The following is a 72,089-nucleotide window of genomic DNA, read 5'->3' on the forward strand; positions in this document are numbered from 1 at the left end:
TTTTGATGCTCTGACCTCAGGGCCTTGCTGATGCAGGCAGGACTGCAGATGCCTTCAGAGTGCACGTTAAAGTCATGGGGGGCACCAAAGTGGGAATAAGTGATTTCTGGTTATGAGAAGCAGAAAATGCTTCACAGAAGGGGTGGCATTTGAGATGTATCTCAGATGGCAGGTAAAATGTGGGCGTACGCTGCACGATGGGGCCCGGGGAGGTGTCCAGCAGGGGGCGCAGCCTGAGCACCGGGAGAGCTGACAATGGGAGCAGGATGAAAGCCTGCTTACCTGAAAAGACCAGAGGAGGCCAGGCTCTGGGGAAGGTCAGAGCTGAGTTCACATTCATGTTGAAATTTTGTCCCTTTGTGATGTAGGTGCTATGCCGGGAACTGTATTCCCTCAAAATCCCTATGTTGACGCACTAACCCCTACGGGGATGGTATTTGGAGACGTGGCTCTGGGAGAAAATTAGATTTAGATGAGGCCCTCGTGATAGGATTTAATGCCCCAATAAGAAAAGACGCCAAGGAACTTGCTAGCGCGTTCGCTCTCTCTCAGGCTCTCCCCACCTCAGGCAAGGACACTGTGAGAAGGCGGCCATCAGCAAGCCAGGAAGAGAGCCCTCACAGCAGACCCAAATCACCTGGCACTGTGGTCTTGGACTTCCCATCCCCCAGAACTATGAAGAGTAAATTCCTGTTGTTCCAACCACCCAGTCTGTTGTATCTTGTTTACGGCAGCCTGGGGTGACGCATACAGTCAGGAAGGGCTCAGACAAAATGCCAACTCCCAAAATGAACCTCTGCAAAACTTAATGTGGTCATTGCTTTGTCATGCACTTGCTGACATGATGAAAGCGGTGGCTGGCAGGAAGAAGATGTCCACGTGGGTAAGGTGACAATAACGGCACAGCTTTGGAGGACGCTTGCCTTTATGGCCCCAACACCATTTCCAGGAGTAAATGTTTCCATCACAGTGTGACAAAATGTAATAGGTTTTGGAGGTCGCATTTTCAAAAATTAATAATACACATGCTGTGTGAAAACATTATGTTCAGAGGCATGTTTTTAGGAGTTTCAAATAGAACACCTTAAAGAAATCATCTGAGAATGAGGTCATAAAGTTTCATAATGTATGATTCTAGTCATAGAGCATGAGGAGGAGATTTATAACTGACGGGTAGGAAAAGGTAACAACAAACTGAGGTATCATCAGTGTTTCTGTTCTATTAATTATTTTAAAATTACATTAGTCATATACTTTCACCAGGGTACATGGGGAATCAAATTATAGGTGTTTATGAAAGATTAAGAGGGAAAATGCACACAGAAGACATAAATAATAAAACCAGAGAGAAAAAGCTAGCTTCTATCCCAGCCAGTCACATTCAGAAAATCTGCAAAAAGTAATCTACTTCTATATGCTCAGTTCAAGGGGAAATTTAACAACCACGCGGTACCAATTAAAGAGAGACCCTTTCCCGAATTCACGGACCTAATGGAAAATTACTTGATTATTATAATTTGGATTATTATAATTGTTAATGAGAGCCACTTGACTTTGATTTGGCCTCCAGGATAATCTTAAAAAGACTTTGCTTCATTTCTTCATATTAAAAGGGGGAAAGTGGAAAAACCAAATCATTTACAACTCAGATAAGCCATGCTTTTACTTCTGCCTGTATGTATATAAACAAAAAAGAACTGTGGGGATTAGATACACATTTAACATGGGTTTTGAGACACTCATACAGCCAAGTACATGCAAACGAATGCACTGAGCTTAATCCCTAAGAAGCTTAACATGTGGAATACATGTGGGGACGCACAGTAGGGCAAAGAAGGAGCTAAGCAGTCTGAGATCCCGTGATCACCAAAGCTAGGATTCTTCTTTATGCTTCCATTTAATTGAGATCATCTTCCCTGACTAGAAGAAGGTGTTTTGTAGTCCCTGAAACTATAAATATAGACAGCTTCTGCAGCTTGAGTTATTCATGCAATGTTGCTATGGAATAGTTTTAGATCTATCATAACCTAAAATTTGTTATAGTGCTCAGACACACTTCAGTGGATGAACTTGCAAAAGTCCTCAGATCTCCCCCACTGGATAGGAGTACAGTAACTGTATTTCCTGAGCATCTCCAATGGACCAAGCATTATAGAAGGTGCTGGAGAAACCAAAAAGGAACACAACCTTCAAAGGTTCTTAGGACATGGTGTACCAACAGAAATAATGAGCCAGAAATACCTTGTCTTTAACATTAAGTACCAAACAAGTGAACATCAGCACAGAGGAATTCCTGGTTGTGGGCTACCATGTCAGTCAGGAGATTAGAGAGAGAAATTTAGCTGAGTCTTGAAGTGGGACCAGAGGATCCAAAGAGACGACCAGAGCTTCCCTGTCTATGAGCTGCATCCAAATCTGGGCATGAGAAAAGTACACATCCTTGAAGAGGCAAGCGATATTTCAACAGTAGCCAGAAAATGTCTGGTGTGTCTGAGGTATTCACTCCCCTCACAGGGGTTTCTTTCTTTCTTTCTTTCTTTCTTTCTTTTTTTTTTTTTAACAATGCATACTGTTTTCTGTTAGTTCCTTTTTTTAAAGATTTTATTCATTTGAGAGAGAGAGAACAGGAGCAGAGAAGAGGGGCAGAGGGAGAGGGAGAAGCAGACTCCCCACTGAGCAGGGAGCCCAATGCAGGACTTGATCCCAGGACCCTGGGATCATGACCTGAGCTGAAGGCAAGAGCTTAACTGACTGAGCCACCCAGACACCCCTCAAAGGTTGCTTTTAATTTACTAGGATGAGCAGTTGTTGGATGGATCATTTGGTTGTTTCTAACCTCTAGAAATGTCAGGAAGGAGATTCAGGCATGAATACATGGAGCCAAATGCAAAGGTGTCATGCTCCACACGTAAAGATGAAGCAGTGAGTAGACAAGATATTTGGGAGTTTTTCCAGTGGTGCTCAATGTTTCTAATGCATATAGTTCTATTGCTGCCCACACTCCCCCATGACCAGGTGAACATCTGAGAAGTAATCACTGGGTAGGAGTGCAGGGTTTGGAATGAGATCGCTTTGACATCATTTTCTAGCTTGGTCATTTACTAGATATGAGACTTGGCCAAACCACTTGTCCTCCATGAGTCCAGATCTCTGAGCCCAGACTAGAAAAATGTGATAGAAAACACTCAGCTCAAAGGGAAAATATAGGGTTTCAATCAAAGAATGCATGGGAAGCTCCTGATATTTAGAAGGTATTAAAAAAAAAAAAAAGCCCACTATTCTTGCAAATAAGCTTGGAAGCTGGCTCCAGCCATGGAGAACACACTGCCAAATGACCAATGACCCTCCCTGCTGCCTTCAGCACTGACCGATAGCTTCATTATCATCAGCTGAGCTAACTGGCCACCAAGCAAGGAAAAGAGGAAACCTCCAAAACAAAATGCTAGATGCTAAAGAAACATCAAAAAAGATGGACCAAATGGGTAATTGGCTAGAAGAGGTCATATCCATCAAGGAGAAAACAGAGCCCCACTCGAAGGCCATGTGGGGACTGAGCTTTAAATGACTGCTGACAATGTCATCCTCAGCAAGGACCTACATGCTATGCTCTTTCTCCATATTTCAGTCCCTCACCCACCCATAACCTCACTCCTGTAATCCAGGATGTCAATACTTCCAACATCTTCCTTCCTCATTAGGGTGGATACACTGAATGGGCCACATGGTGAGATTTACCCTGCCATGGCTATCAGTAGGAATTCTAGCACAGTGATTTACTTCAGTATGGAATTCAAAACCAGAACCAGAAGTCCTTCATTATCATTTAATATGAGTCTATTTCATTAACTAATTTAAAATCATGCATAATTCATCACAGGCATTGTTCATTTATAGTTTAGCATGTTTTTCCCTAGATGTATTCTCCATAACAGCTTTGCCTCATTATTTTTCTTGCCTAAAATGACTGAGATGATATCCAACATTTCTTTATCAATGGAAATGGGATGGCTCTTTATTCTTTGTCAAATCGGGTCACTGATTTCACTATGTGACATACTATTTCCCATCTTGTGTTTTCAAAACTCTTCCCGAGCCACTTGCATTTTATCCTTTTATATAAATGATGCTTTTATCAATCTAATTGTATTATTTTATTTTAAAAGGAAGGGATTTGTGATACTTCCTCAGTAAAATTTAGTGACAGATTTAAATCTAGAATTTCAATCTCCCAGTTTCTAAGTCCTCCAACTTCTAAGCAAAAATCCAAAATTTGGTGGTTTTTTCTGCCTTGAGAACTTATCTACATGAAGACCTTAGTGGATAGGCATTTAGCTATAGGATAATGAATTGATGTGAGGTCCTCCCTATTAGCATATAACAATAATAATTTTAAAATACTGTCTTAAAATGTCTATTTTATTATTTTTCAGGTATGGGACAGCCAACAGATAAGGAGATGATTTCTCTTGAAAAGATGGTTTTTTGCCCGTGGTTCCCCAGAGGAGAGTCACACCAGTCCCACAAGTGTCACACAGGGAAGCACCAGGGGCAGTCAGGAGGCAGAGGGAATAAGGGGAAACTGGGAGCAAGAGTTTTATTGTGGTTTCCATAGGAAGAAATGGATGAGACATGGAAATCGGGTTTAGGATTGGCTGGTTTGAGTCATTTCAGTGGGCTCTGGGGTATAGGGGTTGTCCCTAATTGTCAGATACCTGACCCTGGGATGATGAAGACAGAGGAATAGTGGCCCTGAGTATAAGAACCTGACAGAGGAGAGGTGAGGGCTTGGATCTGAATTAGTTAGCTGCTGTGTATAAAAGGTGAGTCACTCACCTCGCAGGTGAGTCACGTATTATCTTTAGGAACTGGCTAGCCCTGGGACGAGCAGTCTCTCCAGGATCCATAACACCCCAGAAGTCAAAGCATCAGAAACATAGGATTAATAAAAATACCTGGTCATTCATATGTCCACACACAATGCTAAGATCTTGAAATACCTTATCTTACATACAATTTCCATGATGTCATTTGGCAGATCTTGAAATGCCTATTTTATAGATAGGGACCTGAGATTTGGAGACCAAAGGAACTTGGTTTGGATCACACAGCTAATAAGTGGGGAGATGGGAATTTCACCCCCAACCCTCCACCCCCCACCTGCAGCTGAGCTACAGGCTCATGCTTTTAACCATGACATTGCAGAATCTATTCAGAGAATTCAGGAAATATCAATGATGACTTTAATTTTTCCATGTTTTCCATTAGCCCCCAGATCACATCCAGGTTATCACATTCCTAAGCTGATCAATTAGATCAGTTTGTGTTCAGGTAACATAGTTTAGAATCTGCCGGGTAGATGGAGGAAGAGTTGGGAATTAAGAATAAAAGACTAAGAAATATGAGACAAGTCTCTCGACTTAGGAGCTTTTATAGTCAAACCCCAAAGTGAGACTTCTGACATCTAGTTTTCCTTTTATTGTAAATTCTGTCTCTTTTCGGACATATCCTGAATGTTGTCTCTAACTCCAGCTGCAGAGCACTGTGACTGGATGTCCAGGAAAAGGAGCATAATCTCCAAATTTCAAACATGAGGTTCTAGCTCACAAGGGCATTGGAAGGACAAGTAAGTTTAAAATATTATGATATAGAGCTCAGAAAAAAAAAAAATGGGCACGTGAATCCTGATGTTTATAAGGTAATCTGCACAAAGCCAAACAGAAGATTTACCTAAAAGAAATACCCAGGTCCCCTAAGTAAATTCAGGGATCTGCTAGGAGGCAAAAACTTTCTGAAGGTGCCTCTTCTGCCACAATGATCAGTGTTAGGCATTTCTCACTGCCACCAAGGTTGGCTACCAAAGCTTTTGGGTTCCTTGGCTACCACACTCATTAACTGTGCCAACGCCATTATGGAAGAGCATTTTTATTGCCAGTAATAGCACCCACCTCTACATCCATATCCATCACACACACACACACACACACACACACACACACACACACATTGCCATAGCTCTGTGGAGACATCAGGTCAACCTTATAGAGATAAGAACTCATTCTGCCTACAGGATCTTATCGAATGTACTGAACTCAGGAAGAAAGAGGTCCCAGCTCTAAGGAGCAAATCCTTCTTTATTCCAATTTAATTCCTGATTGCCCCTCAATTCACAGGTCTTCAATACTGTACTAACTGGCATTTCATAATAAAGAGAAGGCTATTATGAGTAGAGAGACTATATAATTTATTATCTAAACTGACACACTTTTGAGGGTGCAAGGGGTCCCTATTAATAGTTACAGAAGGATGAGAGGCATAACTGAGTTCTATTCCAGACAAAGAGAAATGTCTGAGCACTTAGCTGTAGGAAAGAGAAGACCAGCTCCCTTGACATTTGAACTGGCTTTGGAGATGCCTGTCCTCCAGCGTCAACCGTGAGCCCTTAGCAGACAACAGGGAGAGCATTTGAAAGCCACTTAGTGACCACATTACTCTATAAAGTTTCACCCAAAAGACTAGGCAAAGTGAGTATCAAGGTTTACACAGATTTCTGTGGGAAACTATGACAAGGTTAAATAATGACAGGTTTCATATTCTAAATTTACCCCCATCCCCAAGGGAATCAATAAAACATTCTAAGATAACCAATAACTCGATATATCAATGAGAGAATAGAATGTTATAGAGGCAACACAGGGTAGTATCTATAAGAACAAGTTCAGAGAAAATGCCTCACCCCAATACCACTTGAGTGTTCAGCTCAAACAGACTGAAGGACAATTTAGGAGGTGCCGTCAGAACCACTGGCCATAGAAGAGCTTAACATGTAGGAGGAAGAAAGGAACCAAGAATCAATACCTCTACTAGATTTAATTAGATGTGCAATAATGCCTCGTAAAATGTCAATAATCTATATACCCCCACAAAGCAGAAAATCTAGTAGGGAGCTATAAAAGGTATGTGGACCTGCACAATAAGAACTTGGTGAGTACCTTCAAAGATAAAATAAGCAGTTATGAGGTCTCAGAGGAAGAAAATGTCACGGCTGGCACAGGGTGCTTATAATATTGAAGAAATGTTAGCTGGAGGAGGCAGAATTTGAAACCATGTTTTAAAGATGGGAATGATTTTTACAATGAGAGGGAAATGAGAGGCATTCTGGGCACAGGTTATGATGCGAGAAAAGGAAGAAAGTGTAACACTCCTCACTGCCAGTATGCATTCCCAGAAAGGTAGGTCAGAGGCTGGATAGAATGTGAGAGAATCTTCAAGTTAAGTAGCTTCTACTACAGACTTTCTTTACAGCAATTGCAGAGGAATGATTCAGTTATAATCTCTAAAAATTTGCCATGATCATTGTGATTATTCATGAGAATTAGCATACCTTTGGGAAATAGAATATTGATGGACGTATTTGTACTCTCAGATCCAAAGGTAAAATCCCCCAAGTCAGCCCAGCTGTGAGTAACCTAGATAAAAAATGAAACTGCACACTTTTTTTTTTTAATCTAAAAGAAAAAATAGCAAAAGCGAGGTTGCAAACTAGCTAAGACTCTCTTTGGTTTTTTGCACATTAAAGCCTTACAGAAAGTATAGCTATTTCTGAATATCATGAAAACTTTAAAGATGTTTTAAAATGCTTTTGAATTTCATGAAATTGAAGGGGGTGGTCTTTCTCCAGAACAACATGGTAGAAAAATTAGGACATTAACTCATGATTCCTACAGAATATGTCTTACCAACTCTTTACTAACAACAGTAGCTAACACTTCAATAGTGCTTGTGATGTGCCCAGGACTTTTAAACACTTCACATCTATTTATGGAAACAACCCTTTGCTCAAATTAAATTTTAGGCCAAGTCAAAAATAATAAAACAAATACATAAGAAGTCCTGAGAATCTACTACACTCTGGGGGAACACGGATTTCCCACAAAGGTGGACAACATGAACCCAGTGTCAGGGAATGTCTGCATAGCTCCACCATTGAAAACTATAGGGTTATTTTTAAAAAAAATGATGGCAGACATGTTTATTTATCTTACAGAGTTTCAAAAAAAATTATGGTTGCTAACACTTTAGGGTTATGAAATGTGATATTGAAATTTGGATGTCTGGCTTCTCTCAGAAAATCTGAAGATCTAGCAACCATGGATCCCCTCATCTTGCAGGTCAGTAATATCATATAGGGCAGAATCCTGGGTGAGCCCTTTAGACAGTTGATGTGCACTGTTCTTCAGCTCACCAATGCTGCCATTTTGCCCCCGTCCTGATCAATAGGCATTGGGTTGGAAAATCTTGGCTTAAGGTGTAAATTTCAAATGCTGAATGAATATAGCTTGCCTAGAGCATTGGCTGAGATATAGTTGCTAGATCAGGGAGAGGTTCACTTTGAATTTCTTGACTTGGTTAGGAAAGAGTGGAGCTTCAGGAAATGTGGTCCAACCTGCTAGTATTTGAACAAGTAACCTAGTTTTTCCAATTATTTTTCTTTATCTCTTGTTACAGAATCTTTACATAACAGAATTAGAGATGACTGACCTAGCACAATACCTTCCCTTTGTAGATACGGATACTTGAGCTGATCAACAGTGGAATCAATCCTGGTTCTTGACACCACCAAACTCATGACAGATACTTATCCCCTGGGGGTGGCAGGGGGAATGTTCTTTTAGTCCTTTTGGTTATGTATTTTTGGAGTTTCTACACACCGGTGTATGTTTAAGAGCAAAGAGAAGAGATGTGATTTAACCTTAAATTAAGTGAAAAGAACTGGGAAGACGAATGATCCCGATCATGAAATGGACATTATGGAAATTAGCCAGCTTTTTGTTTGGAAGAAAGACATGGTCCATCACTCAAGAATGACATCTAGTCAATTTTTTTTTTTTATACTGAAGGTAATAACAGCAGGGACTGGGCATGGCCTCAAACTTAGAGAACATTGAGACGATCCATTAAAATTTACAATCCTATTCCTAGAGCAAAGAGAAGCCTCTAGAGGTCTTTCTTGGCTGGACCTTAAATTCTAATTATAACTCATAAAGGGATTTCTTAATCCAAGAATAGCTTCTTTGAAGTTTAAGAGTAGAGAATAAAATGGTAAAAACTAAGAGTCCATAGGAGTGCCTGAGAAGGTCATATTCAGGGCTAAGAGGGGAAATTTTTCATGTACTAGGACTTTTCTGCATCGCATTGGCCATATGATCAGCTGTATTCGCCTGCTAGGGCTACCACAACAAAATACCACAGACTGCGTGGCTTACACAACAGAAATTTATTTTGTCACAGTTCTGGAAACCAGAAGTCGGAGATCAAAGTATTGACAGGTTTGGTGTCTCCTGAGGCCTCTCTCCTTGGCATGCACATGGCCTTTAACTTTGTGCACACACATCCCTGGGGTCTCTACCTCTGTGAATAAGGGCACCACCATACAGCCTCCTTTAATCTTTTTTTTTTTTTTAAGATTTTATTTATTTATTTGAGAGAGAGAATGAGAGAGAGAGAGAGCATGAGAGGGGCGAGGGTCAGAGGGAGAAGCAGACTCCCCGCCGAGCAGGGAGCCCGATGCGGGACTCGATCCCGGGACTCCAGGACCATGACCTGAGCCGAAGGCAGTCGCTTAACCAACTGAGCCACCCAGGCGCCCCAGCCTCCTTTAATCTTAATTAACTCTTCAAAGTCCCTACATCCAGACACAGTCACATTCCAATGTACTGGGGATGAGTACTTCAAGATATCAATTTTAAGGGAATACAATTCAGTCCATAACATCAGCACAAGTCAAAAGAGGAGAAAAAAGATCTGAGGGACCAGAATAGAGATCTTGATTTATCCACAGACAGCTGATTCCCAGGGTCCCTCTCCTGGACCCACAGAATTCTTATTCCATGGGTATGTGAGTCAGACTGCTCCAGGACTACAGCTAACATGTGATGCCCCCCTCCAACCACATTCTAGTACATCTGTACGCCTACTTCATACCTCACCAGGAAAAAGTCAGGAGGGCCCGGCTAGGAGGCCAGTAAACTCTGTAAGTTGGTGCCTCCTTAAATGTTGCATGTACCCTGGGCATCTCTCTTGCTTCATTCCAGTCTTGGCCCTCAGGACATCCCAGTATTAAGACAGTAGCACCAGAAGGAACTGAAACTGAGAAGTCACATAGCTCCAGATTCAAATTTCAGGTCAGCTCCCTGTTCAGTTTAGGAGGAGGGCGGAGTGTGGGACCACCAGAGTAATTTCCTTCTTCCTTATTTTAAGGTTTAGATAGCAGTCAGAAGTAAAAAAAAAGGGGGGGGAGGGGGTGAAAGAGAGCATACGAACATGAAGTTATTTGGAACGTATATTTTATCTAAAATATGTAAAGAATATGTTAAAATCTATCAGCTGTTTTAAAGGTAATATCTGAGTCTGTTAAAAAAATTGTAGACCAGTTATAGCTAAAGAGATACCAATGGCAGGCACATACCTTGACTCATGGCAAGGTGGTAAGGTCATACAGCCATGGGGCCACCACCCCCTCTCTTAACCCCGGCAGAAGACAGAAGATACAGGATAGCAAGGCACAGATGAGATCTCTTAACCTGCTAATTCTAAGGTTGTTCTACCCACACACAAGGCGGGCCTCAGATTCAAATGTGCTAGATCCAGAAGCTGATTCTCTAGGACATTGTTGCAAACACACTGAGTAGCCTGTGTTCAGGATTTTTTTCATCAGTGGGGCATGAATCATACCTGTTTCAGGTCATTCTCTCATGGGTGAAGCCCCACTGAAAGGCAGTGGCTGGAATGGGGTTTTTGTTTGTTTCCTCCAAGTCTGTGCCAGACGGAGGCTTACAGCACAGAACATGAAACCTCTTTAGCTTTCCTGGGCCACTAACCACAGTTCTTGCTGGGCACCTGGTTGGATCGGGGATATTCAGGGATGTGATTTAAAGTCTTCTGCAGCACCCTTTCATTTAATTATGGTAAAAAGGTTGGCATAATTGGATTACTTTGCCTGAAGAAGAAGAAAAAGGCTGAAGTGACTTCATAGCTTCCTTAACTACAGGAAGGATTTTTCATGAACTCTATTAACTACAAGAAGGATTATCATAGGAATGGGCTATTCCATGGTTGCAAAGATGGGGGAAAAGGCGTAAATGGATTTTAGAAGAATTCAGGTCAGTTATCTTCTGAGGTGAAATACTAGATTTTATATATATGGGTTTTTAAGATTTTGCTTATTTATTCGAGAGAGTGCATGCCTGCAGGCAAGCAGGGGGAGGGACAGAGGGAGAAGGAGAGGGACAAGCAGACTCCCCGCTGAGTGCGGAGCCCTGTGGGGGGGGAGGGGAACTCCATCTCACAACCCTGAAATGATGACAAGAGCCAAAACCAAGAGGCCAACACTTAACCAACTGAGCCCCCCAGGCGCCCCTAGACTCTATTTAGGAGCTGTTGACAAAGACAATTATTTTGTAGGCCCACAATTTCTTAAAAGTCTTTAAAAACTTCATGGATCTCCACCTCTCTGAAATGACATTTATTCCCAGTCTCTTAAATTTTTCTCTAGCAAAACTGATCACTTCAGTCACATAAAAATGTCCTAGAAAGAAGCCCTCTTAGCCCACAGCACAGTGTGTTCTGTATAGTATAAACTCTGAAAATGTTTATTGAATGGCAATGAATGAAGAGAAGAGAAGAGTAGTTTAGCAGCCAAAACCCAGTTTATTTCACTGAATTCACTCTACTGTGGAGCAACAGTAACCGGATCCAATCTTGTAGTGGAAACTATACTAAGAAGCATTTGCTTCCGTGATAGATCATGTATTAATTGGGGTAAGAGCACTATTGCCATAAGGAACATTACAAGGCCACTAAAATAAATCTGCCTGAACACATCTGCATCAGCCCCCAAACCTTTCCAAGCCATGCCTCACTTCATTAGGTGGCTCTTCCTAGCAGTGAGAGATTAATACCACAACCTTGAGGCTCCAGCTCTGTCTGTACTTGGTATCTCACTGATTCAAATAAATTATTTTGCCTCAGAAAAGATGAAGAATTAGGGTATTCTGAGAATACAGATAGGACTTAGCAACTGGGAAATCCCATTCCTGGCTGTAATTTCTATTGCAGATTTAAATTTCCGTGTGTGTATGAAATTGGACCAGCAAATGTTACACACGTGTCCAGGGAAGGACAGATACTCAGTGGGACACTAGGGTGGCTTTATGAGAAGAGGAACATACACCAGGCAGATGAAAAACAAACAGGACCACTTCAATACCCTGTACTTACAGACAGAGAATGAACATTGAAACTCACACAACAAAGTGTGTCTTGGTTTAGGAAAATGATAATAATATTAATGTTACAGGACATATCCTATCCTGTATAGAATCTTTGCAAATGAGTACACACTGTCGGGTACCAGACTCATATCATGACTGGTTTCTGATGGGCCCCTAATTTCCATCCTCTACTTCCTTCCACATCAGTTTCCATCCATGATGGGTGTGATGCAGGATAAGGGAAGAACAGCTTCATTCTTGCTCAGAACACAGAGATAAATGCAAGGACATGAAGGAAATAGTGGACCACTTCTGATCAGTCACTACAACAGATGCCTTTTAAACTCCTAAATTAATTTTTCATTACCCCTGTTCTATTTATAAGACAAGCTTTTGTCTCTTCCTCTTGATTCCTTAGAGATTTCTAGTCCTGGTTTACAACTCTCTGAAGCTTAAAATGTGGGTCAAGAGCAAGTTACAAAGTCCTTTAATTAATTATGCTCTTCACAGCGTTAAAATTCTCCTTCCGGGGACAGCTCATCACTTAGTGCCACATTGTGTTTTTTCCCTAGCTTTACTGAGATATAATTGACAACTGTATTTATGGAAGGTGTACAACTCAATGATTTAACATACCTGTACATTACAAAATAATCACCACAATCAAGCTAATTAACATCACCTCACATAGTTGCCATCTTCTTTGTTTCTTGTTAAGGTGAGAACACTTGATATCTACTGTCTTAGCAAAGTTCAAGTATATAATATTAACTATAGTCACAGTGTTGTATAGTAAGTAGATCCCCAGAATGTGATCATCTTCGATGTAATCTCTATCAAAATCCCAATGGTGTTTTTTAGAAAAATAGGAAAAATTCTAAAATCACATGCAACCACAAAAGACCCCAAATAGCCAAAGAAATCTTCAGCAACAAGAACAAAGCTGGAAGCATTACAATACCTGATTTCAAAATATATTATAAAGCTATAGTAATCAAAAGAGTATGGCGAGGGCATAAAAATAGACCGATGGAACAGAATACATAACCCATAAATAACCCACATATCTACACTCAACTGATCTTTGACAAATGTGCCAATAAAACACAATGGAAAAAGCAGAGTCTCTTCAGTTAATAGTGCTGGGAAAACTGAATATCCACATCCAGAAGAATGAAACTAAACACTTATATACAAAAAAAGAAAACAATTCAAATGGATAAAACACTTAAACCTAACAGCTGAAGCTATATGACTACAAGTAGAAAACACAGGGGGAAAGCTTCCTGAAGTTGGTCTAGGCAATGATTTTTTTCATAAGACACCAAAAGCACAGGCCACAAAAGCAAAAATAGGAAACTGGGATTTCGTCAGACTAAAAAGCTTCTGCGCAGCAAAGGAAACAGTGATCACAGTGAAAAGGCAGTCTAAAGAAAGGGACAAAACATTTGCAAACCATGTATCCGATAAGGGATGAACTTCCAAAATACATAGGGAACTCCTACAACTTGATAGCAAAAACAAGATAAAAGTACTTTTTTAAAAAAATAAGCCAGGGACCTAAACAGACATAGCTCAAAGAAGACACGCAAATGTCCAACAAGTTTATGAAAAGATGTTTACCAAGATTAATCATCAGGGAAATTCAAAGCAAAGCCACAAGGTATCACCTCATATCTGTTAGAACGGCTTTTATCAAAAGGACAAAAGCTACAGGTGTGGGCAAGGATGTGGAGCAAAGTGAGCCCTGGTGGGGATTTAACTGGCATAGCGTGATGGAAAACAGTATGAAGGTCCCCCCAAACTTAGAAATGAACTACCATATCAGCCAGCAGTCCCAATTCTGGGTATTTATCTAAAAGTACTGAAATAGGGGTTTCAAAGAGATAGTTAACGCTCCCATGTTCACTACAGCACTATTCACACTCGCCTAGATAAGGAAATAATGAAATTTCATGGAGGGCTAAATGGATACGAAAACATGGGATAGAAAGAAAGATGAGAGATGTATAGATAGATAGGAATAGAGATACATAATGAAATGTTCAGCCTTAAAGATGAAACCCTACTCACGCAACAGCACGGATGAACCAGGAGGACATTACGCTGAGTGAAATAAGCCCGACACTGGAAGATAAATACTGCACGATCTCACTTATATATGGAATCTAAAATAGTCAAACTCATAGAAACAGAAAGCACACTAGTGGTTTCCAGGGGTTGCAGGGGGTGTGGGGAGGAGAATGACGTAATGAGATACTGGTCAAAAGATGTAAATTTCAGTTATGCAAGGCGAATAATTCTGGATATCTAATATACAACACTGTTACTTTGTTTTCTTAAGTCAACCCAAACAATTCTGTGTGCATTGTTTTGTCTCTCCCTTACTTCCCATTAGTCATACCAAAATCCTCTGTTTCAAATTTAGATTATCGTAGGGATCCTATATAAATATGACAAAAAATGTAAACTCAGAGAATTGAGTGAAAAATGGCTAGGAGAATTTCCACAAATCTAGAAAGCCAATTGAAATCTTGGTGACTTTCTATTTCCAATTATACACTAATTATTCAGGTATTAAAACTAAATCATAATATTTTAAGGTGAAATCAAATAAGAAGACAAGGTTACTGAACCTTATTTAACGTTCTTGCATCGCCTGGATGGTTCAGTCAGCAGAGTGTGCAACTCTTGATCTCAGCGTTGTGAGTCCGAGCCCCACGGTGGGTATAGAGATTACTTAAAAATAAAAGCTCTAAAAATAAAAAAAATAAATTTCTTTGGAGTCATTTAAAATTTTATTTTCACCAAACACTATATATTTTACTTTCAACCACCACCCCCCAAATTTTGATTGAGTGACTATGGTGCAATGCCAGGGACTAGGTATAAGGAGAGAAAGATAATTATGCACTGCCTAATTTCTACACTAGAATGTAGTACTTTAAAAAAAAGTAAATAAAATAAATCTATAGAATGACAAATGGAAATAATTGTTTCAAAGGAAACAAATAGGATATTATGGGTCCCTACTATCATTCTCGGTCCTGCCAATTCACTAGGACTCACAGGACTCAGAAAAGCGGTTATACTCACAGTGATAGTGTATTACAAAGAAAGAACAGAGATTAAAATCAGCAAAGGGAAAAGGCAGAAGGGGCAAAATCTAGGGGACACCAGGTACAAGCTTCCTGGAGTCCCCTCCCAGTGGAGTTATATGGGATGCACTCAATTCTCCCATCAGTGATGTGGGACAACACATTTAAAGTGTCACCAACCAGGGAACCTCGCCTGAGCACTGATGTCCAGGATTTGAACTGGGTGCTAGTCACTAGGTATGTAGCTCCTGCATAACTAACCTCAACTACTCAGATTCTAGGTCCCCCCCCACCCCCAGAGCAAAAGCATCTTCACCATAAATCATATTGTTAGGCTAAGACTTAATCAGAATGGCACTGGGTAAGCCTAAGGCCTCAGGGGTACAAAAATCTATAATTCTAAAAGGCTCAGTATCTATCTTCTAGGAGTAGTCCTAAAGATGGGTCTTTCTTTGAAATGTGTAAGGTTTTAGCCCTCGGAATTAACCTTTTACAGAACACTACAAACAAGACCAACAGGGTATATCTAGTTTAAATTGGTCCTTCCAAGATCCCCTTAATGGGGAAGTAGCACTTAGTCTGAGAGTGAAGGGTAAGTAGGAAAAAAGTAGGGGAAAGGGTGTTTTGTTTTGTTTTTTAAAGATTTTATTTATTTGGCAGAGAGACACAGCGAGAGAGGGAACACAAGCAGGGGGAGTGGGAGAGGGAGAAGCAGACTCCCCGCCGAGCAGGGAGCCCGATGCGGGGCTCAATCCCGGGACCCCGGGATCATGACCTGAGCCGAAGGCAGGCGCTTAACAACTGAGCCACCCAGGCGCGCCGGGGAAAGGGTGTTTCTACCAGAGGGGGCAGCAACTGTAAAGGTTCTTCCATGGAAATGGGCCTTGTCCCTTTGGGGGAACTAAATTAAGAGTAGTACATTTGAAAGAAGGCCATTAATCAAAGGGGAGAATACCTCAAGATAAAGACAAAAAAGTAGGTAAGGACCAGACTGCACAGAACCTAAAAAGCTATATGAAGGATATTCTACTTTATGTTTATCTCAAATACAACAGGAAATCATTGGGAGCATTTTAAGGTTTATTTTATTTTATTTTATTTTAAGAAAAAAAACCACAAAACTGTCCTGGCTGCTTCATAGCAAATGAATTGGAAAGAATTAAGAGCAAAATGGAGAGACTGGTTATAAGGCAACTGAATTAGTCCTGGGACTATGGCTTAGACAAAGGGTACAGCAAGGATGAAGAGAGGGAGACAGATCCCAAATGGATTTGGGAGCCTGCAGCAGTGGGGGTGGGGGGTGCCCAGGATCACTCCATGTTTCCATCCAAGATAATCACTGCTTCATTAACTACTTATTTTTTTTTAAAGATTTTATTTATTTATTTGAGAGAGAATGAGAGAGAGCACATGAGAGGGGGGAGGGTCAGAGGGAGAAGCAGACTCCCTGCCGAGCAGGGAGCCCGATGCAGGACTCGATCCAGGGACTCCAGGATCATGACCTGAGCCGAAGGCAGTCGCTTAACCAACTGAGCCACCCAGGTGCCCCATTAACTACTTATTAAACAGCATCATCTGGGGCACCTGGGCAGCTCAATCAGTTAAGCCTTTGGCTCAGCTCATGATCCCAGGGTCCTGGGATTGAGCCCCTGCTCAGCGGGGAGTCTGCTTCTCCCTCTCCCTCTACCTCTCTCTTACTCCCTCTCTCTCTCAAATAAATAAATAAATAAAATCTTAAAAAAAAAAAAAAAAACCAGCATCATCTGTTGTCCCATTCAAATTCCTCACCCAGCAATCCTTGTAGAGAGGTCACTAGCCCACATGTTGTAACTATGTTCACAGGGAAAACTAGCGTCCTTGCCCTGTAATGCTTTCTTTCCTCTTCCATGGAGAAAGATAGACTATTTAGGGGTGGGTGGGTGGGGAGAAAGAAACTCATTTATTTTAAGAATTCAAAGTAAATTCCCAGTAAGTCCAAGATTCTTAGATTCTTGAGGTGTGGCGACTCCTGGTTTGTGGTCCACCACCTGTATAAATACACAGGTACAACTCTGAGTCTGAGGCCAATTAAGTACATAATAAACTGCTTTCGAGGAAGCAGTTCCAAAGACTGTAGGTTTAAAACCCAGCATTACAGCAATAAGTCACAAAGGAACACAGCAGATAATAAATAAAAGGGCCTCAATGATGTTTTAAGTCCTCTTTTATTTCTAACACCTGTCTTTTTATCCGGTTTTTTACTAATATTTTTAACTTTTATGCATTCGTCGAGTAACTAAAACACAGTAAAATATATTTTCCTTACATTCTAACCAAGATGCTAATAGCCTACAATAAGGTTAGCAAAATTAAGCCTAACCTGAGAAAGGAGAGGCCTCCAATATTTCATTTGTGGTCTACCATCAACACGAGGCTACTGCCCGAGAAATGCAGATACTTCTTTTGACTACCTTAGTAATACAATTTATTTTCAAATAAGCAACTTTAAGATCAAGTGACATAGATGAAGTTGTCATGCACTAAAGTTGTAGTTAAACTGCAGGTCACCTGGGCGCTTGGGTGGCTCAGTCATTAAGCATCTGCCTTCGGCTCAGGTCATGGTCCCAGGGTCCTGGGATCGAGTCCCACATCGGGCTCCCTGCTCGGCGGGAAGCCTGCTTCTCCCTCTCCCACTCCCCCTGCTTCTGTTCCTGCTCTCGCTATCTCTCTCTCTGTCAAATAAATAAATAAAATCTTAAAAAAAAAAAAAAACTGCAGGTCACCTGGACAGTACTACTTTCTGAGTTTAGGCAATCCCTGTACCTTACCATCTAGAACTCATCATTATTCCCCAACGTGTTGTCCCTTAAGTGTCTGACTTAGAAATAGTATTTGGAATATTACTTCATTGCCACAGACCTTTCATAGCTGGACAATATAATGAGTAGTAATGTTTTATATTGCTTTTTCCAAAACAAAATTAATATGAAAAATGCATAATTTAAAAAATCAACTAGGGGTACCTGGATGGTTCTGTCAGTAGATCATGCAACGCTTGATCTCGGGTTGTGGGTTTGAGCCCCACAATGGGTGTAGAGATTCCTTAAAAATAAAATTTTTTAAAAATAAAATCTTTTTAAAAATAAAATTACATAAATACAAAGGAAAAAAAAATCAGTAAGTATGGAACATTTTCAAGTCTTACTGAAAGTCCTATTAGAAAATAATCTTAAGTGAAGCGAACTACAGAACATCCACCAATAAAGCATCCTGGAGTCCTCGAAAGTAAGTTTGCTTTGCTATTAGAATCTGTTACTCCATTTGTTTAAATAGAAGACGCTTTAATGCCCTTTTCAAGCACGGCTGACTTCACTTGAGTGCTTGTCTTCCGGCAAAAGAGACATTATTCCATTCCAGCGCATTTCTACCAAAGGGCAAATCTGTTCCAATAACTTTTGAGCCGACCAACACAACTCTTCCTTCAGTGCTCTGGGTCATCTGTGTGCTCAACACTGATCTGCGTTGACATATAAATGGGGGCCAGCCGCTGAGAAAAGTGTGTTTCGTGCACTTTAAGATCAATTGAAATCAACTATGGATTAGTTAGCTCCTGAGCTGCTTTGGCAGTTGCAACTTTTGACTCCCACAAAGGACTTTAAAAACAAACAGGTGAGAGAGGGAAGGCCTGCTTCTGGGCTCCAGCCACCCTGCCATGTGCAAGAGTCACACGCGCCTCCCTGACGTCACAGTGACTTAACAAGGTGTTCCCGCCAAGTTGACGGTTAGGTTATGTTGCAGACGCCAGAACGTTCACAAGCGTTTCAGGGATGACCAGAGAAATGTGGAAACGGAAACGGGCAGTTAGCGATTCATATTACAGACCCGCAGATCTTTCAAAGCTCCTTTCGCTCTTGATTCTTAAATCAAGTCCTCTGGAAGCAGTTAATAAAACAGTATTTGAACATGTGAGTGGGCATGTGTTACATTGTGTAAGTGTGTGGATGTATTTTAAAATCCAAACTATTGTTAACCTAAACAGAGTTGAGATTGCCAAGCGTCTGACCTTTCCGTAACAATGTGTTACAGCAACCTCATTATTATTTTGATAACTAGCGTAACAAAGAACTTCTGAACGTTAAAATGTGTATAATGAAAATTCCAAAAAAGGATTAAATACCTGGCTAGCTGTGCAGACAACAAAAATAACTAATACTTTGTGTTCAAATTGCCTTGTAGCTAGGCCACTAAAAATGTTTACCAGACTGGTTTGCTAATGTGTATTAGGTGTTCAAAAATGTCTACTGAATTACCAAGTCATTCACTAATTTGGTCTTTTAAAGCTTTCACCAACTACTCGATTTAACACAGCTACTTGAACTGAGTATCAGTGATCTTGTACCAAGTACTTGAATTGGAATCTGGAACTAACATGAGATCCTCTGATATGTCTACATGCTGTCTCCCCCGGCCCAGATTGGTCAGAGCCATTTCTAGACCTCTGGATTTTTCTGATTCTGATTTCTTCTGGTCCATTCTGCTGGGGATTTTTCTTTCCTATGGTTTATATTATATTCTCAATTAAATTTTACGTATTTCGTTTATATATTGTGCAATATCATCGATGCCACCCACGGCACAAGGTTTCCTAGTCCCAAAGCAATATGCAGGTTTGAAATAAGCCAAGTGGGAACTTCAAAGGAAAAGATGAAAGGAGGGGTTGTGCCAGTAGTCAGCAAGAAAACATGCACAGTTTGCAGCCATACAAGAAAAGGAAAGTTTGGAGGCAAGAGGATTCACCCATAACCTATAACCACACTTTACTGATATTTCCCATACAGTGCATTGCTTCTTCATTCAACCAATCTACTCTCATGATTTTGTAAAGATGTCTCTGTGCCCATTGTTTGTAATGACCAAACTGTCCTTCGCTGATGATCCATCCCATCAGGGCAGGAGTATATCCCTCCCATCTTCTATAAACAACTCCCAGAAGAGTCTTGCTCTTGATGGCAAGGATCCTTTTATCAACTACATCTTCTTCCTGCTTCTTGAAGTTCTCTGACTTCAAAAACAGTTCTACAAGCTTTGCCATCTTGGATTCAGACCCAGCAGGGACCTCACTGTAACGTCTCTCCAAGGTCCCCTGGTTTTTGTTTTAAGGAAGCACACTGGAGGCCAAAAGACAAAGAGTCTGTTTGCATCAACTTGAAGGGAGCTTCTCGCGTGTTGAGCTAACATATGGTTACTGAACAGAGGGAGAAGTGCACCCTGCTTGTTTTTGAAGTGTTTGGGTAATTTTGTTTGTTCTGCCATATGGCACCACACCCCTCTGCCCATATTTCAAATCTTTTTTTTTTTTTTTTTTTTTTTCTTTAGGACCAACATAGTTATAAAGAGAAGAGGAGACTTTTGAATTAGGAGGTTTAATTACCTTCACGTGTCGAGGACCCAAGACATCCAGAGCCCCCCTTTCCATATTTAATCACATGGATTCACTAGGGATGTCTCTTTTTATTACTGCATCAAATCACTGCTGCTGATGCTCATACCAAGAATGATCCCTCCTCCAGACAGGAAGCGTGTGATCTTGGGACGATTCTCAGATGTGGGGATTCAAATTGGCAGCTACACACACACTCTGATTCATTTAAAATAGCATTTTACACTGAACAAGAAGGAAGAGACCTGTGCAAGTATTAGACATGTAACTTTTAAGCCTTTAAGAGATCGCCTGGTAATTTTGATAATGGAACTTAATGGGGTGAAAACCAAAGTCTTGGGAATTTAATGAAAGGTATCTGCTCAGAACTCAACTTGATATCAAATATTTTAAACCACACATAAAAACATTATCTTCCAAACACGAGGACAGTCACAGCATTAAAAAAATAAATACAACCTTCAAAATGTTGTTTTCTTCCTCATTAGATGTCAATTGCTTCAAGACAAAAGCACCAGTGTGCAGAGTTAAAAGACTATCCTCTCTCTGATGAGATGGTTTTTCAGGCTTAAAATTATTTATCTTCACCCTAACCCATCCCCAAATAAAGACAAAATTTTGGTTTAAGTAATGGGTTTTGAAACAAATATCCCCTCCATCCCAGGTGGTCAGAAACAGACTGTCCCTGTGGCTATCTCCTTGCCTTCAAGAACCCCTCCACCAGGTTTGACAGAACTCTCTTTCTGACCAGACACCTTCACAGGGGGTTATGAGGACCCTGGAAGAGATAAACCAGAACCTGGGACCAGGTAGCATCAGAACTTCAATAACTAGTAGAAGACCAAGTTCAAGGTACCATGACAAGCAACACTTGGAAGTAACAAGTTCTTCACTTCCTGAGTTTTTCTGCCAAACTTTGACTATTTCAACATTAGATTGGTTACAGTGTTTTAAATTAGGAGTCATGGGTGACCCATATGCACAGAAGCAAGGTTGTCAACTTGTATTTACATTTCAGTATTTCTGCCAGTGAAATCGAGACTGGCAATTTTCCATTTGGAGAGCAGTGAATGATAATGGCATAATTAATATTAATAGGGCCATTACACCTCCACAAATCATTCACATATCTAAATGAACTCTCCATCTCTTCCTTTCTCTGGGCTATTTTTGCATTGATATTATTATAACCTTTAGATCTCTATTTTAACTTCTGAAAGCAATTTACCTGATCAGTTTAATATCAAAGACAAAACTGGGAAACTTCATTTGAATATAATTTTCATCTTTTATTTCTTTCAAAATTTCGAACTTAGCCTTGTAACAGGCACCCTCCTGCTGTATCACTTGGCTTTTGAGCAGTTGCTCACATACTACCCCCCCCCCCACTACATATCCCATCACCGATGCAGGGCTCTCATAAAATTTAGAGAGATTTTTACATAAGAAATAAGGCAGAATAAGAAAGTCAGATGGTAGACCCCATGAAAAAAAAAAAGAGCAGTATCAACTCCAAGTATTTCACAGACTTCACTTGGAATCCACTAAGCTAAGAGAGGTTGTATGTATTTGTCAGATGCAATTAGAAAGCATTTCAAAATAAAACTGCAGTGAAGGAAAAGGCTGGGTGCCCACTCCTGAAACAAAGCTCTGAATTTGGGCCAAATCCTCTTTAAACTGCATGAGGATGGGTGGAAACCCTTGCTTATGGTTTGTGACCCCTGAGAGACACAGACTTTAAAGACAGAGGGCAATTCAATCTATAAAATTTGGGAGCTCATTAAATAGTACACGTGACCTTTAACTTGCAAATGAGAAACAAAAGGGAAAAAAATTAAATTTATATCATATATATATATATATATAGTTCTTTAGATTTTTTTAATCATTTGCAATAAAGGTCATTCTTCTTTTGGATCTAATTTATTTATTTATTTATTTATTTATTTATTTATTTATTTTTTTTTTTAAAGATTTTATTTATTTGAGACAGAATGAGAGAGAGAGAGAGCACATGAGAGGGGGGAGGGTCAGAGGGAGAAGCAAACTCCCCGCTGAGCAGGGAGCCCGATGCGGGACTCGATCCAGGGACTCCAGGATCATGACCTGAGCCGAAGGCAGTCGCTTAACCGACTGAGCCACTCAGGCGCCCTTTTTGGATCTAATTTAAAGGAATACCATTTCACTAAAGAATTGAGAACATTTGTAATATAGGAAGAACTGCCCCTACTTTGAATGAAATCTATTTCAAAACTGAACTAATAATTTCAAAATGTCAATGGATTGTTTAAACGATTCAATTTAGAGTTATTTCAGATTTCTTCTGAGAGTTGTAATACAGGCTAATACCAGCAAACACAACAAAGGATTCTTCTCTGACAGGGAAGGGAAGAGAATCGGACAGCGAACTGATAGAACTCTCTTGTCCAGAGGGCACCTGGGTGGCTCAGTCAGTTGGGTGTCTGACTCTTAATTTCAGCTCAGGTCATGATCTCAGGGTCCTGGGATCAAGCCCTGCACTCTGAATAGTCAGCCTGAGGTTCTCTCTCTCTCCCTTTGCCTCTGCCCCTTCCCCTGCTCGTGCTCTCTAAATAAATAAATAAATAAATAAATAAATAAATAAATAAATAAATAAAAGCACAGACCAGTTATTTTTAAAAAAAGTCTTTTTTGTCTAGGATTTGTAATAGGCTCTATTTTAGATTCAAATATCTAGACACGCAGCCAGATCCTTCCACATAGTTGCCTTTGTGCTAAATAACTTGCATTTGTAAGACAACGTACCAGAGTCTTAATTTCCGTCCATCATAGTTTACTCTGGGGAGGATACCACCCAGAATGCCGGCTTCGAAAATGAGTCAGATCCAGGTTTGAATTCAGGCTTCACTGCTTATTATCTGTTTGACCTAATAGAGGTTTCTTCACCTTCTGAGCTCGCAAAAAAAATGACGAGTCTCACCTGAGATAATATACAAAAATAAAATCACTGGCACCTCACAGATGATTGATTGGCAAGTTTTAATTGTGCCCTCCTGGGTGATGAGTCCCAAGAAAAATTAAACTTTTAACCTTGTTTTCTTTGATACTTTACCCCAACCAAATAAATTCATGACCCAGAATGTATATATTGCCTGTGATCTCAGTAACAGAATCTGGGACTAAATAAGATAATGTATCTAAACTGCTCTGAGATCTCTTTTAATGCACTCTTCAGTAGGAGTTCAATAAAATAGCCACCTAAGTGCCTGAAAGTGATAGAAAGAGCTTTACTAAATAGACAGTGGAGACCACAGAAATGAGACCAACCCAATTACATTCTGCTGAGCACTTAATCAAATTTAGCTTTTTAAATCCTCTCGATAACCCTGTAAACTATGTGATATTATTATCCCTGTTTTCCAGATAAGGAAACAGAAATGTAGATCAAATGAATGTTCTCTTCTGGGTAGTAGCTATCTCAAAACAGTCTGACTACTATATGCACAGCTATATGATAGTAGTTCAAGTATAATGGGTTACTTGCTTCTAAGTAAGCCTCCAATTTGTCAAACTCCAGAGCCTTATAAAATTAATTTTACTAAAATTGAAAGAAACAGCTATCCTCAGTTTCCATGAAACTCTTCAACACCTTAAGATGTTAAAAAAAAAAAAAAAAAATCATTTCAATTCCAACAACTATTTCTAAGGACAAGGAGGAGAGGGAGGACTTTGTGGAGGTCTGTGGCATGTGTTCAAGATTTTATTTCTGCAGCTTGTTGAGCTAGTACTTATTCACATCTTTCAATCTGTACTGAAATGTGAAGGCTGTGCCGCAAAATACCCACCAGGAATGCAAAGATTCCATTTGTCTTCAAACTGCCTTAGATAGACTCAAAAGGATAGTTAAAACCAAAGCCACAGGCTCTTTCACTATCATGACATCTGGAAAAATTTAGAAATTATACAGATAACACACAAGCAAAAGTGCATCTGAACCCTGTCATTTTCTCTCCATTATCTGTGTCACTGAACTGTGCTTATTGCTCTTGATTTAATATCATGATAACATGTGGTTAGACTTGACAGAAATTGAACTGACCAGTCTTCATGAAGAGATCCCCTTAGCTCTAAAATATATCATGACTCCCATCTTTATTTTCAGATTATTTTTAACTTCTGAAAGCATCTTCAGTAACTCCAGAAGACCATATTCCCATGTGATTAAACTGAGTCAGTATATTTTCTTTGTTAACTTGAAATCACATTATACAATATGCTGATCAAAAAAAAAAAAAAAAAGAGGGGGAGGATGATTTTATTTATTCTAGAAAAAATTGGTTGCCCAGTAGGATTCAGAAAAAAATAATAATTATCACCATGACATAAATACACTTCACATGCCATCTTGTATGCTCAGTAAGAAATACTCTACATTGATAATATTTAGCCAGGATCTGCACTCACTTGATCCTATAAACGTGCCATCTCTCCTGCTGTGTTTCTGTAGATCTGAGGAAAAAAAACAATGTACACGGTGAATCCAATCCACTTCAAGAATCTAATGATTTCTCACTTTTAAGTAGACAATGAAAGACGTATGCTCCAATCAGAGTTAGAGATTAATGAAAAGCCCATGATGTGCACGAATAATCACATGTATATATACTCAAAACTAATATTTACTAAGTCAATTGTACAGCCGGTTTTACTCTTTTGACTGAACCCACAGATTCTCAATCAAGAAGTTGTGACTAGCTGATTGTTAGAACTATGAACTGAATAGTCACAACAGAATGGTTAATAGAGAAGAACCAATAGATTCCGAGTTAAGAGGTTACATATCTTGAAATGAGCATTAGAGAAATTTCAAAAGGGAACGAGGTTCCTAGAAATGGGGATAGGCATCACTTGGGATCATTTTCACATAGCCCCAAACCCTGAAACTACCTATCTCCCAGGCCTACTCTCCAATTTGATTTTCAGGGCCTGCCAAGGCTAGTCAGCAAGATTTATTAGCTTTCTTTTTTTTTTTTTTTTTTTAAGATTTTATTTATTTACTTGACTGGAGAGATAGAGAGCACAAGTAGGCAGAGCAGCAAGCAGAGGGAGAGGGAGAAGCAGGCTCTCCACTGAGCAGGGAGCCCCAGGTGGGTCTCGATCCCAGGACGTTGGGACCATGACCTGAGCTGAAGGCAGATGCTTAACTGACTGAGCCACCCAGGCGCCCCAAGATTAGCTTTCTTGTGTTAAAATGGACACAGATGAAGTATTTAATATGGAACAGAGATGATGTGAAAGATGCATTGGACTTTCTCTGTCAACAGCAGTCATCAGTTTGTCAGTCACCAAGTGTGTGTTGATCATCAGCAATATACTCAATTAAACTGTGATTGGATTCATTGTTAGGATGACCCATGATACCGTTGAGTCAACAGTAGAGCAAATTTCAGTGGCTAAATTCTCAACTCCACCCATTCTTTTTGGGTGATCATGTACAAGGATTAAGGGAGATTAAGTACATAAAGCTAGTAACACACCATGTGGCTTCCAGTAAGCATTAGACAAACAGTAATTATTATACAGGGATGGGAGAGAAACTTTTGAAAGGCTGGATGGTTCGAAGAGGGTTAAAAAGTGAGATGTCAAGATCAAAAATATTTGGTGACTGACAAGTCAAAAAGTATAACACCCTTTCAAGGTAGTTGAAAAATTTATAAAGCTTTTCTTATCCTCTACCAACTAGCTGGGCACTACAAAGCTTTTCTTGATTTGCCTACTCAGGAAACATGTTTCCCTCCCACTCCCCCGCCTCAAAGATGTCAGTAGTATGCAAACCCTTCTAGACAGCTAGAAAACTCTGATATAGAAGAGGTTTCCTAGAAATTTAAATAAAGTAAAAACTGTCCTCAACTTAGTCAAGTTAGAGTTTTCAAAATATTTCAATACATTTTACTTACTTTACAGTACATTTATTTCTATTTTATGTTATTAGCAACTTCATTACTTTATCTTATTTCTTATATGTTTATGTTTCACCTCTTTTGTGTAGAAAGTCAACCCATTAATCCACAGGTACATTTTCTTATGCTTTTGTTTTTAACTCCTACAACAGACCCTTGCCCAAGGACACACCCAACAAGTATTTCTTAATATGAGAATATTACCACTATTCTTTTCCAATTCCAACATGGCTGGATTCTTTTTTTTCTATAAAAGTCATTAAGTATGAACTCATTTCATATATTAATTCTTTAGCAGAATTTCTCTGTAAGTTTTCAAACACACAATTAAAAGATAATAAAGCAATGAAAAGATGATCATACAGAAAAGCACATATTTGAAAAGTATTCACACAGCCTGGTGCAATATTTTCTAACTGAAAAACAAAGAAAAGGAAACAATGGGCTAAAATAAAAAGCTTTCAAATTTTAAGAAAAAAAGATAAATTCTAAAGTGATAGTTTGCAGCAATTTTACTATCTTACAATCTGTCAACATTGTTTTTTCAGAAATACAGAAATATTGTTCATCTATTTCACATCCTGTAATCTGATATAAAACAAAAAGAGAGAATTTGAATTTCCAAACCAATGGGTAATTCAGCCTTGTGCTTCTATCACCCTATTCCTCTATTACTATCTTATATATATTAAGAAAATGGATTACAGAAAACACATATTTTCATAGAACTCATCCAAGACTAAAAGCAAAGTAGCTAAGTCTCAGGTAAATTAAAAGTGGCAGTTACCACTAGATACACTGAGGGGCTTACCAGGACACAGAACTTTAAGTCCTGGACAAACAGGGTCAGTTGGTAAAAAGGTAAAAAAGAAGAATAGGGCCTAATTAGATTATTAAATAAAATGAACTCTGCAATAATCTAGTTTTAAAATGCAAAAGATTCTTTTGATTTGAACACTCCTATATCGATCCTAATGAAACATCACACTATTTGACTCTAGGTTGATGGCTGACTGATCTAGAATGTGTATTTCTGCTGACCCAAAATGTAAATGGCATCTACTTTTCTGTGGCTGCTTACCTGATGACATGCCAGTTCATCCTCATGTGTACGCAAAGAAATTCAGCAAATGGAGAAATGAACAGAACTCAAGTGACTCAGAAGACAAATGGCCATATGGTCTCTCCTTCAATTCTTTTTTTTTAATGTTATGTTAGTCACCATACAGTACATCATTAGTTTTTGATGTAGTGTTCCATGATTCATTGTTTGTGCATAACACCCAGTGCTCCATGCAGAACATGCCCTCCCTAATACCCATCACCGGGCTCATCCATCCCCCCATCCCCTCCCCTCTAAAACCCTCAATTAGTTTCCTAGAGTCCATAGTCTCCCAAGGTTCATCTCCCCCTCCGATTCCCCCCCCTTCATTTTTCCCTTCCTTCTCCTAATGTCCTCCATGCTATTCCTTATGTTCCACAATAAGTGAAACCATATGATAACTGACTTTGTCTACTTGGCTTATTTCACTTAGCATAATCTCCTCCAGTTCCATCCATGTTGATGCAAAAGTTGGGTATTCATCCTTTCTGATGGTTGAGTAATATTCCATTGTATATATGGACCACATCTTCTTTATCCATTTATCTGTTGAAGGGCATCTTGGCTCTTTCCACAGTTTGGCTTCAGTTCTCTTTCTTTACTGGACTTACTCTTGCTTAGACAAGTGAAAATAATGTGGATCATTCTCCTTCCGATTAGACTGCAGAAAAGAAGTCAAAGATACACCAAATAAAATAAAACAACAATAGCAAATGTAAATATGAGAGCACTTGGACATTATTGGAAATAAAAACTGATTTCAACAAAAAACAATTTAAATCTAGAGAAACACAATCCATCTTTTTTTTTTCCTAGTGAGGAAATTACTATTTTTAAAGAAAAGGACTTTTTATTCCTTGCTAGGGAAAAAATTGACTATATATATTCTGCACCAATCCATCTTATCTGCAAGACAGGAGTCAAGTAATGACCTAAGCACACCCACCTTTCTCTCTCTCATCAAATTCTCTAGAAATGACATTAAATTATAGATAAATGAAATCCTTAACAGTCCCCCAAATCAAGAAGTGTCAAAAGGACTAAGAAATACCAAGGAATCTCTAAAAACTGGAAGACAGATAACATATGAAATAAGAAACCACAATTCAAAGGGCTTGCAAGTCCTTGTACCAAAACATTTGGGAATGTCTTTAAGGAGGGGTCACAAATGCTTGCAGTGGAATCTGTGCACCCACCAGGCTGATCAGTTAGATGCATAAGGTGCTCCACTTATCCACTCTACCCTCAATACACTAGACTAGAAGGGTGAATGGAGGACTTGCATTTGAAAAGCTGAGCAGAATCCCAGGATGCTGATGAAAAGCTGAGCAGAATCCCAGGATGCTGATGTAATGATCTACCAGCATAGGAAACTCCTTGGCCAGGAGATGAAAAATCCCTTCCTGTCACCCCTCAGCATATGCTGCCCTTTCCTCAAAGAGACTGTTTTTAGAAAGTTAGTTTGTTTCATATAAGGAGCGCCAAATGATTATTTATAGAAAAAAAATAATTGATCACATCACCTTGGTTCACTTTCTACAATCGGAGAGAGATAAAAATTAGACAGAAAATTGGTATTCTATCTGGTTATAGAACATTCATTGAGGATTCAAATGAATGCAAAAAAAAAAAAATAGATTCAACAAACATGTCACCCAGCTTTCGTAGAATACACCTTACATTCACTATTAAAAATGCACAACTACTATAAAACCTTTGAAAAATAAATGGAAATGCCTTATGATTGAAATTAAAATGTTGTATCTGAAAGAAGCTCATTAGATTTCACAGTAGGTCCAAAAGGCCTATCACACATATGAGTAAGAGAACCAAGCAACTGGAGAGTTTCACATCCATTCCATGTCCTAGAATTATATCCCTCTATATCCCTTGCAGCATCTCCCTAATCCCTGTCCCACGGTACCTGCCAGCCTATGATATTTGCATCCTCACAGGGAAACATGTGAGACTTGGCAGCCACATCCTAAAGTAATCACAAAGACTGTTTTCATCAGGAGGGAGTGTTGGGAGTTTTCTGATGTGAGGAGGAACTGGCCTTGTTCTCAGTTTGTCCATGTCCTCCACAATCTCAAGCTCACCATGTCCTCTGGCTAAGCCACGTCTCTTCCACATTTCCAGTGTGATACATTTTCACGTGCATCGAGTCAGTCACCTCACAGCCCCTGCCTCCTGCATTACTCATCACAGAAGTAACTCCATCTCCAGAATCAACATATGATTGGATGCCTCTACCTTTTCCCAGTACCTTTACCAATTTATGAGGCTCTGCTCTATGTTTCTCTTCATCCTCTTCCAATCTCAGCACTTTCTGAAACTGGAAACGTCTAAAACGGGGTGGTCATCTTCAAGATCAGATGTTTCTCATGAGTGCTGTGTCCTCCAATTTCCCACAGTAAATGGGGTTTGGAGGGTTTGGCTAGTTTCCCATCTGACACTTGAGCTTGAAGTCTCTGAACTACAAGACGTGGAGAGAACTGTGTATGTGCAAGGGGAGGGGAAGTGCTTCTTCTCAGGTTGACAGAAGACATATTTGATGCAAGAGGGGCTTACAGACAGAAGCCATGCACTTCACTTAGGACATGTCAGCTCTTGCAGGAGATTTAATCTAGGAAAACAGTTGGCTGAGGCAAGAAAACTGATGTTCAAAGTGATGAAGGGGCTTTTTGATCTAAGGATCTTAGCTTCTTTTCACAATGCAAGGCTTTCACATACAAATCTTTTTTGTAAACCAAATCACGCAACTTCCAGCATTTTAACAGGGTATACATTACATCCTTCCTGAAAACAGGCAGGTATTTCTTGAAAAATAAACACTTAAGAGCCTTTTCTATTTCTCAATTTTATTTTCACTAATACACACACACACACACACACACACATGATTCCCCAGATAATCCTTTCAGCGTCAATATGGATGTTTCCACATAAAGCAGATGAAGGCAAATAGGGAAGATATTCACTACTTCAAGTCCCATTTCTCTTCATCTTCCAAGCGGTAACTTCAGAATGGACTCTACCCTCAGACTAGGGATTGAAAAACAGCTCTGGAATTCGGGAGAGGTTTTCTCCCCACCCATCTCTGCATTTCAAGGCATCAATCTCTGTTCTAGTTGCAGATTTTCACCAAGAGATTACATTTAACCTGAATTTAAACAACATGGTGCACCCATCAAGCATCAGCAGAGACAGTGGCTGAGGACACAGGCTCTGAAAATCAAGGTTGTGTTAGCACTCTGCTGAAGATGACACGTTCACTCCACCCACCTTCCTAGCAGGATCCAGATTATTTTGCTTCTTCTTCATTCTGACCTGTTTGAGTGGACCTCAACTGCTCTCTTTTGTTCTACTTTGTTTCTCTTTGCTATATATTCTCTGGAAGCTGTGCAAATGAGAGCCACCAATCTCAATTTCATTCCTCTCATAAAATTTTCCATTATATGAAATTCCATAACTTGCTTTTTCCCATTTCACTCAAGCAGAGAAAAACCAATTTTCCTTTTGAGCCATTCTTGAAGTTAGATGCACACAGTAAGTCCATTTTTTGAAGAAAAAAAATGAAATTTTTATACACAGGTTACTTTGGGACCTCATGAGCTTAGCCATCAAATCTTGACACTCTGTGGTTCCACTATATCTGTTTTCATGTGTTCTTTAGGATTTCATTTCAGGTAATAAATAAGGTTATTCACCCAGTCATAAGACAGCCTCTGACCCTACCACCAAATGTGATGCTCTGTCAAAGCATGACATTAACAGTTCAGCCCTTAATTTCAGCAGAATTAAACAAAACACCTTTTGCACTAAACCAAAGGTGTCAGATATATTCTTAATCTAACTAAAAACATAGCATAATGTATAGACTTGTCCAATCACTATGTTGCGCATCTGAAACTAATGTAGCATTGTATGTCAAATATACTCCAACTAAAACAAATGCACACACACAAAAAAACCCACAATATGACAGAAATATCATGTTATGGCCATATTCTAATATTTCCATATTTTTAATACTAGCCAGAATATGCATATAGCAAATTAGACTACATCTGCCTACAAACAAGAGCCTGGCAATACCAGATATCCTACATACTTAGTTTCTGGAATTAATGTGTGGAATGGAATAAACTGTAAATTATAATCCATATATAAAAACATAGCATTTGCAAATACTGTGTCAGGAGACTGGCACACCCAGAACTCATGACAGAGAGCATTCCATTAGCTTATCTAAAATTCAAAGTCAAAAGTAAATTATAAATACCAAAGCAAATCAAAATAATTCAAATTACAATTCTAGTTGAAAGAGATCGATTATGAATTAAGTGTAACACTATTGGCACTTCTGAAATAATATAGAAAATGCTAAAATTTATCATCTGTTCTTGTGATCTATAGTAAGGTGAACCCTCCCTTAAAAAAAAAACCCTGGAAAACACAAATGAGAATGGCTTCTTGAAAATTACTACTACTGTTGAAGACCAACTCTTAACAAAAAGATCAAAACAAAATGAGACACAAATTTATCTAATGAAGTGGAATGGTCCCAAAGCCAGTAAAACTGGGTTATCACCTCATCTGTTATCTAAAGAAAAGAGCTTCTAGATTTGAGAAGATTCAGAGAGGTATATGGTGACCATACTCATTCTCACATCCATGTTTAAAAAAAAAAAAAGGAAAAGAAAGCAAATTATAGGACAATGCTTACTGTAATCCATATCCATTGGCTTAGACTTAATACATAGGAAACATCCTTTTTGTGAATCCATGCACAGAAGTTACCTGTTGATTATGCTGACGAGGCCAGTAGGAGGGAGAATATGAGGATTTTACAGACCTCAAAATTCCTATTCCTGAGTAGTAAATTTTCATAGAAAACTAATAAATTGTCTGAATCTTGTATGGTATTAACTCTATTCCCTAAGTTAATGTCATTTTAAAAAGCAGGAAGAGTTGGACTTATTTATCATTAAATCTTCCATTACCAGGGCAAAGTCTGACACATATCACAGGCTTGATAAGAATTTTTAAGAATGTGTAATCCAAACACTTTTAGGGTAACCTAGTCTCTATGGCAGTAATATTTGCTTAACAAATAGACATAATAGAAAATCTGGTTTGAAATACCAGCTGTGAGATAAGGTGTCAAAATGTGTTCACTTCTGAGAAAAGTCTCTTAGAGGACAGACGATATTTCAGAATCCATAAGGTCGAGTACCAGATAAAGAAAAATGGAAAATTCAACAAGGTAATGGATGACAACAAATAAATACTGTCATTACGTTGAAAAGTCCATGTCAGTATTTACGAAATGTGTTGCAGAACTTGTGGACAACACTAACCTAAGAAGGGTTGTGTGTCTCAACTACACCAATGTTTGAGTAGTCATGAATATTTATCCAAAATGGGGTGAAAGTGGAGAGAAATTACCCTCTCCAACTTGGCCTCTCTCTCCAATGTTTAAAATAAACATCAGTTATTTTTAAAAAGTATGAGAAAATAAATTTTTAACTTTAAAAAAGTTTACATTAAACTTTAACATACAACCCCACCCACCAAAAAAAGAAAACAATTAGAGCACTTGTACCCTTCATCCAAAGTACTTCATGTAAAACAAAACACAAAACATACTGGTAATAAACCTAAATCTCCATAACTGTGGCACAAGTAGTCTCAAGGAACCAGCTATACAAAAGTATGCAGATTAGTAGAAAATAGCTATAGAATAAATAGCAACTCTAATGGGCCCTGGTTCTGAGAAGATATACATCTAGTAAAACTAGTTTGGACCTGTTGGCCAAAATCAACCCTGAGAGAACTGAGTATGAAAATGCAGAAAACTGTGAAATCTCCAAAATAATGAGGAGCTATTTTGAACTAGTATTTACATATGAGTATGTAGAAGGCTTGGGGGTGGGGAGTGACACTAATCTGGGTTTAAGGGTGGAAAATTCTTTGGTAGACAAAGTGCTAAGTTCCTGCCTTATTGGGAGAGAGTGTAAGTATCAACTCAAACCATTAAAATAAGAAAGAACTAAAAAGAAACAGAAGAAAGAACCAAATAATAAATTGGTAAAGTTAATAGAAATAGGTCCAAGTATATCAATAATTACAATAAATATAAATATACTAAATTGGAAAACTAAAAGGACTGTTAAGGACCAATAGGTATATGCTGCTTGTAATTCACCAAAAACATAAGGACATGTGAATATTGGGAGAAAACAGTACAGCATGACCTATCTCAGAAATACTAACCAAAATAAAACTGGAATAGCACTATTAATATCAGATAGAGTACACTTTAAAAGAAACAACACTATTAAGAATGGAGAGAATCACTGCATAATGATAAAGGTCTCAATTTACCAAAAAAAAAAAAAAGTAACATTTTAAAATATATATGTATAGGTCAACCAAGATGGTGCCACAGAAGGCTCCTGAACTCCTCTCCTCCCATAGACACATCAAGCAAGAAATTTCTGAAAGAAATCCAGAATAGCCAAAAGGTTCCTATACATAAGGCAAATGAGAAAATAACCACAGGGAAACAGGTTAGAAAGGCTGAGACACAGTCTCACCGTAAACCTAATTCCTGGCACAATACCACACAATCAGGAGGTAACTCTCAACTCCCAGCTTAATCCTGAAAAAGAAAAGGACTTGGCCTCAACTTCTAAGACTCCCTTTCAAGGCAAAGGCATCTAAAACACCTGGCTCTGAAAGCCAATTAGGCTTGTGTTCATGAAACCCCAAGACTAGAAAAAATTAGCAGTTTTTCATAGGTGTGCAAACACTCACCATGGCTATCCACTCAGGGCTTAGCTCAGAGGACAGAGGGAAAAATGCCCATCTCCTAGTATTACAATAATGGTATGAAATCAAATATAAGAAGAAAACTAGGAAAGTCACAAACATGTGGGGACTAAATAACATGCTACTGAACAACCAATGGGTAAAAGAATAAATCAAAAGAGAAATCAAAAATATTTTCAGACACATTAAAATGCAAACACAACATACTGAAACTTATGGGACATAGCAAAAGCAGTACTATAAGTCAAGTTCATAGCAATAAATATTTACATTAAGAAAAAGACAAAGCTCAAAAAAGAAGAAGAAGGTGGTAGCGGGAGGGGAAGAATGAAGCGGGGGAAATCAGAGGGGTAGACGAACCATGAGAGACGATGGACTCTGAAAAACAAACAGGGTTCTGGAGGGGAGGGGGGTGGGAGGATGCGTTAGCCTGGTGGTGGGTATTGAGGAGGGCACATTCTGCATGGAGCACTGGGTGTTATGCACAAACAATGAATCATGTAACACTTCATCTAAAACTAATGATGTAATGTATGGGGATTAACATAAGAATAAATAAATAAATAAATAAATAAATAAATAAATAAATAAAATGACTTACTACAAAAAAAAAAAAAAAGAAAAAGACAAAGCTCAAATAAACAACCTAACAGTACACCTCAAGGAATTAGAAAAAGAACAAATGAAACCCAAAATTAGTCAAAGGAAAGAAATAAGAAAGATCAAAGTACAAATAAATGAAATGGAGACCAAAAAAAAAAAAAAAAAACAATAGAAAAGATTAATGAAAATAAGAGCTGGTTTTCTGAAAAGATAATGAAAGTAGACCAACCTTTAGCTATACTTATGAAGGAAAAAAAAAGAGGACTCAAATAAAATTATAAATGAAAAAGGAGACATTCAACTGATACCACAGAAATACAAAGGATCACAAAAGACTACTATGAATAAGTCTATGCCAACACATTGGACAACCTAGAGGAAATGAATAAATTCCTAGAAACATATAACCCACCAAAACTGAATCATTTAGAAGAAGGAAATCTGAACAAATTACTAGTAAAGAGATTGAATCAATAATTAAAAACCTCCCAAAACAAAAGTCCAGGACCAGATGGCCTAAGCAGTGAATTCTTCCAAACATTTAAAGAAAAATTAATGCCAATCCTTAAACTCCTCCAACAAAATAAAAAGGAGAAAATGTTTCCAAATTCACTTTTTTTGAGAATAAAACTACCATAATACCAAAACCCAGCAAAGACACCACAAAAAAAGACAACTATAGGCCAATATCCATGATAAATATAGATGCATACATTCTCAACATAATAGTAGGAAACTGAATTCAATAGCACATTGAAGAGATCTTACACCATGACCAAGTGGATTATCCCTGAGATGTAATGATGGTTCAGTATATGAAAATCAGTTAATATGATTTACCACATATAATAAAGGATAAAAATCACATGATCACCGCAATCAAGGCAGAAAAAGCATTTGGCAAATTCAAGACCCTTTCAGGATAAAAGCTTTCAACAAACTAGGAACAGAAGGAAATTATCACAGCATAATAAAGACCATATATGCAAAGTCCACAGAAAATTTCATACCCAACAGTAAAAACCTGAAAGCTTTTCCTGTAAGATCAGCACAAAGCAAGGATACTCAGTCTCACCACTTCTAGTCAATATAGTATTGGAGGTCTTAGCCAAAACAACTAGCAAAAAATGAAGAAAATAAAGAAAAAAGAAAAGAAAAGAGAAAAAAAAAAAAAGCATCCAAATGAGAAAGGAAAAGTAATTACTGTCCCTGTTTGCAGATGACATGATCTTATATACAGAACACCAAAAAGATGCCATAAAAAAACTGTTATAAGAAATAAATTTAGTAAACTTTAAGGATATAAAATCAATATACACAATCAGTTGCATTTCTATACACTAATAATGAACTACCTTAAAGGAAATTAGGGAAACAATCCCATTTACAATAGCACCAAAAAGAATAAACTTTACTAAGGAGGTGAAAGACTAATACATTGAAAACCACAAAGCAATGACAAAAGAAATTAAAGACAAATAGAAAAACATCTTGTGTTCATGAATTGTCAGACATACTATTGTTAAAAAGTCCATGGAGCACTGGATGTTATATGCAAACAATGAATCATGGAACACTACATCAAAAACTAATGATGATTAAGTACGGTGATTGACAAAACATAATAATAATTAAAAAAAAAACCTGAAATGTCCTGAAAAGTACAGACTACCTTCTTTCTGATGAATCACACTGAATGCCATAATGTATTTTTCACATCTAAATCTCAAATAAATTTTCAAATATGTTTAAAAAAAAAAAGTACATACTACCCAAAGTGATCTACAGATTCAGTGCAATCTCTATCAAAACCCCAATAGCACATAAATAGAAAACCAATTCTGAAGCTTATATGGACCCACAAAGGATTCTGAATAACCCATTCAATCTTGAACAAGAAGACCAAAGCTGAAGGCATCACACTTCCTGATTTCAAACTCTATTACAAAGCTATAGTAATCAAAACAGTATGGTACTGGTATAAAACCAGACATGTGATCAATAGAACAGAATAGAGAGCCCAGAAATAAATCTATGTCTATAGGGGCGATTCATTCTCAACAAAGCAGCCACGAATATACAATGGGAAAAGGAAAGTCTCTCCAATGAATGGTATTGGGAAAACAAGATAGCCAGATGTCAAAGAATTAAAATGGACTCTTATCTCACACAATACCAAAAAATCAACTCAAAATGGATTAGAGACTAAAACTTAAGACTTGAAACTATAAAACACAGAGAAGGCAACATAGGGGAAAGCTTCAGGATATTAATCCTGGTAATGATTTCATGGATAGGACACTAAAAACATATCTGGGGTGCCTGGGTGGCTCAGTTGGTTAAGCGACTGCCTTCGGCTCAGGTCATGATCCCGGAGCCCTGGGATGGAGTCCCGCATCGGGTTCCCGGCTCAGCGGGGAGCCTGCTTCTCCCTCTGACCCTATCCCCTCTCATGCTGTTTCTCGCTCTCTCTCTCAAATAAGTAAATAAATAAAATCTTAAAAAAAAAATTATAAAAAAAAATATATGAAAAATCAGAAACAGAAAAGAGTGTATCAAACTAGAATACTTCTGCAAAGCAAAGGAAACAATCAACAAAATCAACCTACAGAATGGAAGAAAATGTTTTCAAGCCATTTATCTGATAAGGGGTAAATTTCCAAAATATGTAAGAGACTCTGAGATATAAACTAATAAATGACTGGAGAATGGGCTAAAGATTTTAAATAGACATCTCTGCAAAGACATACAAATGACCGACAGGTATATGTAACAATGCTCAATGTCAATAACCATTAGGGAAAAGCAAATGAAAGCTACAATGAGATTTCCCCTCATACCTATCACAGTGACTATTATCAAAACAACAAAAGACAAATGTTGAGAATGATGTGGGGAAATTGGAATCTTGTACACTGTTGGTGGGAACGCAAAATTGTGCAGCTGCTATGGAAAACAGTATGGTGGTTCCTTAAAAAAATTAAAATGGAACATCATATGATTCAGCAATGCCACTTCTGAGGATTTATCCAAAATTATTGAAGTAAGGATCTTGAAGAGATAGATAGCACTCTTATGTTCATTGCAGTACTATTCATAATAGCCAAGATGATGAACAACTAGATGTCCTTGGATGGATAAATGGATAATGAAAATGTATATATAGACAAAATGGAGTATTATTTGGCCTGCAGAAAAAAATAAATTATGCAATATGCAACAACACAGATGAACTTCAAGGGACATCACTGTAAGAGAAATAAGCCCATCACAGAAGGACAAATACTGCATGATTCCATTTATACAAGGAATCTAAAGTAGTCAAACTCACAGAATCAGAGAATAGTATGATGGTTACTCAGGACTGGAGGGATAGCTAAACAGGACTTGTTAATCAATGGGCAAAAGTTTCAGTTATGCAACATGAATCAGTTGTAAAGACGTTATACAACATTACACCTGTAGTTGAAGATACTGTATTATACACTTACAAATTTAAGAGGATGGATCTCTTGTTAAGTGTTCTTACCACAAAAAAATAGAATTTTAAAAATAATAATGAAGTCAGGAATGGTACAAGATGATGATGATGATGATGATGATGATGATGATTTCTATTTAATATTGAGTTAGAGGCCCTAACTAGCACAACAGATCAGAAACAAAGATTAGAACTGAGGAGACAAATCTGTTATAATTGCAAATAGTATCATTAATTGCATTTTGAAGACTCAAAATTATTGATTTATTGGCAATGTGGCTGGATACACAGATGCATGTCTAGACAAGAGCAGCAAACAACTAGACAATTTGATTAAAAGAGCAAGACATCATTTTGCATTAGCATCAAAGAATACAAAGCCGGATACCAAAGAATAAGTCTACCAAAAGGTATGCAGGATCTCCACAATGAAACTGTAGCACATTACAAAGATGAAAAATGTTTTATCTAACATAAGCTAATTCTTTTCCAATCTCCAGAACACTGCTCCAGGGTCAGTGAGGTTCTAGAAATCAGATTTTCAGAGAAAACGGAGTCCTTTCTGGTCTTTTAATAGCTACAATCTTTTGCAACCCAACTGCCTTCCTGGCATCCCCCTGGCCTCCTCAAAATGGTTCTCTCCTCCCACTAGTTATCCACTGGTTTCTCAGGTTACTTCTTTGGAAGAAATCTATGTTTTCAGAAACCCAGCTAAGCCATATTAGACCAAATCCTTCTCTCAAAATGTCCTCTCACTATGTTCAGGTTTTGAGTTTTTTGTTTTTGTTTTCTACCTTCATTTTAATCCTCCCTTACCCCAATGCACACGTCCTACAAGTAGAGCAAAGTTGGTCTAGTTTGTATATCCTTCCAATATTCCTTCACAACAGTAATTATTGGCTCTTTACAAAAAAATGAATTCCAAAAATGCACATTTGCATATATGCATATATGTAACCCCTACAACATAGTGATATTAATGTATTACATGTATAACTAGAGGGCCTATACAAAATCTTAGTATACCAATTCCCCATTATTCACACTAATGTGGGAGGCAGAGGTAGATTTAAAAATAATAAAATTTACAAGCAGTCAGTACAGTTTCTCAACTTTTTAAAAACCATGATGCTAGTAACTGTTTTGTCTCTGACTTCTCTTTCTCTAACAACATATATATTCATAAAGGTAAAATGTAAAATACATATATATACACCAAAGATGTAGGACATGCAAAAAGAAAATTTTAAGTGGAGTTAGGGAAGTCCTTAATTTGATATATCAAAAAGCCTTCCAGCTTGATGTAACCCCAAGTGCCTGCGATATGCCTAAAAAAACAATGAAATGAACAGCTGAATGAAGCAAAAACTGATGTGGTGAAAGTTATCTGAAACCATGAGAAAAAAATTTTTGAGATTACACTTCTGTTTGATTCAAGTCTTCAGACTACAAGCCAATTGGGTGACAAGTGAATTTGTCTTGGCATGCGTAACTATTCAAAAATCTCTTACAATTTCCCCTGAGAAACTACAGACAAGTATTTACCAACGTTCATAGGAGTCTGTTCTCTGAACTCAAAATTCTCATAGTCTTAAAAGAGTTGGTATGAATTCTGCTACGGCAAAATTTCTCTTTGAATAAAATGTGTGATTTAATTTCAAGGCTTCAACTTCCTTAAACTTTGAGTTGCCTAAGGAAAGTAAGTAAGTGCACTGCTGAGGGAAAAGTCCGGGGAAGTGTTTACATTTAGGCACTTGTGACCTCATTAGCTTGCCACACATCGAATGTCCCTTTACTCACTTGTCACCTCAGAGATTCCTTTCCTGTTTTCTGCTTATTGGCACCCAGCTTACCAGCCACCTAGTGCACCACACCAAGAGCACTGTTGTGGCCTCACCAGTGTTCACCATGTGGGGACACCCAACACTGTCATTCACTCCACGATTTATCATCTGCACTGGCTTCATTCCTCCCCTCCAGAGCTCCACAAACCAGACACTCAGTCTGTCCCCAGCCAACAAACACACTTGTAATAATTACTGAGTGACTTAAGGTAAGTTGTTTTATCTTAGGGACTCAAGTTATAAATATACAAAGCCAACCTATAAAACCCAGATCAAGTCATATAGAGCAGCTACAGCAAGGTTTCCAAGCTCAGCTCTAATCCCTGTCTTTTCTACTATATCAAACTCTTCTCAATCTTACTCAAAGCCCTTCTACACTCTTGGCCCCAATCACTTCTTACACACAAAGCCCTCCATGCAAACCACATCAAATTCATGACACTCACTTTATAACTCCTTGGTCCATGTTGTTTGCGCTCTCTGCTGGTGGAGGGTTTCCCTCTCTTTTTTCTTACTTGGCAGATTCCTACTATTTTGAGACCCATCTCAAAATTCACCCCCAATTTGCAGCTTGGCCAAACTCTCCATCCAATTTCTAGGCAGAAAAAAAAAAAAATTCCTCTCTCAGATATTCTCCCACAGATTTTTATTACACTATTATAGCACAGAGTACACTGTATTATGATTCTGATTTTACATACGGTCTTTCTCAAATCTTCGCATTTAACTGATTGGAGTAGGCATTTGTCATTTGGGGGCTCTCAGCAAACAACATCTTTACTATTTGAGGTAGAGTTGTCAGAATTAGGAAAAACAAATACAGGACACTCACTTAAATTTGAACGTGCTTATACTAAAACATTAACTAGTATTTATCTAAAATTCAACTTCATTTATCCTGTAAAATATCTCACATCCCCAAATTGGAAAAAAAAAAAACAAGAGTGGTGGGTGACAGAGTCATGTTTCCATTAGAAATGTCACAGAGGAGCAGACAATCTCTCTGCAAAGCTCAAGTATGGGGGCAAGACCTGCACTCAGCCATTCCCTATCCAGTCTCTGACTCTGGAGTGAAGTATCCAATGGATGAAGCCAATATCCTGTCCTTGTGCTAACGATTTCCAAGGAAGAGTTAGCAGCATCCCTCCCAGACTATTTTGGCTATCACCATAACTGCTAAGCCTCCAATGATGACCATTTCTCTAAGCCTAACTCACATAGTCCTCATCAATTCTAATTTCCAATGACTGTTTTATTTTTCTTGATATTATTTTTTACCATTCAACATATTACATGTTTGTTTTATTTGGTGTCTGTCTTTCCTAATAGAAATATAAGCTTCCTGAAATATATGCTTCCAGGCCTTTGCTTTGTTTCCTGATTTACCCCTAACCCCGGGATGGGGCTTAGCTCATGATAGGTGCTCAGAGTAGGTTTGTCAAATAAAGGAAAGGAATGCATGAATTCTTTCAAACAGCTAACTTTTCCCATTAAATTTAACCAGAATTGATTTCCATTTTGAAACCAAAACACTTATTTATTACATTCAGTTATTTTAGGAAATAGATGCACAGATAATTTAATGCAGGATCATGTCCACCACATTGAAAATAAATTATACAAATCTTGGGTGAAATGACAAAATGACTCTGGCAAAGTCTATAAATTTTGGTACCATATACAGCAGGCTCAGTAATTAAGAAATCAGACAAAATAAGTGATCTGCCAGTTTGTAGCCCACAGATGCTACTCCTTCTGTGGTATAAGTTCTGTATTCCAAAAAGAATGGATGAGGAAGCAAAGATTTTTTTACAAAGAGAGAAAAACTTTCCAAAGAAGTACAATGGTCCTGTTCCTCACCATTTCTTTCTTTTGTGATATTAATTTCATTTTATAAAATATAATACAACATTAAATAAATCCTTATTCATGTACTATAGTAAAATGGTCAAAAGGAGAGGTTTTGTTTTTTTTTTACTGCTATTTTCCACACAATATTTTTGCAGACATAACATTTTAGCAGGTGTTTTTCTAAAATTAAACATCTTTATGAAATCAGAATGTGGTAGGGTTGTTTTTAATTTTACAATAAAATTAAACACTTTCCTCATCAAATTATAAAGCGTATAATTCATCTATGACAAGGACTTTCAAGATTTGCTTTTGAATTCAGTTATGTCATTACCTTGTCCCACAGAATAGCTTGGATGCATCTCTTTTCTTAAGTCCATATTCCAACATTAAGATGATCCCATGTTCCCCTGAACTGTGCCCTCTCAAACACCACACACACGTACACCCCTCTCTAAAAGAAAAGGGACATTCAAGAGGAGATTTATGCATGAAAGGAAACCAAAAGGAAGAGGAACAAAGATCCGATCAACCTTGTTTGAACTTTGTATTTGTGGGTCCAGAATATAAACATTGGGTATCCTCCGGTGTTAAAGACCATGCTTGTCCTTACTCTCCCAATCACTCTCAATTGGAGAACTCCAAAGTTTCCAGCTGATGACCCAAATTCATTTATTTTTTCTAAGATTTTTATTTATTTGAGAGAGAGAGAGCATGAGTGGGGAGGAGGATCAGAAAGAGAGGGAGAAACAGACTCCCCGCTGAGCAGAGAACCCGACACTGGGACTCCATACCAGGACCCTGGGATCATGACCTGAGCAGAAGGCAGACACTTAACCCACTGAGCCACACCAGTGCCCGACCCAAATTCATTTAAACCTAACTTTACATCTAGATGCCATGGACTTCTGCTAGAATCCGGTGTCTAAATCTGCCTTTATTACTCATATTTCCTGCTTAGGACTCATGCTCCGTGCTCTGTTATCAACACTCCACTGACTTGGGAACCTCAACCATACCTCTGCATTAAAGCCTCTGTGGAACTTTCCTCCCTTCTTTTTCTTGACTTTTAGCAGACTTGCACATGGTAGTCCTTCTCTACACATACATTCTCTTCCTTTGAATTCTGTGACATCAACTCCATTGGTTTTCCTCTCCTCTTATTAATCGTTCCCTTTTGGTGTTCTCTAACTGCTTCTCCTCCTCTATGTAACTGGTCAATACTGGGATTACATCTTTTAAATATCGAGTGTTTCTAGACCCCCGTCTCTTTAAATCCTCCACTTGTTAAATAACAAGTACATGCTTTGCAGATCAAATGTCTGAGGTAAATTCCTATTGACTCCAGGTTTTGTATGTAATACAATGACACCTAATTTGATATCTCTAGCTCAGACGGCTACTTTGAATGTCAGACCTTACATCAAACTGCAAAATTGATATCCCAGGCAGATATTTCACAGGCCCTTGATTTTACTCAAGTAAAACTGAACTCATGATATTTCTTCAGAAATTAGTCCTTGTTCTGGGTGTATTATTCTATCAATGGTGGTCACCAAAGGTCCAGAGCACTGGTTACCAGTCCAACAGTCATGGGCTCTAGATTTACCTCAGACACCTAACTCAGTTCCGTATCAATTAGCTACTTAGCTTCAGAAAATATTATTATATTATTAATTGGACAAATGAATAAAGAATCAGCCCCCAAGTGCATTTTTCCCTTCATTTTTTCTCCTTTTCTAATTGTCACTGGTATTCCTCCAGGATACTTTTTTCTCAGTCACACCTGTCCTTGTGAACAAAACTGTGCTTTATAGAATTACTTGAGCATCAGATTCTTCTTTCTCTTATTTCAAGTTTGGCTTTAGAAACCATGCATTTCCTTTTCATGGTCTTTGTGTTGAATGCCTCCAATACTTGAGTTCCTCATTTAGCATTTTCCAAAATATTCTCCTACATCAATGTCTCTATAACATTTTATCTACAAAAGATGTATTAGTTATTTAACAAAAATCCCTAATCACTAATTTTAAGTAAACTTTAAGTGTTATGATTTTCATTTATAAAAATAAAGTATATATTGAAATTGGTATTTTTATTAATTTCCTATCAGGGATAGGGAAAATACTGTCTCTCACCTTATACCAAGATCTCAACATAATGCCAGCAATAAATAAGATCAGCTATAGATTAGGTAATAGGTAGAGGTTGGCTTGATTTATAAGTCTTGTAAGTCAACCATAATGGCAGTACATGTGTATAATTCTGGCTAAAAAGTTAAACAGTGACCCAAAAATTATGAAGAAATTTCACATCAAACACTATTTCCAACGGGCCTTCAGAATATAAATTGGCAAACACGCCACATTAAAATGTTTTAATTTGCAATACTGTCGCAAATAGATTTTCATTTGCTACATTGTATTTTGCCCTGGAAAGTAATTTTGTGGCAGCATAGATATCGATGTAAAATATAACCATGACATATTATCAATGTTTTTCTTTGATGAGAGAAGAAAACCATCAAGCCCTGGGTAAGAATCAAACTCATGGTATGAACCATTGGCTCCATAATTTAGTCCTGTTTTAAATCTTGGAACGCTTAAACAGAGTACAGTCATGATATATCTGCTGTTAAGCAGGAAATTTAGCCTTTTCAAGATTCAACATATCAATGGGATTCATCATTTGACTAAACCTTGAAATTATCAGCATAAAAAGTTTCAAGAAAAATATTTTATATCATCTTTATTTCAAAAACTGGTGAGAGTACCTGTTTTTCACTGACACCTAGGATATTCTAACCAAAAAAAATCAGTCTTATGCAATCTTCTATTCTTTCTTCTCAAACACACTGAAAAGAAGTATGAACACTCACAATAATGTTGCTGTATTCATAATTCTAAGTATTTCATTTCATGGAGAAGAGGAAAAAAAATGTTTCCAATCATTTACTATGAATAAAGCTGTCCGTTCCCGGTGCTCAAGGCAATGCACCCACTAACACTATTTCTTTCTTTTCTTTTCTTTTCTTTCTTTCTTCTTTCTTTCTTTCTTTCTTTCTCTTTTCTTTCCTCCTTTCTTTCTTTCTTTCTTTCTTTCTTTCTTTCTTTCTTTCTTTCTTTCTTTCTTTCTCCTTCCTTCCTTCCTTCCTTCCTTCCTTCCTTCCTTCTTTCTTTCTTTCTTATTATGTTACTAATGCTATTTCTTCCTGTCTGAGTGACTCCTGCTCTCCCAGGCCACCCGCAGGACCCCACCTTTTCTATTCTGCAGCACAGTTCCAATATAATCATTAACAATTTTTTTTTTAATTTCTGCAGCAATATATTTAGTGATAACCAAAACAGAGACCCATTGAGCACTTGTCTCTTGTAAACCGACTTCATAGTTGCCAAGAACGTGTTCATGTGGAGCCCATCAGTGGTTTTGTCCAAACAAAACTGCTAAGTGTTTAGTAAGCACATACTGATAACTGCCTTTTTAAATAACATATCCTTGATATTAGGCAACACCCAACAATATTATTTGATTCAAAAATTGTAACCTGCAAATTTTCTTTTCTTTCTCAAGATAATTATATCAGTTTATCCTCCTTTTGGCAAAAGTACAACATGCTTTTTTTTTTTTTTTTTTGAGGAATGTAGTATTAAAAAAAAAAAATCCCACAGTATATTTTGTGTATTCTTGACTTAATAACAAAATTCAAGAATTTCCAATGCAATGTCAATTTTTTCTAGCTCCCAAAGATTTTGAAGTTTCTCCAGCTCCTCGATTTCACCAATTACCTCTTTCTTCCCTCTCTTGTCCCCAAAGTTTGTGGTTGCTGTGCTCTGACAACTTGGAGATCCCAGCAGTTCTCTGAATAAACATAATTTTATTCCAATTCCTATTTTAGAAGAATCTAGATTGATTTGATTGATTTACCAGTACTTCGAAACAAGCATAGTAAACAGGGTTTTTTGTATTTGACATAATTCTAGAAATAGATTGCAGATCCTATAAAATTACATTTTCACACATCCATCTGAATATTCATTTTATTTTTTACCTGTAGCTTTCTATTTCTTTCTTTTTTTTTTTTGGCTGCTTCTGTGAACTTGTTGCAGCTGATTAATTATTTTTCTGAGCATACACAGATTTATGTTCTATATCCATGCAATTATTTTGAGAGGATACATTTACTTTACAATTTTTACCATGGCATTTATGTTGTTATACAGCATTTTCATCAATTGAAGCTAAAAGGCAAAGCAACTCTAAAAAAGAAAACATGAACTTAGCTTATGCAGTAAGGAAGTGGTGAGCAAAGACTTTAGCCAAAACAATCTATTCCCTGATAACTGAATTCAAGCCAAGATAAACTACTGACACGGTACGTGTAACAACATACAAGACTGTAAGAAAATACCAGAATTTCTGAAGATCTAAGATTTAATCTTCTATTTCAAAGCTGTAAAATATATTGAAATTAAAGTATTTCTTTCCCTTTTTTCTCTGTAAATATCAAATCATTTGACAGTCCAACGAGTATTAGCAGGTATTCAAGAACCATATGTTCAAAAAGTTTGTTCCACACATTAATATACGTGTTACTGAAAAAGTGGCCTATGGCCAAAATCTTTTGGAAAATTCTACGCTAAACAAAGTCTACCAGGTTTCTTTCCTGGGACTCTCCAAGAGCAAAGATGTAGCATGTGATATTGCCTGAGCTTAATTCAGCACAGAGCCTTTTTTTCCCCTACTTATAGAAGTTTCCTTTGGAACATGGTTTGGGAACAAATTTCTTGTTTGTTCCTTCAATCCCAGCTGGAGTTAACTGGTTTAATGAGTCTAAGGGGGTCTCATTTATGGCTTAGATTTATGCCCCCAGAAAGCAGCTCAGTTCTTGGATAGGCATGTCAGTTTACTTTTTTCGGCAGTCCTCACTTGAAAGATATTAACCATTGTTATTTTTGAAGAGTTACAACTGTATGTATCCTACTTACTGATGCACATGTGTTTCTTGCATTCTTAGGACTTCATGCAGCCTAGCCTAGCAGTCTGTATCTTCCAGTAAAGGTTCAGCTTCATTTTGTGCCCTCTCAGACCCTTACAGAGCTCCCACAGTAGGGGATTTGCTTTCCTTCCCTTTTTCTGTTTTGTCACATTTGTCCACTTACTGATGTTTTTTCATCCTGGTACTGAGATTCCTCCATCTTCATGGAAGTTTTTTTCTTCCTGCCTCCCTTCTTGAATAATTTCTTCCACTTTGCCTGAGCCTGTTCACCACTTAAGGAGCAAATCTTAATACAAAAAAAAAAAAAAAGAAAAAAAGAAAAAGTCATTGCTTTAAAACCAAGATGGATTTTTTTGTTGTTGTTGTTATCATTTATGATGGTTCCTGGGAGATAATGTGACTTAGAGGAAAGGTGAGATCCTTCTGGGTTCAAATCCTAACAATTACCAGCAAGTACATTTTACTCAAGTTTCTTATCCTTAATGAACTTCAATTTTCTCACCTGTGAAATAGATGTGATAATGCCCAATTTAGCTTTGTGATATAGAATATACTGGAAAATAAACAACAAGTATGTAATAATTCTTAATTATCCTCACACTTTTCCTTCGGGCAATAAGTATTTGTGCAATAACTCAGACAAACTACTCATGTACTCAAACTCATTTACCTCATCCAAGAGAGAAGGTTAAACCAGATGGTACTCAAGACCCTTGAACTGTTAGCACAGAGTATTGTTTGTGAGCTTAAGGAATGAATGTTCCTTTCACCTCCTTCTACAGGAATCCAGCCTCATGGCAGTGTACATATTTGGGAACTGCAGAAAAGTAAACACAGCATCACCTTGGAGGTCACTGGAGCAATTTCCTGGGCATCCCAACTTGGTGTCTGGTGATGAATTACAGATCTTCATGGGTTTCTCTAAAAATTCCTCTTTCAGTCACAGAAATAGTTTACTTTTATTTCCTCTTATTTCTCTGAGGCCACCTAATGCCTCCCTGAAATCCAGGAGTTTCCAGAAATTTTATTAATAATTCACATACTCTGTCAACAGATTTTGGTCACTAGTTTCTGTGCATATTGGTCAAAGATATTCTAGGGCACCATTTCATATAAATGATGAGTGGCTCTTCTGTTTCCAACTGAGGGAGTTCTTCATATAGTATTAAGAATAACATATACGTAAATCATTGAAATAAAACTTACTTCATAAGGGTTATGGATATACATTTCCTTTTCTTTTGAACTTCTTTCAGTGGAATGGATGAATGTAATCTCAGAGTGCATTTATTGCTATACTCGTCTCTAAAACCATTGCCCAAAACGAGGACTCTTTAGCGTCAAGTAACTGCAATGTTCTCTAATATCCCACATGATAGCGATTGGCTGTTCAATACAGCCTTGAAAATTACATGGAAAATTAAACCAATCCAACTAGCTAAGATATATTAATGTAACATTCTATGTCTGACAAACTCACTCAAGCTAAAAATAATTAGCATTAAATCAATAAATTCAAGCTATTTACGTAATTGTCCCACTCTTTTAGTAATCTGCTTTGCCACTCCCTTCTTGCTCTTCTTTCCACTACATATATCACAGTTAATAGGTTTTTAATTAACTCGCCAGCAGACAGTGCTTCTAGAAAGGGTTGGCAACTATTTATTACTAATGATAACTAACATGTTCACACACCTTCTGTGTTCATGGGGACTTGCATGCACACCATCCCCATTAGGGCCCTTTGACAACCATTCCCGCTATTATAATCAAAGAAGGTCACGTTCAGACAGACTGGACAACAAAGCCTAGGTCATCCAATTCCAAAGTCTGCATCTAGACACCGTCTTTCAATTTATGACATCATAGCCATAAAAATTAACATTTAAAATGTTTTTATTTGATTCTAACCATTCAGGTCTCCCTATGTAGCCCAAAGGCTTTAAAAAGTTCTAAAAGAAATACAACCCCAAAAAGGACTTGAAGAAATCTAATCCTCTATTTTAGAAGAAGCTCTATTTTATCTATCATGTCTTTATCTCCAACAATCTCTGATTGACTAGGTGTGGTCATTCTTTCAAATAGATAAAGAGTATTTGCTAAGACCCCTCCAGGCCAGAATATCTTCTCCACTGTCAGTTATATCTTTATGTGACATATAGAATCTTGTGTTATGCAGCTGACCTAAGAAAAGGGTCATCTATCTATCATCAGGTAATTTTACAGAAGGAAGGCAAGAGACATCAGCTGGCAAACCCTGTGAGATCTCCAAACCCAAACAGAAACAGAGGTTGGGGTCTGTCTTATTTTGGTTTCGTGCGTTTATGGATGGCAGGCAGGGGCACAGAGTATGATCTGGAGGCTGGAGGAAGGAGAATAAGATCGCCTTGAAGAATTAAAATGGAGTACTCAGTACAAAGGCCCCTACTTCATGACTAGCCTGGAGGTCGGCTCCTCTAAATTGAGTTAATTTTACAGAGCATTAACGCTATTAGGTGACCGTGAGAAAACTTGAGGCAGCTTGCCCTCTAACCTCCACACCACCAAACGCACTAATTCAATAACCCTAGCTCTCTTTTTGACCCCGTCTTTCTGTGCAAAGCATGGGTCCTTGCATGGCCAGAGGCCCTGGGTACTAGGGAAAATCTCTGTGAGAGGTCAATGTATCTTTGATAAAAGAAAGTGTTCAAGACACTCCATGTTTCTACCCTGTGCTTTAACGAAAAAGAAGAAGAGCCCAGAGCTTTGCATATGCTCTCCAAATGGCCTAGTGCACACCATGATTTCAGCTACATTTGGAGCTTGGAGGATCACACAAATTCAAGGCTCTTTTCCCCACTCCCTTTTTTCTTTTTTTTTAACAACTGATATGTGACAAATGATGAAATTTTCCACACGGAATTTGCTGTTGGGGCTTCCATCGTTCTTTATGATTTGTTATCAGGCCCTGCTATCCTTCAAGCCATAAATAAAAATGCAACTTTCATCTGCATTCCAAACTGAGGTGAAAGTATAAAAATTAAACATTTTCATTTTTGTCTGAGTATCATTCACTCTCCGTGCTCCAAAAACAGCAAGACATATGTCCCACTGCCTTTCCTCCAGAATGATTTCTTGGAAAGGCCGTAAGAATAACTTATTATTAGCACATCCACAACACGTATAATTTACAGCCCTACCTACCTATTCGGCATTGAAATGGAGCTCGCATACAGCTTGAAAAAACAGGACAAAAGATTTTTCCAACTGTGTCAGCTACAACCAAACAAGCAAGATAAAACACACACCCTCCCACTCCCAGTGTATAAAGAAAACAACCTCTTAATTTGCACTGGAATCTGGTGATTTTGATTACTGAAAAAGTAAGGATTCAGTAAGAACAAAATCATGTAAATATCTACTTAATATGTCATGGTTCATCCAAGGGGAAAACGGACCAGAGTAAAAACACTTTTAAAAATTAATTAAAACCTAATCTGTTTCCATGTAAGAAAGCATGTCTTGCCTGGCCTGGACATCACTACCACACTGTGTGTATGTGTGTATTTGTGTGGTATGTGCTACGTGTTTGTGGATGTGGATGGGATTGCATGTTACATTTTCTTCTTTGGAATTTAATTTTAGCAAAAGCAATCAGATCCTGCTGGGTAGCTAAATGAATCAAACTGTCTAAACTTTTTCTTTCTTTTACAAGAACTATATCTACATTCCCGCATCTTGAAACTATTGTAAAAACACACACCAAAAAAAATTAAATTAATCCCCGGTAGACTATAAAGGTTGCTGTTAATAATGCTCATCTGAACTTAAGGCTTCAAGTGTTGCATGCCTGTCAGAGGAAGGAGAAAGAAGAGGGAAGCAAGAATTGGATCAAAATAAGGAGAGCACTTTCAGCTTCAACAGGTACAAATTGCAGATGGGAAACAGATCATTAGCAAAATAAATAATGCCCTGCCCTCCTGTAATTTTTCACAATCTGTGTGGCAAAGATTTCACTGCTGGCACGGTCAACATATTCTCAGCATCTGTAGTCATTTACTGTGACCTGGTGAGTAAAGCAGGCTTTCCAAATAACCAAACTCCAGATTCTGCATAATGCAAAACGCCTTCTGCTTTCCCAAGTGTACAATGGAATTAGGAAAACAGAATTGGTCCAAACGCTGCATTTATTTAACAAGGTAGTTATACAGAGAGCAAGCGTTTAGGAAGTCTTTTCTTATTTTCAAACTTCGGCTCAGTTTACACCAAAACAAACTCTAAACTGCTCCTCCAGGAAAACATTGTGCAAATGATATTCCTCCCCGAACCTCCCAGAGCACACCGCGCGCGAGCTCACACACACACGCTCACACACACACACACAAACACACCCGCACACATCCTTACCCCTCCTTTCCTCCACACATGGAACAGTCTAATCAATTGGTTGTTTTTCTTCTTATTCAAAGAAGAAAAAGGCCATTTTCTGGGGAAAAATTAGAGTCAATGTACCAACACTTGGGAGTAGCCTGCAACCACAAAGAGGCATAGTCTATAAAAAATATTATATGTGTTTTGAACCCTGCCTATTTATGAGTAGATCATTCTGAGTAATATTAACTTTGGAGCTTGAGAGAGAGCCACAAATATCATGGTTGGAAGACAGTGTCTCGAAACTCAAAATGAAAAATGGCATTTATGAGTACATCTATGGAAAGGGAATGGTGTGCAGGTCCAGCACAGTCCTCACAGAAAGAAGAAAAACAACAACAACAACAAAAATCATATACAAGTAATATCACAAGGGCCTGAAGTGAAGGTCATTACCTCTCATGATGACCAGGAGAAGCCCTTTGACTAACAGGTCATCACTAAATTGCAGACTTGGAAGACCCTCCAAGGAGCATTCAATTTGACCCCTTCTGTTTGTGAACGATGAAGAAATTCAGGGTCAGAGTCAAGTTTCTCCAAGATTAATTATGAAAGGATGGCAAAACCACAAGAAGAAGCCTAGTCTCCAGTTGTGAAGCCAGGATCCAGGTGTGAATGTTCCATCTTTCATGGTGCTCAAATTCAGAAGCACAAGAGAACTCAGCTGGTTAGCTTTACTCAGGGCTTCCTAAGGATGTTATCACTAAAAATTGGAAAATTCACTATGGAACTATCATTGTGTTTTGCACAAAAAATCACTCAAGTAAATATGGTAAGGATGATGATTCCAGGCAAAAAATATGGTGTCTTAAAGAAGGAAAGATTCAAAACCATTTGAATTGTGGTACATTTTTGGGGGGGGGGAGGTGTTATCATTTTATTTTTCTATTTATCTTTATTTAATTTCAATTAAGATATAATGTATTACTGGTTTCAGAGGTAGAGTTCAGTGATTCATCAGTCTTACATAACACCCAGTGCTCATTATATCAATTGCCCTCCTTAATGTCCATCACCCAGTTACTTCATCCCCCCACCCCCCTCCCCTCCAGCAACCCTAAGTTTGTTTCCTACGCTTAAGAGTCTCTTATGATTTGTCTCCCTCTCTGGCTTTGGCTTGTTTTATTTTTTCCTCTCTTCCCCTATGATCCTATTTTTGTTTCTTAAATTCCACATCTCAGCGAGATCATCTGCTAACTGTCTTTCTCTGATTGACTTATTTCACTTAGCATAACAACCTCTAGCTCCATTTGTGGTACATTTCTAACCAAAAACGAAACGATAGAACATTGACCACGCGAAGGGTTTTTTCTCTCAGCGAGTCAAACCTACCTGCCTCACGCTTGAGACCTCCCAGAACTTCACGTGTGAGGAAATGATATGGGGACACTACTCTACCAGGTGTCCAGCACAGGGTAACACCATGAACAGAAGGCATTTGAGAATAATGAAAATCAAAAGGTATTCTGCTTGTCATGACCTCAGCTGATTTGAACAAAGGTGTGTTGTCTGAAACCATCTGGTCTCAGGGTAATGACTGGATTATACCTTACTCCCTTATTAACTTAAGCAGTCACATATGAGAATCTTAGAAAAACAGTGACGTCCCCCTCAGCTACACTACATCAAGCAGCCCCACGCTGTCCCACTGTAGACAGACTGTCACATCCACTGCGAAAGCTGTCATAGGAGGGAAAAGTTATCTGAGTATCTGACAGCAAGACAGCCCTCGTGGGGGGAAGAGCACGGGGTCAGAGCTCTTGCCTAGAGTTCAAATATTTTTCTGTTAGCATAAAGTCCTGAATGAACTGTCAGCGTTCTGAATCTATTGTCCTTAGTTCAAGTTTCTTCAGTAAGCGGTCAGTCACTTCTGGAGCTAAAAAAGAGACCCAGTTTTCTAAGAAGTTTCTTCTTTCCATCAACAACCTTTTCTTTTCCAGCAAAGAGTTACAGGTAACTCAGATATCTGGATCAACAATATTCTTGATAATAAGGATATAAGACAGGAGGAAAAAACCCGACTGGTAACTGTTATCTCCAGATTTAATTGAGAATGCTGAGGTTTGAATGTCCATGTCTAGATCAAAGCTCCAACAAACACCACTTTGTTATAGCCACAGAAGGATGAACAAGGATGAGTCACAAAAACACGTAAGTGAAATGAGATCCATCAGATGAAATTACACCTTTTTTCTATCAAGACAGTTTTAGGGTTGTTGTTTTTTTTCCCCAACAGATGAGGTCAAAACTAGAGAAATTAGAAAACTTGTAAGAAAGGTGTCTGACATAAACCAAAAATGGAATAGAGAAAGTAAATCAAATTAAATAGAATTCACCTTGCAAATGGTATAGCTGATAAGGGGTTAATATTCAAAATATATAAAGAACTCCCACAACTCAATATCAAAAAAACAAGCAGCTCAATTTAAAAATGAGCAGAGGAACACCTGGGTGGCTCAGTTAACCAACCAAAGCGTCTGCCTTTGGTTCAAGTCATGATCCCAGGGTCCTGGGATCAAGTCCCACATCGGGCTCCCTGCTCAGCGGGGAGTCTGCTTCTCCCTCTGCCCCTCCCCCTGCACATGCCCCCCTCTCTCTCTAAAATAAATAAATAAAATCTTTTTAAAAAATTAAATAAAAATGAATTAAAAAATGGGCAGAGAACCTGAACAGACATTTCTCAAAAGACATACAAATGGGCCACAGTCCATGAAAAGCTGCTCAACATCACTAATTATCACAGAAATGCAAATTAAAACCATAATGAGATATCACCTCATATCTGGCAGAATGGCTAGTATCAAAAAGACAAGATGTAAGTGTTGGAAAGGATGTGGAGAAAAGGGAACTCTCATGCATTGTTGGTGAATGCAAAATGGTACAGTCACTGTGGGAACCAGTAAGAAGGAGGTTCCTCAAAAAATTACAAATAGGGACATGTGGGTGGCTCAGTTGGTTAAGCGTCTGCCTTCGGCTCAGGTCATGATCCCAGGGTCCTGGGATCGAGTCCCACATCGGGCTCCCTGCTCAGCAGGGAGTCTGCTTTTCCCTCTCCCCCTGCTGCTCCCCCTGCTTGTGCTCTTTCTCTCTCTCTCTGACAAATAAATAAATAAAATCTTTTTAAAAAATTACAAATAGAATTAGCATATAATCAAGCAATTCTACTTCTGGGTATTTATACCCCAAAAATGACAACACTAATTCAAAACAATATATGCACTCTTATGTTCACTGCAGCATTATAACAGCCAAGATATGGAAGCCACCTAAATATCAATCACAGATGAATGGATAAAGAAAATGTGGAATAAATACACATAAGATTAAATATTACTCAGCCAGGAAAAGTAATGCCATCTTGCCATTTGCAACATCATGGATGCAACCTAGAGGTTAATATGTGAAGTGAAGTAAGGCAGACAGAGAAAGACAAATACTGTATGATTTCACGATAATATGTGAAGTGAAGTAAGACAGACAGAGAAAGACAAATACTGTATGATTTCACGATATGTAGAATCTAAAAAACAAAACAAATGGATACACAAAATACAACAGAAACAGACTCATAGAGACAGAGAATAATCTGGTGGATGCCAGAGAGGAGGTGGGGTGGGGGCGATGGATGAAATAGGGTGGGAAGATTAAAGGGTATAATACTTCCTTATAAAATTAATAAGAAAGAGGAATACATCGTACAGCACAGAGAGTACAGTTAAGAATAAGTAACAACATTGTGTGGTGACAGATGGTGGCTAGATTTATTGCAATAATCACTTCCTAATGTATCTAAATGCTGATGCACTATGTTGTACACCTGAAATTAATATAATATTGTACACCAAGTACACTTTGATAAAAAAATAGACCACCATATTTCTTACCCATGATGAAGGCACTTTCGCTTTTATTAATTTGTGTTTAAGAGAGGAAGTGTGTATTTATCATGCATTTAATAATGTTACTGTTGACATAAGTTAGCATGAGGTTGCTTTGTAATTTAGGGTTCATAGAAAGACCCATTCTCATAAAAGCAGTCAATGCTATCACAGCAAATACCATGATAAGTCCAGTCAACATTTTTCAAATAGGATTTTCTCAAATAATTTTTTTTTAGTCTAACACCCTAAATAGAATCTGGATACTTTCTTTTAGCCTTTGCCATGATAGGATTACAGCATTTTGATCTGTGTAACAACATTTTGATATCTACAATGTCCAAAACACTGTGCTAAGTATTGGGAGTTTGGGAGTGGATTATAAGTAAGCCACGGTCGTCCTTCAGTACTATTTGATGGCTGTGGCAGAATCTACTGGTATGGCCAAGAACAGACACAAGGCAAGAGAAAGAAGCAGGGCAACAAGAGGAAAGAAATGCACTGAATGCCCAATTTGCTAGTAGAAACATAGGGTTTGAGTAGCTATCATATCCCATGTGGCGTTGCTGTCCCAGTTTGAGAGCTTCAGAATGGACTGGGTGGGGCAGCCATGCTGCCCAGAGAAGGCTTCATGGGCACCCCTCTGGGCAGGCCAGCCACCTGTCTCCATGAAAGACTTGGAATGGGGGGAGTGGGGATTTGACTGTCCTTCCTTATGTGCCTTAGGTAGATGAAAATGGATTAACCACAATCCTTACGTGGCTCTCTTTCATGTGTTTATTTATCTGCTTATTTCCATAATGGCTTTAAATCCCACTTTGGGACTGATGTGACTTTTAGAAATGATAAAATTAGAGGTCCTGAGAGGAAAATCGCTGTCTAATAGGGACAATGATAGGACTAACCAGAACTAAGAGAGAGTGGCCAAATTTGGCAAATAAAAATACAGGATGCTCTGTTACACAATGAACAATGAATTTGGGGGTGGGGAGGTATAAATATGTTCCCATGCAATATTTGATACATATTTGCATTAGAAAAAAAATCACTGTTTATCTTAAATTCAAATATAAGTAGGTGTCCTGTATTTATTTGGCAACCCTAGATCAGGGCTTCAGAAAGTCTAAAACAACACATTATCTCCCTCTCACTGTTTCCCAGTGTTTTTATACATAAAGCATAAAAGAACTGCCTTCTACTATATTCACCAACCTAATTATGTCAAACACAGTTCAAGAATATTCAAAGTGCTAAACAGAAGTAGAAAATTAGACAAAATTAAACATTTTCCATTCCTAAACATTTTTTCCTATGTAACTAAAAATAGGATTCTTACCACAGTTCAAAATCAGCATTGGGAAAAAAAATAGCTTACCATTCTCTTAAAAATACCTGTAAGATTTTGCTCTGAGATTCGAAATCTGCTCAAATTTAAGGTGAGAGATTCTTAACACTGTTTACTAAATTTGAAAACACACACACACATATACGAAACAAGTAATCCTATGGTCTATGCAACAAAGATGAATCAAGAGATATTTAATTTCATTATCCTTGAAGTCAAATCAAATCATTAGTTCTAAGACTTGTACCCCCAGTCACCTTGGGGGTGTGATAGAGAATAACAAATATAGATACTCTTGATATTATGTCAGAAGAGTTAACACCCTAAGAAAAGAAAAACATTTCTGCATGAGGTAAAAATGTTATGAAAACAAAAATCCTCCGTTTTATATCCAAAACATGTCAATACCAAGAGACTCTTATTACAGATAATATCTAATCTCCAAGCCAAGAACCCCTACACCTTGCCTGATTTACTACCTATAACAAGGCTAAGAAGGGACAAATGGCACAGTCTAGATCTCCAAATGTCAGAATGACAGGTGTTATTTCTCTATTTCAAATGACAAATCATTGATGCAGAGAGTAACAAAATTTCAAAAGCATTCTGGCATGGTATCCTGAAAGAAAAATAAAGTGAAACAGTAAATCCTATCTTGAAGCAAGAACCTGTCTCACTACACCAACCCGACACACAAAGTGAAGCCAGTGGGACATTCAAACAGAAAACGGAGAAAAGAATTTTTCCACAGAGCAGCTACAACTGAAACATGGTGTCCACACCCTGCAGGTGAAAGGTAAGTTAGAGGGGAAGAGTTTTAGCCAAGACCTGGAATTTTCTAGAATACGGTCATTATTTTCCAAAATGAAAACATTGCTTCCGAGTCATGTGATCCTCACCCATGGCAAACTATTTAACTTCCCTTCACTTCAGTTGCTTACTCTATAAATGAGGACAATAATAATACTTATTTCATAATCAGGTTGTCATAAGGATCAAATGAACAAATATTTGTAAGGTATTTAGTATCCGGCACATAGAGCACACTAAAAAGTGTTTGCCATTCCCAAAGGTCTTGGACATTAGGAATCCCAGGAAGCCTGGTTATTCACAATAAAGAGAAACACACATCATATGAGCTAACCGTGTCGCACGACATGCCACAGAGCATTACCATACATTACATATGTGTACATATATCACACATATATAATACATATATTATTGGTCCTATTTTATTAGGAAGTAAAGGGCTCTTCCCAAGATCATGTGGCTAATGGATGCCACCTGTAAATAATAGCAGCTGGGTGGGTGTTTTTCTAAAAAATTAAATAATAGTAATAAAAATTTTTAAATAAATAAATCAATAAATCTTTTCTTTGTCTTTGAGTTTACTTTTAATTTGGTGTCTTATCCAAATTACCCACTTTTTTCTCCTCTTTACTTCTCAAAGGCACTGCAGGAACCAGGCAGGATGAGGGGAAAAAAGATAAAATATAAATTTGAACGTGCCAAGTTTTAGCATCTGACTTTGGCAGAGTCACAAGACCATAACCAAACTGTTTGGGCACTTTTCTAAATTACTTTAAGCAACATAAATAGTTCCATCTTCTTCTCTGTCAGTCATCTTTCCACTCCAGCGTAATTACAAGGTGTTCTCCTAAGGATATCAGTTTTTAAAATAATTTATGCAACTGTGTACAGCTCAACTATGAGTTTAAATGAAAATTTTGATAAATGCAAGTAATTGATGTTAATTTACATATTCCCAGCAATTATCTCTAATGTAAATGGTCTGAGGTTCTCTGCTGCATCTTAAATAATCAGAGATGACAGTGTCCACGTAGAACTCATTAAAAGGTCACTTCAGGACAGAGACAGAAATCTAGGTAGAGCCTAAGAAAAGTGTCAGCAAAGGCCCAGGTAATCCAAAGAATTCCATTATGATGAGCAAATGTGCAAAAGGCCTGGGCAACTCATTTTCATGAAAATGAAGTAAGGAACTATTCTTTATTTGTAAGTATCAATGAATCCCTAATATGTGCCAGTTGCTGTACAAAGCACTGCAGACTGTGGGGAGAAAGCAGAGACCTGGGCGTATTCCACTCAAGTGTGTAATAATGGCATTAGATCTAGTCTGGAGAGGCAAGGAGAGTGTCTGTACAAGGGAGGACTGTGCTGAGCTGTGAAATGAGATTTTGCAAAAGCTGGAAGGAGCAATATTCAAAGAACTCGCAGTAGAAGCGATGGAAAGTAGATGGAGAGGAAAGACCAAGGGGAAAGCTAAGGATAGATGAGGCTGGGCAGATAGCAGGGATTAGAGCAGTCATGGCCCAGCAAGTCAAAATAATGCTTTTTTTTTTTCTCCAAGAGCACTGGGGGGTTTTAATCAAGAGCAGGAGGTAGGGATTGGCTAGGGTAACACTAAGCTTTTGGAAAGTTTGTTTTGGTGTAGACACACTGAACAGGTTATTGCAGTAGCATAAGTGAGAGACGATGAGAACTTGGGACAGAATGGATGAAACTGAGAGAGTAGGTTACACATGAGAGGTAAAACTGACAGCACTGGGACTGGATGTAGATCTATTTGATGATGTGTCTCTCGTGCTAAAAAACAGTGCCTGGGACATAAGAACACTTAATATTTGTGTAATAAATGTTGAAGGAGCATATACAAGAATAAGGGAAATGAGGTGTCAAGGATGATTCCCAAGATTCTAGATGGCATATCTTAGATGAATGGCGATGCCATGCAGAGACAGAACACCTGAGAAGGCTAGGCTCAGGGAAGAGTTCATGGGTTTAGTGTTAATCACACTGATTTTGACATGTCTGTAACTCATGCAAGAGAGAGGTCAAGAAAGCAGAGAGAGTGGATAACCTGGAGCCAGGAGGAGAGGTCTTACCTACAGATATAGCTTTCTAAGTCACTTATTTATAGGAAGTGACTGAAGCCTTAAGTATAAATGCTTCTACCCTGGGAGAGACTAGAGAGTGACCACAGAAGAACATCATGGAGAAGCCTGCAGAGCAGGTGAAAAGAATATGATGGAAGGCAGACTAAGAGACTGTTTCAAGAGGAAAGCAGTGACCAACATCATTGAATGCAATTCAAAAATCATACATCTTAAAACCAGAACACATTCTTTGGGTTTAGCAACAGACCACTCCTTAGCAAGTTTAGAAAGAGCTGGCTCAGCAGAGTGATGGCCCAGGAGCCACATTAAATTGCATAATTGGGTGAGTGTTAAGTGAGGAAATGGAAGCATTGTATAGAGCTAATGGGAGAGAAAAATAGTATGGTGGCTGGACAGGAATGAGGGAGCATTCAGATGGCCAGGATATAGAACAACAAAACGCAGTCAGCTGACAAGAAGTTTGGCTATAGAGTAGAGAGAGAACGAAATGTGAAAGTTTCTTGAGAAAAGTCAACTCTGCATAATGACAGTGTTAGTAATGCCCTCAGCAGAAGATTTTAGCAGATTTATCAAAATTTTAGAAGCGGACAGAATGACCAAAAAGCACCTACCTAGAAAACTGCCAAAAGCAACCTATCCTGAGAAAAGCTTGCATCAGATTATACATTTCCTGACATCTCAGGAGAAAAACATCCTTTGAAGTTCCCTAAAATTGTTCTATAAGGTGGAAAAAATACCTTAAACTTATAGACCATTTCCATATGCTTTTTATATGGGTGGAGATGAAGAAAGGGTAATAAGAATAGCTATTAAAAATCGCACCCATGGATAATAAGTCCAACACTCCAAATATAGGGGGAAATCAAGTAATTGGGAGCTGGGGGATACAGTGCCTTTGGATAAATTTATTTGATCTAGTGCCCTTTGTACCAGACCATCCATCCTGAGTCCCATTAAAATACATATTTTAAAAATGTAATTGCTAAAGCAATTGCTGTACATATGACTGCTCTTAGTGGGAACAGGAGAAGACACTGGAACAGATATTCTGGTCAGAAGAGGACACCATTATTTCCCACCATTTTTCCCTTGATAGTTCAGATCCATGGATGGATGCATGGATGGGTGTACAAAGAGATGGATCCAGAGATAAGAGTTTCTGCATTTGTACAAGAACTCGATGTCTTTTTTTGCAATTAGCAAATGGTAAGGAACATTGTACAAAAAGTAATTCAACCTTCCAAGCTGCCTAAATCCATGGGAGACACCACTCCACTCTGTATGGCAAGTAAATGTGCTAGAGCCTTTCCCATTGGATCGGTCCATGATGTAGCACTAACGTGTTCTACTTACACAGGGGTAAACACTCTGATTTCTTTGGTTTCTCCTCTTATGCCAATGTGTTGATGGCAAAATTTGGGTTTAATTTTAGGGATAGGAGGAAAGTTCTCAAATGTCCAGAGGAAGCCTTCTGTTATAGCCAGGTTTAACAAAGAATCCTGCAGTGGCAGATTAGACATGTGGGCCCAAGAAGTATTTGCCTTTGTAGTTGTCCATCATGTGTCCATCTTCTTCAGAGCCTCTTAAAGAGAGTGGCTTTGCCAGGACAGAATTTGGGCATTTCTGGATCCCTTGGGCTAATACCAATGAGTTTCCGTTGATCGCATAAAAACCAAGCGTTTGCTAAGATTTTAAATTAGAGTTGTAAATATTTTAATGATAAAAAGGAAGTGAAATATGTCCAAGTCCCAGAAATTGAGTGTCAGCAGAATGAGGAAATGGATCTAGAATTATTATCTCCTTCAATGAATTAGTTCAAAGGAAAGAAGCTGTAAACTAAAAGTTCCTTGATCATGAAAAATGTAACTGCTATATAATATATCCCAAAACTTACTGCTCTGTCTCCTGTCCTTTGAACTAATTACAAGAAAATCAAGGGCAGCAGGTCTGGGGGTTGATTCTAAAGTCATTTCGTGGTAATTTAAAGTAATTGGGATTTTTTTTTTTTATGATGGTTGCTGGAAAGAAGAATATATAGCTTTGCTATTCCTTGTGACAGTTCTTTGAATTACACCTCCAGAATGAGAACTATGAAACACGGCTGTTAATTTATAGCAATATACCCATTCGCCCTCCTGGGTTGGCATTACAAATGAGCAAAGTCAAAAACAGGCTGTGGATAAAATGAGAAGGGCCTATGAGTGCTCTTACCCAGCCCAGCCTAATTTCTACCCCAGCGTACATCGAAACACAATTCTAATACAGCCCTCTGCAGCCGGTCTGTATCTTGGAGCCGAATGGCAACTCATCTGGAATCCTGAGCGCTAAGTGAAATGCTTAAAACATGCAAGAATCCTAATTAGTCAAGGATCAGGACAAAAAATAAATAAATAAATAGTGTTCTATTAATAATTAGGCAAAATTGAAGCATGATGACAAACGCTCTGACTGCCCGTCTCTGAGAAGCTTGCTGGGGGTAAAACTTGTCAGTTACTGCCTCCTTAGCACAAATTGCATTTGATCTAGGGAAGGGCTCTTCAGAGCAAAAGTGTATAAAGATGTTTTCGGTCTATCCTCTTCCCTTCAGTGTCCCCGCTGTGTGGGCCCCACCATAATTAGACTCTGGCTTTTAGGGGGATGTCTTGAGTGTTCAATTAGGTCTTTCTTCCTACCAGTCCTGTTTCAATATGAATGAACACAAAGCCAATTATCTTTTAGAAGCATGCATTTGAGTTGCATTGACAAGCTTTGTATGTGGTTGACAACTATCACCATGGGACACAGCCCTTCATTCAGCTGTAGGGTAGAGAAAAAAAACTAATGGCCTAAATTTCTGTTTGAATCCAATGAAAATCATGATGCTTGTCCCTGTCTCAACAGAGTGATGGACCAAAGGCTTGTTCTTCCAAGTGGGCGCCGCAGGCTAGATGAGCCAGAATCTGGGTGATTTGTATGTACCTTAAAGCTTGAGACACATGGATCTACCACCACCCAAATATTTGCAGTAGTATACAATGTTTAGGAAGAAGGTGAGAAAGAAAGAAAGAAAGAAATGGTGGCTTGTTTTGTGTCCTCACCAAAATATGAACGTAAAGTGTAGAGTTCTAGCAATATTAAAAGAAATAAGTCAGAATGCAACTGGTAGGATATCCATCAGTGAGGCTCATCAGGCCTTCCAACCTCCTCCCATTCTAAGAAAATGGCAGGGCTGTGTTTCCTTGTACTTACTAAACATGGGCACAGCTGGGTGACTTGCTCTGGCCGATGCAGCATGAGTGGGAAAGGACTTGGGCCACTTCCATGTGGGAAGCATTTAGAAACTGGTACACCATTCCCCAGGCTTTCCCTTGCACTGTCAAAGTTTAGGGAAGCACGTGGGGATGTGGAGATGCTCTAAAAGAAAAGAAAGAAAAAGAGACAGAAACAGAAAAGGAGACATGCTGCTTTTTTGGGGGTGGGAGGGGTCCTCCTCACAAAAAACAGTGAACATAGGGGGCGGAGCTAGATGGCGGAGGAGTAGGAGACCTGGATTTGGTCTTCTCTCAGGAATTCAGCTGGATAGGGATCAAACCATTCTGAACACCTACAAACTCAATAGGAGATCGAAGAAAAGAAGAGCAACAACTCTCTCAACAGAAAAGCGACCACTTTCTGGAAGGTAGGACGCGTGGAGAAGTGAATCCGCGGCGATATTCGGGAGGATAGACGGCGGGGGAGGGGCCTCCGTCGGCCGCTTCTGGCAAGTGATAGAGCCGCGGAGCACAAAATCGGAACTTTTAAAAGTCTGCTCCGCCGAGGGACGTCACTCTGGTGGCCAAGCGGGGGGTGGAACCCTCCGGGACAGTGTGGCCTCAGGACCCTCGGGGTCGCAGAAAGACCGGGGGTGCCTGAGGGCGGCAGAGCTCCCAGGGATCGGAGCAGGGAAGCCGGCTGCAGAGGCGGAGCCCAGGGCGGGCTCTCAGCTCGGGGTGGCCATTGACCGTGATCCGCGGCCCAGTCGGGCCCCTGCTCCTCCAGCAGGGACCCCACAAGCGGCAGATCCGGGGAGACTCACCTTCCTCCCCCAGGAGGAGCCGCGCAGGAGCGCACCACAGGGATCTGCTGGGTTTGGAGACTCCACCCGGGTTGGGTGCCAGAGATAGAGGCGCGCGGTCACAAGCCGGGTGAGCACGGAGAGCGGCCGGAGACCGGGGAGAAGGGAGTGACTGACGGCTTTTCTCTGGGGGCGCACTGAGGAGCGGGGCCCCGAGTTCTCGGCTCCTCCAGGGTGGAGATTGGGGGGCCGCCATTTTCACTCTCGTCCTCCAAAGCTGTACGGAAAGCTCGCAGGGATCAAAAGCTCTGGAGAGCAAACCCAAGCAGATTACTTAGCCCGGACCAGCAAGGGCGGGGCAATTCCGCCTCCGGCAGAGACATTTGGAAACCACGGCAACAGGCCCCTCCCCAGAAGATCAGCAAGAACAGCCAGCCAAGACCAAGTTTACCGATCAATGAGAACGGCAGAACTCCAGCGCTAGGGGACTACTGCACATAGAATTCATGGCTTTTTTACCATGATTCTTTAGTCTTCTAAAGTTAGTTTTTTTTTAACTGTCTTTTTTTCTTTTTTTTTTCTTTTTGACTTTTTTTTCCCTTTTTCAATCCCTTTTTTAAAAAAAAAACATTTTTATTTTTCATTTTTAGAGTCATATTCTATCCCTTCATAGTACTTACCCATATTTTTGGCTTATATATATAAGTTGTTCTCTCTTTAAATTTTGAGATAGTTTCTTCTAACAGATTAAAATATACCCTAAATCTCTAGTATATGGTTTTTTCTATTCCCCTGCCTGATCACATCCTCTCCCTTTTTATTTCTTTTTTCTTTTTTAAATCCTCTTCTTTCTTTTTTCAACTTCTTCTCAATTCCTTTTATAAAATTTTTTATAATTTCCATCTTTACAGTCATATTCCATCCCTTCATCATATCAACCCTTATTTTTGTACATATATAAGTTTTTCTTTCTTTAAAATTTTGGGAGGCACTTTCTCCTAATAGACCAAAATACACCCCAAATCTACTGTGTGGCACTGATCTATATACCAGCCTGATCCTATTTGATCACATTCTGGTTTTTTTTTGTTGTTGTTTTGTTTTGTTTGTTTTTGTTTTTATCTTTATCTTTGTCTTTTTTTCTTTTTCTTTTTTCTCTCTTTCCGTTTCTTGTTCCACTGCTTCAGGTCTTTTCTGATTTGTTTAGAGTATATTTTCTGGGGACTTTGTTACTCTGCGAGCATTTTGTTCTCTCATTAATCTATCCTCCTCTGCACAAAATGACAAGACGGAAAAAATCACCTCAACAAAAAGAACAAGAGGTAGGACCAACTGCCAGGGACCTACTCAATACATACATTAGTACAATGTCAGATCTAGAGTTCAGAATCATCACTTTAAAGATACTAGCTAGGCTTGAAAAAAATATGGAAGTTATTAGAGAAACCCTTTCTGGAGAAGTAAAAGAACTAAAATCCAACCAAGTAGAAATCAAAAAGGCTATTAATGAGGTGCAATCAAAAATGGGGGCGCTAACTGCTAGGATAAATGAGGCAGAAGAGAGAATCAGTAATATAGAAGATGAAATGATGGAAAATAAAGAAGCTGAGAAAAAGAGAGATAAACAACTACTGGATCACGAGGGCAGAATTCGAGAGATAAGCGATACCATAAGACGAAACAACATGAGAATAATTGGGATCCCAGAAGGAGAAGAAAGAGAGAGAGGGGCAGAAGGTATAATGGAGCAAATTATAGCAGAGAACTTCCCTAATTTGGGGAAAGAAACAGGCATCAAAATCCAGGAAGCACAGAGAACCCCTCTCAAAATCAATAAAAATAGGTCAACACCCTGACATCTAATAGTAAAACTTACGAGTCTCATAGACAAAGAGAAAATCCTGAAAGCAGCTCGGGAGAAGAGATAGTTAACCTACAAGGGTAGAAACATTAGATTGGCAACAGACCTATCCACAGAGACATGGCAGGCCAGAAAGGACTGGCAGGATATATTCAGAGCACTAAATGAGAAAAATATGCAGCCAAGAATACTCTATCCAGCTAGGCTGTCATTGAAAATTGAAGGAGAGATAAAAAGCCTCCAGGACAAACAAAAACTAAAGGAATTTGCAAACACAGAACCACCCCTACAAGAAATCTTGAAAGGGGTCCTCTAAGCAAAGAGAGAGCCTAAAAACAACATAGACCAAAAAGGAACACAGACAATATACGGTAACAGTCACCTTACAGGCAATACAATGGCACTAAATTCCTATCTTTCAATAGTTACCCTGAATGTAAATGGGCTCAATGCCCCAATCAAAAGACACAGGCTATCAGACTGGATTAAAAAAAAAGACCCATCGATATGCTGTCTGCAAGAGAATCATTTTAGAACCAAAGACACCCCCAGATTGAAAGTGACGGGGTGGAAAACCATTTACCATGCTAATGGACACAAAAAGAAAGCTGGGGTGGCAATCCTTGTATCGGACAAATTAGATTTTAAACCAAAGACTGTAATAAGAGATGAGGAAGGACATTATATCCTACTTAAAGGATCTATCCAACAAGAAGATCTAACAATTGTAAATATCTATGCCCCTAACATGGGAGCAGCCAATTATATAAGGCAATTAATAACAAAAGCAAAGAAACACCTTGACAACAATACAATAATAGTGGGGGACTTTAACACCCCCCTCACTGAAATGGACAGATCGTCTAAGCAAAAGATCAACAAGGAAATAAAGACTTTAAATGACACACTGCACCAAATGGACTTCACAGACATATTCAGAACATTCCACCCCAAAGCAACAGAATACACATTCTTCTCTAGTGCCCATGGAACATTCTCCAGAATCGATCACATCCTAGGTCATAAATCAGGTCTCAACCGGTACCAAAAGATTGGGATCATTCCCTGCCTATTTTCAGACCACAATGCTTTGAAACTAGAACTCAATCACAAGAGGAAAGTCGGAAAGAACTCAAATACATGGAAGCTAAAGAGCATCCTACTGAAGAATGAATGGGTCAACCAGGAAATTATCAAGAATTAAAAAAATTAATGGAAACCAATGAAAATGAAAACACAACTATTCAAAATCTTTGGGATGCAGCAAAGGCAGTCCTAAGAGGAAAGTATATAGCAATACAAGCCTTCCTCAAGAAACAAGAAAGGTCTCAAGTACACAACCTAACCCTCCACCTAAAGGAGCTGGAGAAAGAACAGCAAATAAAGCCTAAACCCAGCAGGAGAAGAGAAATCATAAAAATCAGAGCAGAAATCAATGAAATAGAAACTAAAAGAACAGTAGAACAGATCAACGAAACTAGGAGCTGGTTCTTTGAAAGAATTAACAAGATTGATAAACCCCTGGCCAGACTTATCAAAAAGAGAAGAGAAATGACCCAAATCAACAAAATCATGAATGAAAGAGGAGAGATCACAACCAACACCAAAGAAATACAAACAATTATAAGAACATATTATGAGCAACTCTATGCCAGCAAATTAGATAACCTGGAAGAAATGGAGGCATTCCTAGAGATGTATCAACTACCAAAACTGAACCAGGATGAAATAGAAAACCTGAACAGACCTATAACCACTAAGGAAATTGAAACAGTCATCAAAAATCTCCCAAAAAAACAAAAGCCCAGGGCCAGATGGCTTCCCAGGGGAATTCTACCAAACATTTCAAGAAGAATTAATACCTATTCTTCTGAAACTGTTCCAAAAAATAGAAATGGAAGGAAAACTTCCAAACTCATTTTATGAGGCCACCATTACCTTGATCCCCAAACCAGACAAAGACCCCATCAAAAAGGAGAATTACAGACCAATATCCCTGATGAACATGGATGCAAAAATTCTCACCAAAATACTAGCCAATAGGATCCAACAGTACATTAAAAGGATTATTCACCACGACCAAGTGGGATTTCTCCCTGGGCTGCAAGGTTGGTTCAACATCCACAAATCAATCAATATGATACAATACATTAACAAAAGAAAGAACAAGAATCATATGATCCTCTCAATAGATGCAGAAAAAGCTTTTGACAAAGTACAGCATCCTTTCTTGATCAAAACTCTTCAGAGTATAGGGATAGAGGGTACATACCTCAATATCATAAAAGCCATCTATGAAAAACCTACAGTGAATACCATTCTCAATGGGGAAAAACTGAGAGCTTTCCCCCTAAGGTCAGGAATGCGGGAGGGATGTCCACTATCACCACTGCTATTCAACATAGTATTGGAAGTCCTAGCCACAGCAATCAGACAACAAAAAGAAATCAAAGGCATCCAAATTGGCAAAGAAGAAGTCAAACTCTCACTCTTTACAGATGATATGATACTTTATGTGCAAAATCCGAAAGACTCCACTCCAAAACTGCTAGAACTCATACAGGAATTCAGTAAAGTGGCAGGATATAAAATCAATGCACAGAAGTCAGTGGCATTCCTATACACCAACAACAAGACAGAAGAAAGAGAAATTAAGGAGGCAATCCCATTTACAATTGCACCCAAAACCATAAGATACCTAGGAATAAATCTAACCAAAGAGACAAAGGATCTGTACTCAGAAAACTATAAAATACTCATGAAAGAAATTGAGGAAGACACAAAGAAATGGAAAAACGTTCCATGCTCATGGATTGGAAGAACAAATATTGTGAAGATGTCAATGCTACCTAGAGCAATCTACACATTCAATGCAATCCCCATCAAAATACCATCCACTTTTTTCAAAGAAATGGAACAAATAATCCTAAAATCTTATGGAACCAGAAAAGACCCCGCATAGCCAGAGGAATGTTGAAAAAGAAAAGCAAAGCCAGCGGCATCACAATTCCGGACTTCAAGCTCTATTACAAAGCTGTCATCATCAAGACAGCATGGTACGGGCACAAAAACAGACACATAGATCAATGGAACAGTATAGAGAGCCCAGAAATGGACCCTCAACTCTATGGTCAACTCATCTTTGACAAAGCAGGAAAGAATGTCCAATGGAACAAAAACAGTCTCTTTAACAAATGGTGTTGGGAAAATTGGATAGCCACATGCAGAAGAATGAAACTGGACCATTTCCTTACACCACACACAAAAATAGACTCCAAATGGTTGAAAGACCTCAGTGTGAGACAGGAGTCCATCCAAATCCTAAAGGAGAACACAGGCAGCAACCTCTTCGACCTCAGCCGAAGCAACTTCTTCCTAGAAACATCACCAAAGGCAAGGGAAGCAAGGGCAAAAATGAACTATTGGGACTTCATCAAGATAAAAAGCTTTTGCAAAGCAAAGGAAACAGTCAACAAAACCAAAAGACAACCGAGAGAATGGGAGAAGATATTTGCAAATGACATATCAGATAAAGGGCTAGTATCCAAAATCTCTAAAGAACTCATCAAACTCAACACCCAAAGAACAAAGAATCCAATCAAGAAATGGGCAGAAGACATGAACAGACATTTCTCCAAAGAAGACATCCAAATGGCCAACAGACACATGAAAAAGTGCTCAATATCACTCAGCATCAGGGAAATCCAAATCAAAACCTCAATGAGATACCACCTCACACCAGTCAGAATGGCTAAAATTAACAAGTCAGGAAACGACAGATGTTGGCGGGGATGCGGAGAAAGGGGAACCCTCCTACACTGTTGGTGGGAATGCAAGCTGGTGCAGCCACACTGGAAAACTGTATGGAGGTTCCTCAAAAAGTTGAAAATAGAGCTACCATATGATCCAGCAATTGCACTACTGGGTATTTACCCCAAAGATACAAAAGTAGGGATCCGAAGGGGTACGTGCACCCCGATGTTTATAGCAGCAATGTCCACAATAGCCAAACTGTGGAAAGAGCCAAGATGTCCATCGACAGATGAATGGATAAAGAAGAGGTGGTATATATATACAATGGAATATTATGCAGCCATCAAAAGGAATGAGATCTTGCCATTTGCAACGACGTGGATGGAACTGGAGGGTATTATGTTGAGTGAAATAAGTCAAACAGAGAAAGACATGTATCATATGATCTCACTGATATGAGGAATTCTTAATGGCAGGAAACAAACTGAGGGTTGCTGGAGTGGGGGGTGGGGTGGGAGGGATGGGGTGACTGGATGATAGACACTGGGGAGGGTATGTGCTCTGGTAAGCGCTGTGAATTGTGCAAGACTGTTGAATCACAGATCTGTACCTCTGAAACAAATAATGCAATATATGTTAAGAAAAAAAAAAAAAGAAGATGGCAGAGGGGAAGAATGAAGCGGGGGAAATCGGAGGGGTGGACGAACCATGAGAGACGATGGACTCTGAAAAACAAACTGAGGGTTCTAGAGGGGAGGGGGGTGGGAGGATGGGTTAGCCTGGTGATGGGTATTAAGGAGGGCACGTTCTGCATGGAGCACTGGGTGTTATGCACAAACAATGAATCATGGAACACTACATCTAAAACTAATGACGTAATGTATGGGGATTAACATAACAATAAAAAAAAAGAATGGCTAAAATTAACAAGTCAGGAAACGACAGATGTTGGCGGGGATGCGGAGAAAGGGGAACCCTCCTACACTGTTGGTGGGAATGCAAGCTGGTGCAGCCACTCTGGAAAACTGCATGGAGGTTCCTCAAAAAGTTGAAAATAGAGCTACCATATGATCCAGCAATTGCACTACTGGGTATTTACCCCAAAGATACAAAAGTAGGGATCCCAAGGGGTACGTGCACCCCGATGTTTATAGCAGCAATGTCCACAATAGCCAAACTGTGGAAAGAGCCAAGATGTCCATCGACAGATGAATGGATAAAGAAGAGGTGGTATATATATACAATGGAATATTATGCAGCCATCAAAAGGAATGAGATCTTGCCATTTGCAACGACGTGGATGGAACTGGAGGGTCTTATGTTGAGTGAAATAAGTCAAACAGAGAAAGACATGTATCATATGATCTCACTGATATGAGGAATTCTTAATTGCAGGAAACAAACTGAGGGTTGCTGGAGTGGGGGGTGGGGTGGGAGGAATGGGGTGACTGGATGATAGACACTGGGGAGGGTATGTGCTCTGGTAAGCGCTGTGAATTGTGCAAGACTGTTGAATCTCAGATCTATACCTCTGAGATAAATAAAGCAATATATGTTAAGAAAAAAAAAAAAAAGAAGAAGAAGGTAGCGGGAGGGGAAGAATGAAGCGGGGGAAATCGGAGGGGTGGACGAACCATGAGAGACGAGGGACTCTGAAAAACAAACAGGGTTCTGGAGGAGAGGGGGGTGGGAGGATGGGTTAGCCTGGTGGTGGGTATTGAGGAGGGCACGTTCTGCATGGAGCACTGGGTGTTATGCACAAACAATGAATCATGGAACACTTCATCTAAAACTAATGATGTAATGTATGGGGATTAACATAAGAATAAATAAATAAATAAGAAATACTAAAAAAAAACCAGTGAACATAGAGTTTTAGCAGTACTCAAAGAAATAAGTCTGAACCTATCTCCACCAACACACGGAGGATAGCTGCCCCAGAGAGATGCCTTGACCAGCAGAGGATTTTATGGGAGGAAAAAAAAAAAAAAAACAACAAGCCTCTGAGATGTTGGGGTTTTATTACCGTGGCATAACCTCCTCCCTCCTAACGCATACAACTGGCGACATAGAATTGAAATGAGATAGAAAAAAGTAATCAGCGCTCCCTGGCAAGGGAGGGCTGCAGAGCTAAGAGCTACAGTCCAGTGCCCCTCAAAGACATCCATGCCAGGGTAAGTGGGGAGTGCCTCGAGACCTTCTATGTTGGCACTGCACAGTTGCATAATGCAACATCATATTTTGAGTGACCGCCTATAGAAAGGAGAAAGTAGTCCTTTCTTGGTTAAGAGGAGAATGTAGCAGCTCTAATAGAATTCTGAACCTCCTCTTTCTTCCTAAAAATACCCAAATATACTGCTTTGTATTGATGGCAGGCTTTACCCATCTGTTTCTGAGGTGCTTAGAAGTGTCTATAGGTTTTGGATAAAGCAGGCACGTCACTGGAGCTATT

The 72,089-nt window shown here is 38.7% G+C and overlaps 1 long non-coding RNA gene across 1 annotated transcript; it reads right to left on the reverse strand.

The window, feature by feature from the left end:
- Positions 1-14,820: 14,820 nt before the first annotated feature.
- LOC129046148 (uncharacterized) lies at positions 14,821-21,367 on the reverse strand. Its single transcript, XR_008506960.2, has 3 exons — positions 21,246-21,367; positions 18,370-18,448; positions 14,821-15,024 (listed from the first exon to the last, which is right to left on the reverse strand). It is a non-coding gene; the product is annotated as an uncharacterized LOC129046148 (long non-coding RNA).
- Between the last annotated feature and the right edge of the window lie 50,722 nt (positions 21,368-72,089).

The sequence above is a fragment of the Mirounga angustirostris genome, unplaced genomic scaffold (genome assembly GCF_029215605.1).
Source record: "Mirounga angustirostris isolate CCGP_5_RB_7025 unplaced genomic scaffold, mMirAng1.0.hap1 SCAF_7, whole genome shotgun sequence".
NCBI classification, from domain to species: Eukaryota; Metazoa; Chordata; class Mammalia; order Carnivora; family Phocidae; genus Mirounga; species Mirounga angustirostris.